This window comes from Leptodactylus fuscus, chromosome 5 (genome assembly GCF_031893055.1).
Source record: "Leptodactylus fuscus isolate aLepFus1 chromosome 5, aLepFus1.hap2, whole genome shotgun sequence".
Taxonomy (NCBI): domain Eukaryota; kingdom Metazoa; phylum Chordata; class Amphibia; order Anura; family Leptodactylidae; genus Leptodactylus; species Leptodactylus fuscus.
In genome coordinates, this window is record NC_134269.1 from 213,703,502 (window position 1) to 213,763,257 (window position 59,756).

Genomic DNA, 59,756 nt, shown 5'->3' on the forward strand with positions numbered 1-59,756 from the left:
GCAGCTCGCCCAGTCTATGTTTGACCACATTCCCGTCGGAGTGGGATCCAAGGGGGTGATCCCCATGAGCGCCAAGTATGTTGGGGAGACTTAAAGGGGTTATCCGAGAGCAGGGGGTGAGCTCTACTTCCTCTTCTCAGGCCAGTGACATTATATGCATTGGTCGCATGCAGCAGCTCAGTCCCATTCCAATGAATGGGGCTGAGCTGCAATACCAAGTACAGCCACTATACAGTGATGGCGCTGTGCTCGGTAATAAGCGAAGAGCCATGTGACCAGTGAAGATGATGTCATCAGTCTGTGGCCCCCTTAAGCATTCAAAGTGTTGCACCCCATCTGATGTCACTAGGGGGCGCTCATCTGTCCGTCCTTTTCCTCTAGGGACCTAGAAGAAGCCTTGGAGATGGGAGTGGACTGGTCCCTCAGGGAAGGGTACGCGTGGGCCGAGGACAAAGAACACTGCGAGGAGTATGGCAGGATGCTGCAAGCCGACCCCAGCAAGGTCTCCTCCAAGGCCAAAAAGCGGGGCCTGCCCCAGGTACACGGATGGTCCACCTATGTTACTACAGGGGTGGCCAGAGCTTGGACTGTACCACTTTTTATATGAAAGAACAGGGCACCTTCATTTAAGGTTGGAGGTTTCTGTTGGTGTCTTCTCCATTCACATCCAGAGCTGCACCAGCGATTTAGTCGTTCTCCTCCAGATTGGCGATAAAGCTCAGATACATTGTATATAGAAAGCAGCATGATTGTGGTTGCAGCTCTGGATGTGACTGGAGTAGCTCATGATGGCGCTACTTTTTTGCTTGCAGCTTGGCACCCTGGGGGCCGGTAACCACTACGCCGAGATCCAGGTGGTGGACGAAATCTATGACGAATACGCCGCCAAAAAAATGGGCATTGACCACAAGGGGCAGGTGTGCGTGATGATTCACAGCGGCAGCCGCGGGCTCGGCCACCAGGTGGCGACAGGTACGTGGTGGGGACAGATGTCTGTCTATTGTTCTCTGTTATCAGCCACTTACCCCCGTTCTTCCTCGTAGACGCGCTGGTCGCGATGGAGAAAGCCATGAAACGGGATAAAATCATTGTGAACGATCGGCAGCTGGCGTGCGCCAGGATCTCCTCTCAGGAGGGGCAGGACTATCTGAAGGGCATGGCCGCCGCCGGGAACTACGCCTGGGTGAACCGCTCCTCCATGACGTTCCTCACAAGACAGGTAGGTTCTCTACAGCACGGGGTTGAGGGGGTTAATCCTGGGCTCGGAGTGGGCGCTCAGTCAGTTCTGTCTTGATCTCAGGCGTTTGCCAAAGTCTTCAACACGACCCCCGACGACCTGGACATGCACGTGATCTACGACGTGTCGCACAACATTGCCAAGGTGGAGCAGCACGTGGTGGACGGGAAGGAGAAGACTCTGCTCGTTCACAGGAAGGGATCCACACGGGCGTTCCCACCGCATCACCCGCTGATCGCTGTGGATTACCAGGTGAGACCCCCACAGCACCACCAGCTCAGGGAGAACTGAGAGTTAGAGAGTTATGGAGCAGATTCTCCTCTACGGCCTGTGTGCAGTGAATGGGAGACGTCATAACAAACTGAGAATAACAGGGTAATAGAGCAGATTCTCCTCTACCGCTTCTGTACACTGTATATCAGCTTGTCTCCACCCACCAACTCTGGAAGAACTGAGAATTAGAGAGTTATGGAGCAGATTCTCCTCTATGGCCTGTGTGCAGTGAATGGGAGACGTCATAATAGCTAGTCTGTGCTTACCAGCTTAGGGAAAACTGAGAATAACAGGGTAATAAAGCAGATTCTCCTCTACCGCTTGTGTATACTGTATGCGAGACACCAGCTTGTCTCCACCCACCAGCTCCGGAAGAACTGAGAATTAGAGAGTTATGGAGCAGATTCTCCTTTACGACCTGTGTGCAGTGAATGGGAGACGTCATATCAAACTGAGAATAACAGGGTAATAGAGCAGATTCTCCTCTACCGCTTGTGTACACTGTATATCAGCTTGTCTCCACCCACCAACTCAGGAAGAACTGAGAATTAGAGAGTTATGGAGCAGATTCTCATCTATGGCCTGTGTACAGTGTTTGGGGACGTCATAACAGCTAGTCTGTACTTACCAGATCAGGGAAAACTGAAAATAGAGAGTAATTGAGCAGATTCTCCTCTACGGCCTGTGTGCAGCTTATGACAGACCTCATGACATTAAGTCTGTCCTTACCAGGTTTGGGAAAACTAAGAATTGGAGAGCTTTGTAGCTGATTCTCCTCTACTGCCTGTGTGTAGTGTAGGAGAGACATTATAGCAGCTTGTATCCAGCCCACAGCTCAGGGAAAACCAAGAATTAGAGAGTTATGGAGCAGATTCTCCTCTACTGCCTGTGTGTAGTGTATGGGAGACATTATAGCAGCTTGTTTCCACCCACCAGCTGAGGGAGAACTGAGAATTAGAGCATTATGGAGCAGATTCTCCTCTACTGCCTGTGTGCAGTGTATAGGAGATGACATAGCAGCTTGTCTACACCCAGCAGCTCAGGGAGAACTGCTAAAATGTGGATCGTCAGGTGTGCATTAAACATAAGTCAGGTGTCATCTTGTAGCTCCAGCTGTAAAATCCGGTTGACCTAATATAATCCTTGCTCTCCTCCCTGCAGTTGACTGGTCAGCCAGTGCTGATCGGCGGCACTATGGGAACCTGTAGCTATGTTTTGACCGGCACTGAGCAAGGCATGTCAGAGACATTCGGTACCACCTGCCACGGAGCCGTGAGTAGCGTCTTCTTCCTGTTCACATTATGTTGGGATGGCGAAGCCGGACATCACTGAAATCTTCGTTCTCTCCTTCAGGGCCGGGCACTGTCCAGAGCAAAATCTAGGCGCAACCTGGATTTCCAAGATGTGCTGGACAAGCTGGCTGACTTGGGCATCGCCATCCGGGTGGCCTCCCCGAAATTGGTCATGGAAGAGGTGAGTGGTCACTTCATCAAGATTATCAGAACTACCCAGATGATTAAGGACCTATGGTTACATCATCAGAGGTCCTTAAGCAATCACATTGACACATACACAGCTCTTGACTGCTACACTTAGGGTAGGATCCAGTAGGTGGCGCTGTCTCCTGTGACTGTTCCTATGAGGCACACCAGTCGGCTTAGGGTTGCATATAGGGTACGTAGAGTTGGCATCTACATCATCAATGCATCACCTAGACATGCCGAAGCTCCGGGTGTGTGCTATAATGGGCTGGTGGGCGGAGCCACAGCTAACATTCCCGAGACAGCGCCACCTACTGGATCCACAACACAACTAATTTAAATTACTCCATTCCAGACTCCACCCTGTATCCCTGCTGTTGCCTAAGGACCTGTAATGTCGTCATCAAAGGTCCTTAAGCAACTAACTATGAAAAAAACGGATAAAATGTCCAAAAAAAAATCTTAAAATTCATTTGCATTCATGAAAAATATTAAAGGTAACACATTAAAAGAATGATCCAGGATTATAAAAGCATTGCTTGACAAACAGCGCCACACCTGTCCACAGTTTATAAGTGGTACTGCAGCTCAGCCTCATTCACTGCAGTGGAGCTCATCTGTAATACTTGACACAACCTGTGGACAGAAGTGGCGCTGTGTATGAAAGAAAGCAGACAGGATTTTCTAATCTTGGACTGCGCCTTGAAGATCTTAAAAATCGTGGGGAAAAGTCATTATAATCCCTCTGCTGCTGCAGAACATCTTTGAGAATTCTACGTGTCAGTCAGTGGCTGTGGCAGATTAGTTCTGCAGGAAGAGATAAGGGGCAACTTAGTGGCACCGCTTATCTCCACGTGACTGTCACGTTCTGCTGGATGACTCCCATGTCTTGTTAACCCCTCAGGCTCCGGAGTCTTACAAGAACGTCACGGACGTGGTGAACACCTGCCACGATGCCGGAATCAGCAAGAAAGCCATCAAGCTGCGCCCCATCGCCGTCATCAAGGGCTGAGAAGAGCGGCCGCGACAACATAGACTGTAAGGAGCTGACACCCAAGCTCAGAGGGTCTCCCCTCCCCCCCCAGCAGGACGGGACCCCGGCTCATCAGCCCGATTTAAGGATTGCAAGTTGTTGTTTTTTTTCTTTCCCCTTTACTTTAACCCTTTGGTGCCAGCTCCATGTATGGGCATCGTCCTGAGCCTTGTTTTCAATGAAATGAATCCATAGGGAGCCTTGGCTCTCCCCATCCCCCATTGTCCACGACTAGATATTGATGACGGATCCGATCTCTGACGTCCCCACTGATCATCTGCGACCTGCACGGTGTATGGAGCCATAAGCAGACAGCGCCATACACTGTGTAGTGGCCAGATTGTGCTATTGCAGCTCATCTGTTGTACAGTCTTTGCCTGCATAGTTAGTCCCGCCACCTGCTGGTCAAGGTAGTGCATTACATTTACGGGTGAGGTCTTACTACAGTCCAGACATTGTATTAATACCCCACTATCATACGTCAGATATTACAATGCGCGCACTTACAATATGGCGGCTGTTTACAGACAAACCAATCACGTCCTGATTGTCTAAAAGTGACTCCCCTCTGCTCAGGAGCGCCCTCCATCCCCTCCCGTCTCATGACCGTTCCGATCTCGCCCGCTCCCCTCATGTTTGTTCCGCTACAATGATACCCGGCGCAGGCGCAGTCCGGCTGAATCTGAGACCCCAGAACCAGAGCTGTTCTGCGCATGCGCCATATGTCATTGCGACAGGGCCGTGCGAAATCTGAGCAAAGCTCGCTGCCTGGGTCAGAGACAGGAGGGGCGAAGGATATTCCTGAGCCACGGAGACGCCCATTAAAGATGTCAAATTGAGAGGGGCCCCGGCGCTTCATGGTACGCCCCTCTGTTATGTGTCCCCAAGTTCTGACTACATGGACACTTGGGGCGGGTTTACTAATAGACCATACAGAGATGCCACGCCCCTTCTGGACAAGCCACACCCCCTTTCCTAAAAAAAAAAAAAAAAAAAAGTCCTTTAGTTAAGCTCGTAGTAAATGTCATTCTATCTGTCCCATTGGTTTGATCCGCTGAGGAGCTGCAAACACAAAACGGCCGGAGGTTTTCTTTACACTATTGCTTTATTTTAATGTAACAAACCATCGCAAACATGTTTTGGCTTTTTATTTTTTTTAGATTTTTTTTGTTTTTATTTGTCCTTCTTTCCTCTGTTGCCTGTGCCCATTTTAAAAAAAGATAAAAGCGGCGCAGGTGCCAGGACTCTGTGTGTGAACAGGGACTAACATAGGACTCGGCATTTGGTTTCTCCTGCTAATCCTTGGCGTAATTCTGAGAAGGATCGGGTTTTTTCAGCAGTGTCTTATCCCGTTTACTTTATTCGCCGCTGTCCGCAGCGACCTGATTTGGTGAGCAAATGAAATTTCTGGTTAAAGGGATGTGTGCTGTGCCATTAAAGATGCACTACAAGAAAAAACTTGTGATTTTTTTTTTTATTGCTGAAACTTGCAAAAATAAACTTCTAAATATGAAAAAAAAAATGCCTGCAGCCATCACTAGGGGGAGCTCACTACATACAGATTATACAGCCACCACTAGAGGGAGCTCACTGCATACAGATTATACAGCCACCACTAGAGGGAGCTCACTACATACAGATTATACAGCCACCACTAGAGGGAGCTCACTACATACAGATTATACAGCCACCACTAGAGGGAGCTCACTGCATACAGATTATACAGCCACCACTAGAGGGAGCTCACTATATACAGATTATACAGTCACCACTAGAGAGCGCTCACTACATACAGACTATACAGTCACCACTAGAGGGAGCTCATTATATACAGATTATACAGCCACCACTAGAGGGAGCTCACTGCATACAAATTATACAGCCACCCCTAGAGGGAGCTCCTTATATACAGATTATACAGTCACCACTAGAGGGAGCTCACTGCATACAGACTATACAATCACCACTAGAGGGAGCTCACTGCATACAGACTATACAATCACCACTAGAGGGAGCTCACTGCATACAGGTTATACAGCCACCACTAGAGGGAGCTCACTGAATACAGATTATACAGCCACCACTAGAGGGAGCTCACTGCATACAGATTATACAGCCACCACTAGAGGGAGCTCACTGTATAGAGATTATTCAGCCACCACTAGAGGGAGCTCACTGTATACAGATTATACAGCCACCACTAGAGGGAGCTCACTGTATAGAGATTATTCAGCCACCACTAGAGGGAGCTCACTGTATACAGATTATACAGCCACCACTAGAGGGAGCTCACTGCATACAGATTGTATAGAAACCACTAGAGGGAGCTCACTATATACAGATTATACAGTCACCACTAGAGAGAGCTCACTGTATACAGATTATACAGCCACCACTAGAGGGAGCTCACTGTATAGAGATTATTCAGCCACCACTAGAGGGAGCTCACTGTATACAGATTATACAGCCACCACTAGAGGGAGCTCACTGCATACAGATTGTATAGAAACCACTAGAGGGAGCTCACTATATACAGATTATACAGTCACCACTAGAGAGAGCTCACTGTATACAGATTATTCAGCCACCACTAGAGGGAGCTCACTGTATACAGATTATACAGCCACCACTAGAGGGAGCTCACTGTATAGAGATTATTCAGCCACCACTAGAGGGAGCTCACTACATACAGATTATACAGCCACCACTAGAGGGAGCTCACTGCATACAGATTATACAGCCACCACTAGAGGGAGCTCACTATATACAGATTATACAGTCACCACTAGAGAGAGCTCACTACATACAGACTATACAGTCACCACTAGAGGGAGCTCATTATATACAGATTATATAGTCACCACTAGAGGGAGCTCACTACATACAGACTATACAGTCACCACTAGAGGGAGCTCATTATATACAGATTATACAGCCACCACTAGAGGGAGCTCACTGCATACAAATTATACAGCCACCCCTAGAGGGAGCTCCTTATATACAGATGATACAGTCACCACTAGAGGGAGCTCACTGCATACAGACTATACAATCACCACTAGAGGGAGCTCACTGCATACAGGTTATACAGCCACCACTAGAGGGAGCTCACTGAATACAGATTATACAGCCACCACTAGAGGGAGCTCACTGCATACAGATTATACAGCCACCACTAGAGGGAGCTCACTGTATAGAGATTATTCAGCCACCACTAGAGGGAGCTCACTGTATACAGATTATACAGCCACCACTAGAGGGAGCTCACTGTATAGAGATTATTCAGCCACCACTAGAGGGAGCTCACTGTATACAGATTATACAGCCACCACTAGAGGGAGCTCACTGCATACAGATTGTATAGAAACCACTAGAGGGAGCTCACTACATACAGATTATACAGCCACCACTAGAGGGAGCTCACTGCATACAGATTATACAGCCACCACTAGAGGGAGCTCACTGCATACAGATTATACAGCCACCACTAGAGGGAGCTCACTACATACAGATTATATAGAAACCACTAGAGGGAAATCACTACATATAGATTATACAGCCACCATACCCTAAGGGTTGACCATCAATATTGAAATCTCTGCAAAATCCCTTTAAGCCCTGCCCCTTAGCTAAGCCACACCCTTCAGTTGTTCCCTAACCAAAATTGGAACAAATTTGTAAGTTTTTAGGGTGTCTGAGTTAGGCGTTCACTACTTAAAGTCTGCCCAGGGCTGTTACAATGGGATGTACCATGAGATATATTGTCCACGTACGGCCCATTATCCTCCATTGGAGGACTCAGAGTCTCCAGGTCCAGTAACCCTTGGAGACGTTTGATGTATATTATAGCTGCTCGTAGGGTCTCCACTTTGCTCAGCCGTTTCTCCACCAAGTCCTGAGGAAGATGCTGCCTGAGACGCGTGTAGCCCTCATTGACACATCGCACGCGTTGCCTCTCCCTTTCGTTCCTCTTTCGGATGAAGGCCGGCTCCATGGAATAGTCACAAAATCCCAGGTGACTTTGGAAAGGTAAGTAGGAAAAATGGGCCGAGTACCTGCTGTCCCAGTAATGGGCAGTGTCAAAGTGGAAGGAGACCCCATAGGTATCCCTCAGTGATGGCTCGTGGTGGTCTACATGGATACCCCATGGAATGGTCATTGAATGGAACGAGGTCCTATTGAGGATGATGTCCTGCTTGTTGCTGTTCATGCTGTCAGTGATCAACAAGAAGTCTAGAACTGGTCAACCTTACCGAGTAGTCTTTCCTTTGAGGGTCTTGACCAACTTCACCTTTTGATGTAGGTCCTTCCTTGGCCAACAAAGTCGAGAACCTTTATATTAGCCCACTACATGGGCACCTTCATACTACCTTCACGGTGGGCCCCATCCTGGTCAACCTAGTTTACAACATCTATCTTGGTCCCTTTCTTGTCTTGCCCAACAAAGATAGTTGTTCCCCAGTCTCGCCTATCCCGTTGCTCTTGTTCTTCACAATGGTCCTAACTTATCTAACTAAGCTTCCAACCTAACTTTCCCAACGTGATTTTGGCCAACTAAGTTTATAACCTCTAAAATCCTTTCTTTGTAGTGGGGAACCAAATGGACAAGTTCTAGGTCTTGCTCCTCACAATCCAACTAAGGTTGCATCCTCAACTGTCCCTTTGGTCAAGTTTATAATCTCTATGGGTCTTCCTTTGATGTAGGTGTTGTGGGAAACTTTTCTTTATGGTGGGGCCTGTCTTGGTCAACTTCAATTAAAGCATCTATCTCCCTTCACTATCATATCAGGTATGGGTACTGTCTTGGCCAACCAAGTGGACAACTTCTACAACCCCTTCTTCCTGATGGGTTCTCTCTAATACAATTAAGATTCCAACCAACTAGTCCTTTGTTTACTTTGGGTTCTGTCTCGGCCAACTTGGTGGACAACTTCTGTACACCTTTATTAAATGCTAAACTGACAATAGCTACGTCTCTTCTGTCACGGTGGATCCTGTCTTGGGCAACTAAGTTCAGAACCTCAATGTGTCTTCCTTAACTATGCCTCCTGGCCCAACTAAGTTTACAACCCATAAAGCCCGTCTTTCAAAATCTTGTCTCAGCCGATGAAGTGAAGAACCCCTAATGTTCTTCTTTCATGGTAGGTCCTGGCAATGAGATGGAAAATCTCTATGACCCTTCCTTTATGATTCGTCCTTAGCCAACTAAGGTTACAACCCCGATGTCCCTTCCGTCACAATGGATCCCCCGACCAACTAACTACTTGTATAAGGCTTCTTCCACGATGGGTCCTGCCTTGACCAAAAGAACAAAGAAATTTTATAGTCCTCCTTTGACGGTGGCCTTGTCTTGGTTAGTTTTGGACAACCTCTCCCCTTTCTTCACGGTAGGTTTTGTCTTGGAGAGTTTTGGCCTCTGCCCTTTCTTCACAGTAGGTTCTGTCTTGGCCAATCTCTCTTTCTTCACGGTAGGTTTTGTCTTGGACAGTTTTGGACAACCTCTCCCCTTTCTTCACGGTAGGTTCTGTCTAGGCCAGTTTTGACCAATCTCTCTTTCTTCACAGTAGGTTCTGTCTTGGACAGTTTTGGACAACCTCTCCCCTTTTTTCACAGTAGGTTCTGTCTTGGACAGTTTTGGCTCTCCCCTTTCTTCACGGTAGGTTCTGTCTTGGCCAATCTCTCTCCCTTCACGGTAGGTTCTATCTTGGACAGTTTTGGCCTCTGCCCTTTCTTCACAATAGGTTTTGTCTTGGCCAGTTTTGGCCAATCTCTCTTTCTTCACGGTAGGTTCTGTCTTGACCACCTGCCGACGATCTTTCGAATTTCTGGTTGGTTTCACCACCAACCTCTTGTTGGTGCTCATCAGACGCCACACAACAGGAAAACCCGAGCCTTCTTCCTCATCCAACAGCTACTTAGAAGCCAAGTTTAATCCACCCTTAAGAGTCTTCTTTGTGCTCTTCATACGAGGGATAGTGAGGAGATGGTGGAGGAGGTTTCCTTGGATCCTAGAGAAAAAAAACATAAACAAGATGAGGATTCCTTGTAATCTGCAGCTGCGTTTGATGTTGGTTCCTCTGAAAGATCTGCAGTTTACATATTTCCAGAACTGAATCGAGAGGAGGAGAACCGAGAGCCTTCAAAGACATCTTGTTCTCTGTCCTGTAACCGTGTGGGGAATGGACGTATCTACAGGAGTCTTATGGCCCTGGGGCAAACTCCCACCTGGTGCCCTCATCCATTGCTCTCATGATGATTTTTCTGTCATCGGTGGGTGGTGTCATCTCCTTGAAAGCCGCTAGTCATGTACAAGGATGTCTCTTGATGGTCTCACCACTGGGGCTATGTGACATAACGTAGTGGTTATGGGGGTTTGGTAAGGTTGCTGTATCTAGGACTAGAAGAACATGGCTGTTCTTTTTCAGAAAGAGCACCACCCTCGTCTTCAGGCTGTATGTGGTATTGCAGCTGTGTTCAATGAAGCTAAAGAAATGGCGCTGTTTCTGTGAGAGTCGGCCATCTTTATCTAGTCCCACTAAACCCCTGATGATTTACGGACCGGTGTGACCTCATTTGTTCTCGCCCTAATTTGTGGATGGATTTAGGCCCTGATAAAACGATAGGTGTGAACGGCCGGGGTTGTGTTTACGTCTGTGACAAGGTATTCATTAATGTGGATCAGGGGCTCGGCGGGCCCGAGCTGGCGCCTCTTTTATCCTGGCAGAGGTTTTATTTGTGGTTATCATGGTTGAAAGGAACGATGGCGGCGCCCCCTTTCATTTCAGGTAAGGTGTAAACATGGGAGGGTAGAGATGATAGCTGCACTATAGACACTGTATACAAGGGTGTAGAGACCACAGAGGTGGGGGCGCAGCTTCTAAGGGGTCCCTGGGGGGGAGGGGGTTAGGGTTACGGTAGGTAACGTGTCTCTGTGGGTGACGACAACCCATATCATAGAGATCTGAGGCATCGCGAGGGTTGTCAGGCTACAAGTCTCTACAAGGTACAGAACCCTCTGGGCCAGAATGAAGGTCACATGATGGTCACATATAAAGGGGCATCGGACAGTTTTGGATATAAGTTCTATTGACTCCATATATATATATACACTCACACACATATATAGAGGGACGAGGTGCCGAGCTATAGGTAGTATACAGGGAGGGGGAGGGGCGCCCATATTTATGGACCCTCAGAGATACTGACAGCAGGTAAATACCCGCGAGACCGATGACAGAAGGGAATTTACATGACATGAGGCAGCACAAGACACGTGAGTATCTAAGCCCATCGTGTGTGGTGCCGTCTACACAGCCAGAGTATCTAAGGCTACTATGTGCGATACCGGCCGATGAGTTGGTGTATCTAAGTCTGACATGTGTGATATAGTTTACAGAACTCTGGTATATAAGAATGTGTGACACAGTATACAGAGTCGTGTATCTAATCTTATCATGTGAATCTGTCTGCTAGGGTGTATCTAATCCTATTGTATAATGATGTATCTAAGCCTCTCATATGTGATACTGTCTACAGAGCCATGTATCAATGCATCTCGTGTGTGATACTGTAGGGTATCTAAGCTTCAGGAGTGATACGGTAGGGTATCTAAGCTACATGTGTGATGCTGTAGGGTATCTAAGCTTAATGTGTGATACTGTAGGGTATCTAAGCTTCAGGAGTGATACGGTAGGGTATCTAAGCTACATGTGTGATACTGTAGGGTATCTAAGCTTAATGTGTGATACTGTAGGGTATCTAAGCTTCATGTATGATACTGTAGGGTATCTAAGCTTCAGGAGTGAAACTCTAGGTTATCTAAGCTTCATGTGTGATACTGTAGGGTATCTAAGCTTCATGTGTGATACTGTAGGGTATCTAAGCTTCAGGAGTGATACTGTAGGTTATCTAAGCTACATGTGTGATACTGTAGGGTATCTAAGCTTCATGTGTGATACTGTAGGGTATCTAAGCTTCAGGAGTGATACTGTAGGGTATCTAAGCTACATGTGTGATACTGTAGGGTATCTAAGCTTCATGTGTGATACTGTAGGGTATCTAAGCTACATGTGTGATACTGTAGGGTATCTAAGCTTCAGGAGTGAAACTGGGGTATCTAAGCTTCATGTGTGATATTGTAGGGTATCTAAACTTCATGTGTGATACTGTAGGGTATCTAAACTTCATGTATGATACTGTAGGGTATCTAAGCTACATGTGTGATACTGTAGGGTATCTAAGCTTCAGGAGTGAAACTGGGGTATCTAAGCTACATGTGTGATACTGTAGGGTATCTAAACTTCGTGTGTGATACTGTAGGGTATCTAAACTTCATGTATGATACTGTAGGGTATCTAAGCTTCAGGAGTGATACTGTAGGGTATCTAAGCTTCATGTGTGATACTGTAGGGTATCTAAGCTACATGTGTGATACTGTGGGGTATCTAAGCTACATGTGTGATACTGTAGGGTATCTAAGCTACATGTGTGATACTGTAGGGTATCTAAGCTTCATGTGTGATACTGTAGGGTATCTAAGCTTCATGTGTGATACTGTAGGGTATCTAAGCTTCATGTGTGATACTGTAGGGTATCTAAGCTACATGTGTGATACTGTAGGGTATCTAAGCTTCATGTGTGATACTGTAGGGTATCTAAGCTTCAGGAGTGATACTGTAGGGTATCTAAGCTTCATGTGTGATACTGTAGGGTATCTAAGCTTCATGTATGATACTGTAGGGTATCTAAGCTTCAGGAGTGAAACTCTAGGTTATCTAAGCTTCATGTGTGATACTGTAGGGTATCTAAGCTTCATGTGTGATACTGTAGGGTATCTAAGCTTCAGGAGTGAAACGGGTATCTAAGCTTCATGTGTGATACTGTAGGGTATCTAAGCTTCAGGAGTGAAACGGGTATCTAAGCTACATGTGTGATACTGTAGGGTATCTAAGCTACATGTGTGATACTGTAGGGTATCTAAGCTTCATGTGTGATACTGTAGGGTATCTAAGCTTCATGTGTGATACTGTAGGGTAGCTAAGCTTCATGTGTGATACTGTAGGGTATCTAAGCTTCATGTGTGATACTGTAGGGTATCTAAGCTTCATGTGTGATACTGTAGGGTATCTAAGCTTCATGTGTGATACTGTAGGGTATCTAAGCTTCATGTATGATACTGTAGGGTATCTAAGCTTCAGGAGTGAAACTCTAGGTTATCTAAGCTTCATGTGTGATACTGTAGGGTATCTAAGCTTCATGTGTGATACTGTAGGGTATCTAAGCTTCAGGAGTGAAACGGGTATCTAAGCTTCATGTGTGATACTGTAGGGTATCTAAGCTTCAGGAGTGAAACGGGTATCTAAGCTACATGTGTGATACTGTAGGGTATCTAAGCTTCATGTGTGATACTGTAGGGTATCTAAGCTTCATGTATGATACTGTAGGGTATCTAAGCTTCATGTGTGATACTGTAGGGTATCTAAGCTTCAGGAGTGAAACGGGTATCTAAGCTACATGTGTGATACTGTAGGTTATCTAAGCTTCATGTGTGATACTGTAGGGTATCTAAGCTTCAGGAGTGATACTGTAGGGTATCTAAGCTTCATGTGTGATACTGTAGGGTATCTAAGCTTCATGTGTGATACTGTAGGGTATCTAAGCTTCATGTGTGATACTGTAGGGTATCTAAGCTTCAGGAGTGATACTGTAGGGTATCTAAGCTTCATGTGTGATACTGTAGGGTATCTAAGCTTCATGTGTGATACTGTAGGGTATCTAAGCTTCATGTGTGATACTGTAGGGTATCTAAGCTTCATGTGTGATACTGTAGGGTATCTAAGCTACATGTGTGATACTGTAGGGTAGCTAAGCTTCATGTGTGATACTGTAGGGTATCTAAGCTACATGTGTGATACTGTAGGGTATCTAAGCTTCATGTGTGATACTGTAGGGTATCTAAGCTTCAGGAGTGATAATGTAGGGTATCTAAGCTACATGTGTGATACTGTAGGGTATCTAAGCTACATGTGTGATACTGTAGGGTATCTAAGCTTCATGTGTGATACTGTAGGGTGTCTAAGATTCATGTGTGATACTGTTGGGTATCTAAGCTTCATGTGTGATACTGTAGGGTATCTAAGCTACATGTGTGATACTGTAGGGTATCTAAGCTACATGTGTGATACTGTGGGGTATCTAAGCTACATGTGTGATACGGTAGGGTATCTAAGCTACATGTATGATACGGTAGGGTATCTAAGCTACATGTGTGATACTGTAGGGTATCTAAGCTACATGTGTGATACTATGGGGTATCTAAGCTACATGTATGATACGGTAGGGTATCTAAGCTACATGTATGATACGGTAGGGTATCTAAGCTACATGTGTGATACTGTAGGGTATCTAAGCTACATGTGTGATACTATGGGGTATCTAAGCTACATGTATGATACGGTAGGGTATCTAAGCTACATGTGTGATACTGTGGGGTATCTAAGCTACATGTATGATACGGTAGGGTATCTAAGCTACATGTATGATACGGTAGGGTATCTAAGCTTCATGTGTGATACAGGGTCAGGGAACCACACAGCATTTCTTTCTCAACAAACCCATTTCCTAAGCCGTATCTAAGCCTGTGATATCAGATATCTGCTAAACCATCCATCTCAGCTTATCATGCGTAAAGATGTCTGCTGTCCAGCTGTATCTAAGTCTATCACATGCGCTACTGTCTGCTGCGCTGCGTATCTAGTCTCACCATATGTGATACCTGATGTATCTAAATCTTCCATCCGGTTTATAGAATATCTGCTCCTATCCGGTGTGATCCTCTCTGCCGGCCGTGTATCTAAGCACTGTGTGATACATCACTGGATTCCCCGATACATCACATTCTAGGATACAATGTCGGAATATTTCCAGGGCTGATGATGTCACCCAGCTTTCCACGGACCCTGAAAGTCTTTGGCCAGTGAAGTCATTCTGCATACAGGGCGGAGCTATTGGCCGTGCAGGGTGTGTGGAGAGCTGGGTGACCGCCCCAGTGTGCCCAGTAATGAGGTCGTCTGACTCCAGGTACTCACCTCAGCAGTGCGGTTTCCTTCCAGCGTCCATGTCCTCCCCTTGCGCTGCCTCCTATGGGGAATGAGAGGGAGTCGCTGGTTATATCTGATGGGTGTCCTCCCCGCCCCGCAGACAGAGCCCCCTGGTGGGCGGGGCCATATCACGTTACACAGGGTGTCTGCGGGGATTGTGGCCGCATTATGGGCTTAGAGGCATCCGCTGTATGTGTGTACGGCCCTGAGATCACAGGGGAATCCTCACCTCACCTGCCGTAAGACGTAAAGGGGCACTCCAGGGGGCGCACTGGATCCTATGCACCGAGATCAGACTTAAAGGGAATGTGTCAACACAAAATAACGTTTTTATATTGAAATTTTTTTCTTTTTTTGCAGTTTTTTTTATATATAAATTTTCACTCTGGCCACTAAGCCTAATAATAGACTGACACTTGCCAATTTTGTAGCGGTTAGTAATCACCTCATTGACATCATAGACAGGATTACAATGGAGCCATCATTACATCACTACTAACAGATGACGTCACACTTTAGCTCCTCCCCCTTCTACAATCAAGGAATAGAAACAGATTAGAAAAACATTTAATAAATTGTCGATACATTTTGATTCTTATATTATGATGTCATACAGAATACTGTATTATATTATGATGTCATATCGTGATAAGAGAAGGTGACGCCCCCTCACTATATCGCGATAGACATGGGGACCACCGGCGCAGCCGCAGCCTCCCGTTTCCATGGCAACACCAGGGATGCCAGAGTATTCAGCGCCGCCACAGCCCCGCCCCTTCATGTGTGGCGTGACCTCCCTGCGGGCGGTGATTGGTCCGCGCGGCGTGCGTGACGTCACTTCCGCATGCGCCATCTTGGGAGTGGATACGGACACAGAGTTGTGAGGAGAGAAGGAAGAATGGCCGAGCGCGGCGCTAGGAGGGCCAGGTGTGAGTAGCGGCGGCCGGTGACGTGTCCCGGGTGTTTATATGGGGCGCTGATTATAAGGAGGCCCGGGGAAGGGGTTACACTGTGCCTGAGCTGCGGTGTAGGACTACAACTCCCAGCATGCCCCGCCAGCCATAGACTGCTTCCCTTTGTCATCTGTCAGTGTTATGTGTCCTCACGTGTGGATGGAGACGCCTCAGTAATGACAAAGCGACTGCACTAATTCCTCACATCGCTGTCTGCCATAGAATTACAGATATTGGGGGGTCTGGGGGTCCTGATATGTGGAAAAGGGGGCGCAGACATAATGACCGCTATAGCTCCTCCCACACCGCCCCAAAAACATCGTCATCTGCTTTATTATGTGATTACGTGTGACGGTGTGAGATTTACCTCAGTATCCGAAATATCACTGAGTGCGACCATTATTACACTCCAGAGCTGCGCTCACTATTCTGCTGGTGCAGTCACTGTGTACATACATTACATTACTTATCCTGTATTATACTCCAGAGCTGCGCTCACTATTCTGCTGGTACAGTCACTGTGTACATACATTACATTACTTATCCTGTATTATACTCCAGAGCTGCGCTCACTATTCTGCTGGTACAGTCACTGTGTACATACATTACATTACTTATCCTGTATTATACTCCAGAGCTGCGCTCACTATTCTGCTGGTACAGTCACTGTGTACATACATTACATTACTTATCCTGTATTATACTCCAGAGCTGCGCTCACTATTCTGCTGGTGCAGTCACTGTGTACATACATTACATTACTTATCCTGTATTATACTCCAGAGCTGCGCTCACTATTCTGCTGGTGCAGTCACTGTGTACATACATTACATTACTTATCCTGTATTATACTCCAGAGCTGCGCTCACTATTCTGCTGGTGCAGTCACTGTGTACATACATTACATTACTTATCCTGTATTATACTCCAGAGCTGCGCTCACTATTCTGCTGGTACAGTCACTGTGTACATACATTACATGACTTATCCTGTATTATACTCCAGAGCTGCGCTCACTATTCTGCTGGTACAGTCACTGTGTACATACATTACATTACTTATCCTGTATTATACTCCAGAGCTGCGCTCACTATTCTGCTGGTGCAGTCACTGTGTACATACATTACATTACTTATCCTGTATTATACTCCAGAGCTACGCTCACTATTCTGCTGGTACAGTCACTGTGTGCATACATTACATTACTTATCCTGTATTATACTCCAGAGCTGCGCTCACTATTCTGCTGGTGCAGTCACTGTGTACATACATTACATTACTTATCCTGTATTATACTCCAGAGCTGCGCTCACTATTCTGCTGGTGCAGTCACTGTGTACATACATTACATTACTTATCCTGTATTATACTCCAGAGCTGCGCTCACTATTCTGCTGGTACAGTCACTGTGTACATACATTACATTACTTATCCTGTATTATACTCCAGAGCTGCGCTCACTATTCTGCTGGTACAGTCACTGTGTACATACATTACATTACTTATCCTGTATTATACTCCAGAGCTGCGCTCACTATTCTGCTGGTACAGTCACTGTGTACATACATTACATGACTTATCCTGTATTATACTCCAGAGCTGCGCTCACTATTCTGCTGGTACAGTCACTGTGTGCATACATTACATTACTTATCCTGTATTATACTCCAGAGCTGCGCTCACTATTCTGCTGGTACAGTCACTGTGTACATACATTACATTACTTATCCTGTATTATACTCCAGAGCTGCACTCACTATTCTGCTGGTGCAGTCACTGTGTACATACATTACATTACTTATCCTGTATTATACTCCAGAGCTACGCTCACTATTCTGCTGGTACAGTCACTGTGTGCATACATTACATTACTTATCCTGTATTATACTCCAGAGCTGCGCTCACTATTCTGCTGGTGCAGTCACTGTGTACATACATTACATTACTTATCCTGTATTATACTCCAGAGCTGCACTCACTATTCTGCTGGTGCAGTCACTGTGTACATACATTACATTACTTATCCTGTATTATACTCCAGAGCTGCGCTCACTATTCTGCTGGTACAGTCACTGTGTACATACATTACATTACTTATCCTGTATTATACTCCAGAGCTGCGCTCACTATTCTGCTGGTACAGTCACTGTGTACATACATTACATTACTTATCCTGTATTATACTCCAGAGCTGCGCTCACTATTCTGCTGGTACAGTCACTGTGTACATACATTACATTACTTATCCTGTATTATACCCCAGAGCTGCGCTCACTATTCTGCTGGTGCAGTCACTGTGTACATACATTACATTACTTATGCTGTATTATACTCCAGAGCTGCGCTCACTATTCTGCTGGTACAGTCACTGTGTACATACATTACATTACTTATCCTGTATTATACTCCAGAGCTGCGCTCACTATTCTGCTGGTACAGTCACTGTGTACATACATTACATTACTTATCCTGTATTATACTCCAGAGCTGCGCTCACTATTCTGCTGGTGCAGTCACTGTGTACATACATTACATTACTTATCCTGTATTATACTCCAGAGTTGCGCTCACTATTCTGCTGGTGCAGTCACTGTGTACATACATTACATTACTTATCCTGTATTATACTCCAGAGCTGCGCTCACTATTCTGCTGGTGCAGTCACTGTGTACATACATTACATTACTTATCCTGTATTATACTCCAGAGCTGCGCTCACTATTCTGCTGGTGCAGTCACTGTGTACATACATTACATTACTTATCCTGTATTATACCCCAGAGCTGCACTCACTATTCTGCTGGTGCAGTCACTGTGTACATACATTACATTACTTATCCTGTATTATACTCCAGAGCTGCGCTCACTATTCTGCTGGTGCAGTCACTGTGTACATACATTACTTATCCTGTATTATACTCCAGAGCTGCGCTCACTATTCTGCTGGTGCAGTCACTGTGTACATACATTACATTACTTATCCTGTATTATACTCCAGAGCTGCGCTCACTATTCTGCTGGTACAGTCACTGTGTACATACATTACATTACTTATCCTGTATTATACTCCAGAGCTGCGCTCACTATTCTGCTGGTACAGTCATTGTGTACATACATTACATTACTTATCCTGTATTATACTCCAGAGCTGCGCTCACTATTCTGCTGGTGCAGTCACTGTGTACATACATTACATTACTTATCCTGTATTATACTCCAGAGCTGCGCTCACTATTCTGCTGGTGCAGTCACTGTGTACATACAGTACATTTGGATATTGATGACAATAGTGATATCTGAGTAACGGGCGGCCGCGAGTCACAAGAGGAAACCACTGCTGGCCTAGGGTGATCGGCTGGTTCGGGGCTTTATTAGGGGTTCTCCCAGTATATAGGACGCCTCTCTCCCTGTATTTACTTGTTTTGTGACTTTGTATGTTGCAGCAGCCCAGCCATGACCACACTTCACAGGCCAGTTACCATGGAGCCTCCTCATTGTCTACGGTGTCCACCTTTGTGTCTCGGGTGAAGATTCTTCTGAGAATGACAATAAGATCTGCCCCAGGTACAGATGTGTAATGTAAAATCTGTCAGCGGTAATACAGTAGAGTCAGGGAGGAGGGGGATGGAGCTGCAGTTATCTGTGTCTGAGACTGCATGCTGTGAGAGGGGAAGAGGTGCAGCTCTGGATGACATTGATGATGTTGGGTCCTGTATGCAGAGCTGTAAGGTAGCTGGTGCATTGACTGCCTGCCTGGGTGTATCTAAGGTTCTTAACCTTTGAGTGGCTGAGATACAGGATGTGTCACCCTTGTCTCTCCCCAGAATGAATGATCTGAACTTGAGCGTGGTGGGCATGGACCAGCTGAGCTCCTCCTCAGTTGCCAACACTCTGCCAGTCTCCGGAAGTCACCTTGGACTGACAGCTTCACCGCCACACAACACTCTTACCACGCCCGGTAGGTGAACCCTTGGGTCTGGAGTCCTGTAAGGGACCCACATATCTTAGTTCTGGGTCTTCTACTCCAGTCACATCCAGATCTGCATTACAAGATCCGTGTGCTGCCCCCTGTTGGGCGGTATTTTCTTACATCTTCATAATTGTCTCCCTTTAGGTTTACCCGTGGCGATTCCCAACCTTGGCCCGTCTCTAAGCTCGCTCCCCTCCACTCTGTCCGTTATGCTTCCAATGGGAATCAGCGAACGGGGCGTCATGTGTGGTCTACCAGAACGGAATTACACCCTACCCCCTCCACCGTACCCCCATCTGGAGAGCAGCTACTTCCGGCACATACTCCCAGGTATGTCTTCTGCAGCAATAACTCTCATTCTGTCTTTTTGACTCTAGCGCCTCATTTCACCAGGTCTGTCAAGTGATCCTGTAACCGCGGCCTGGCACTGATGCTGAGAAGTGTTTGGTTCCCCCCTCCCCTGAACAGTCGGCCAGTTTCCTCCCAGAGTTGCTGACCTCACTAACTCACATGCGCAGCATCATTCCTGGACTATTGTCTCCTTTTACAGCACGTAACTCTTCTCCTTGCGCTGACAGACAACGATGCTGAGTGGTGTAAGATCTGAACGTTCTGCCGTATGTGCTTTCTACTCAGTCATACATGCTGGGTGTGAGCTCTGTGTGTCCAGGATGCTGCCTTTACTTAGCTGTCATGTGTCATTCCCGGACTGACTTCTCCTTCTACAGCCAATGAGGAATCTCCTCTCCTGTGCTGACAGACACTGATGCTGAGGAGTGTTTGGTTTCCCTCTCCCTCCTCCTGCAGAGTCTGCCACGCGTTCTCTGCTTTACCTTTACACTCATACACAGGCTGTGTTATGTTTCACCTCCCCCCCTTGTTTAGTATCTTCCTTACCTACAGACTGTGTGACTTGCCCTATACCTGATAACTTGGATCCTTTCCTCTTCTCTCCACTCTCTCTAATTTGCTATGTCCCACCTCTTGCCCCCTTTTTGCTTTTATCTATAACCCTGATAAAATAGAAGGAAGGAGCTACATCCCGGAGCTGTGCGCCCTGGATTTCTCTCAGAAGCAGCAGGACAGTCCGCTAGGTGAAGCAGTTGCACAGACTCTACACCAAAATACAGCCAAATAATAGGAAATTTTTATTAAAGACTGTTTAGAAAGTTGCTTGATTCCTCTCCAGATGAGGTAAACGTCTTCCTTTTTCTTCTCAGGAATCTTGTCGTACCTGGCAGACCGGCCCCCTCCTCAGTACATCCACCCCAGTACGTTGAACGTTGACTCTAATGGCGGCCTTGCCGTATCCACCAATAATCCCTCTCTGGACCCGTACCAGTCTGGGGGCTCTGTAGGACTGGAGGCAGGAATAGTATCCCTGGACTCGCGCTCAGTGGGTGGACATGCCGGACAGAGCTTACATCCCAGCGATGGCCATGAGGTGGCGCTAGATGCTGGGATCAGCATGGACAACGTCTCCCGGGTGAACAGCCCTATCACCACCGACCACATCACAGAGGAACTGACCATAGAGGGGGTGACGGGGGAGCACGGACAGATCACCAGCGTGTCACGTTCCCACGAACCTCTGACTGTGGATGCCAACCTACCTCCCGATGCCGTGGGCCACGCTGGAGTCCTGCCATTGCACAGCGGGTCACTGGAGCTTCCTGTCGTTATGGAGTCGGAGCATCACATGGGCGCCAGGTCCAGCATGTCAGAAAATTCTCTTACTGACGCCATCCACACCGTGGCCTTGAGCAGTAACCCCGTCAGCGTGGCGCTGTCTACCTCACACCAGCTCTCCTCCCTGACCTCAGTGTCTTTACACGGGAGCGGCATCACCCTGGAGCCCGTCACTGTGGCCTCCATCACATCAGACGTCTCCCTGCCCGGCGGACACGTGGACACGGGGAACCTGACGTTCGTGCCGGCGTCGCTACAGATAGACTCCAACTCTAACAAGGAAAACATGGCCACCCTGTTCACAATTTGTAAGTAGGTTCCTGATCAGAGTCACAAACTTGGTTTAACCCCTGACGTAATAGTATTTCAATGGCTTTGACCCTGATATACTGTTACGCCTAGGTGATCCTGTGGGCACTGCCACCATACCCATACGGCCCAGAGTGTATAATTTTGTGTCTTTCCCCTTTACAGGGTGTACTCTATGTAACCGGGCGTATCCCTCTGACTGCCCTGAGCACGGCCCGGTCACCTTCATACCAGACAGCCCCATCGAGAGTCGGGCGCGCCTGTCACTTCCCAAGCAGATGGTGCTGAGACAGTCGGTGACAGGAGCTGACGTGGGTAAGAAATGAGCCAAAGCCGTAATTTATGTAAAACAGAATCTGACACAGAGATCCAGATCTCCAGCAAATTAAATGCTAAAATTCTGTCTGCCTGCAGCCACCACTAGAGAGAGCTCACTGCATATAGATTATACAGCCACCACTAGAGGGAGCTCACTACATACAGATTATATAGTCACCACTAGAGGGAGCTCACTGCATATATATTATACAGTCACCACTAGAGGGAGCTCACTACATATAGATTATACAGTCACCACTAGAGGGAGCTCACTACATATAGATTATATAGTCACTACTAGAGGGAGCTCACTACATATAGATTATACAGTCACCACTAGAGGGAGCTCGCTACATATAGATTATATAGTCACTACTAGAGGGAGCTCACTACATACAGATTATACAGTCACCACTAGGGGAGCTCACTACATATAGATTATATAGTCACCACTAGAGGGAGCTCACTGCATATATATTATACAGCCACCACTAGAGGAAGCTCGCTACATATAGATTATATAGTCACCACTAGAGGGAGCTCACTGCATATAGATTATACAGCCACCACTAGAGGGAGCTCACTACATACAGATTATATAGTCACCACTAGAGGGAGCTCACTGCATATATATTATACAGTCACCACTAGAGGGAGCTCACTACATATAGATTATACAGTCACCACTAGAGGGAGCTCACTACATACAGATTATATAGTCACCACTAGAGGGAGCTCACTGCATATATATTATACAGTCACCACTAGAGGGAGCTCACTACATATAGATTATATAGTCACCACTAGAGGGAGCTCACTACATGTAGATTATACAGTCACCACTAGAGGGAGCTCGCTACATACAGATTATACAGTCACCACTAGGGGAGCTCACTACATACAGAATATAGTCACCACTAGAGGGAGCTCACTACATATAGATTATATAGTCACCACTAGGGGGAGCTCACTACATACAGAATATAGTCACCACTAGAGGGAGCTCACTACATATAGATTATATAGTCACCACTAGGAGGAGCTCACTACATACAGATTATACAGTCACCACTAGGGGGAGCTCACTACATACAGAATATAGTCACCACTAGAGGGAGCTCACTGCATATAGATTATATAGTCACCACTAGAGGGAGCTCACTGCATATAGATTATACTGTCACCACTAGGGCGAGCTCACTACATATAGATTATACAGTCACCACTAGAGGGAGCTCACTGCATACAGATTATACAGCCACCACTAGAGAGAGCTCACTACATACAGAATATAGTCACCACTAGAGGGAGCTCACTACATATAGATTATATAGTCACCACTAGAGGGAGCTCACTGCATATAGATTATACTGTCACCACTAGGGCGAGCTCACTACATATAGATTATACAGTCACCACTAGAGGGAGCTCACTACATATAGATTATATAGTCACCACTAGAGGGAGCTCACTACATATAGATTATACTGTCACCACTAGGGCGAGCTCACTACATATAGATTATATAGTCACCACTAGAGGGAGCTCACTGCATATAGATTATACTGTCACCACTAGGGCGAGCTCACTACATATAGATTATACAGTCACCACTAGAGGGAGCTCACTGCATACAGATTATACAGCCACCACTAGAGAGAGCTCACTACATACAGAATATAGTCACCACTAGAGGGAGCTCACTACATATAGATTATATAGTCACCACTAGAGGGAGCTCACTACATATAGATTATATAGTCACCACTAGAGGGAGCTCACTGCATATAGATTATACTGTCACCACTAGGGCGAGCTCACTACATATAGATTATACAGTCACCACTAGAGGGAGCTCACTACCTATAGATTATATAGTCACCACTAAGGGAGCTCACTACATACAGATTATACAGTCACCACTATGGGGAGCTCACTGCATACAGATTGTACAATCACGACTAGAGGGAGCTCACTACATACAGATTATACAGTCACCACTAGGGGCCACTTGCTACATACAGAATATATAGTCACCACTAGAGGGAGCTCACTACATACAGATTATACAGTCACCACTAGAGGGAGTTCACTGCATATAGATTATACAGTCACCACTAGGAGGAGTTCACTACATATAGATTATACAGTCACCACTAGAGGGAGCTCACTACATACAGATTATACAGTCACCACTAGGGGCCACTTGCTACATACAGAATATATAGTCACCACTAGAGGGAGCTCACTACATACAGATTATACAGTCACCACTAGAGGGAGCTCACTACATACAGATTATACAATCACCACTAGAGGGAGCTCACTACATACAGATTATACAGTCACCACTAGAGGGAGCTCACTACATACAGATTATATAGTCACCACTAGAGGGAGCTCACTACATACAGATTATACAATCACCACTAGGGGCCACTTGCTACATACAGAATATACAGTCGCCACTAGAGGGAGCTCACTACATACAGATTATACAGTCACCACTAGAGGGAGCTCACTACATACAGATTATACAGTCACCACTAGAGGGAGCTCACTACATACAGATTATACACTCACCACTAGAGGGAGCTCACTACATACAGATTATACACTCACCACTAGAGGGAGCTCACTGCATATAGATTATACAGTTACCACTAGGAGGCGCTCACTACATACAGATTATACAGTCACCACTAGGGGGAGCTCAGAATATACAGTCACCACTAGAGGGAGCTCACTAAATACAGATTATATGCAGACACCACTAGAGGGAGCTCACTACATACAGAATATAGTCACCACTAGAGGGAGCTCACTACATATAGATTATACAGCCACCACTAGAGGGAGCTCACTGCATACAGATTATACATTGATCTCTATAATAACACAGTGTACAGTGAACTCCCACTAGTGGTGGCTGCAGGATTTGCAGCTCTTCTGATAGCTCCTCCTCCTCTTCTTCTTCTTTTAGGAGTGTGGACACAGGAGAGTATTTCGGTCCGGACCTGCTTTGGACCTTTAATAGGACAAGAGAGTCAATCTCTAGAAGTTGCCGGCTGGACTGATAAATCTGCCAACCACATCTGGAAGGTAAGACCTATCAGCACCATAACTCCATGCCTGTCCTTGTAGTATAGAGCCCAAGAACTATGGTCATTCTAATCTGGAATAGAATTCCAGAGTGTCAGTGATCAGTGACACTGTGATTTTTTTTTGATTATCGTAGATTTACAGCAACAACGTGATGGAGTTCTGCATCATAACCACAGACGAGAATGAATGTAACTGGATGATGTTTGTCCGGAAGGCGAGGTATGCCGGCGATCGCCCCTCGCTTATATTCCGCCGGATTCTTCTCTGCCACTGTTATGACCTTTGTCCTTGTTTTAAGGAACCTGGATGAACAGAATCTTGTGGCTTATCCCCATGATGGGAAGATTTACTTCTACACCACCCGGGACATCCCAGCACAGGAGGAGCTGCTGTTCTACTACAGTCGGGACTACGCCCAGCAGATGGGTAATACTCTCATCAGATTAGGATGGGGGTGCGGGTACAGGGCCCTCACTGACTTCAGTGGACAGCTGTGTAATATGTGGCCCCACCACTATATATTGGGTGCAGGAAGGGGATAGAGAGGACTCTGCAGCCGCACAGTTCTCTTTAGGATCAGACAGACGGCTTCATCAGCGCTCTGCCTGATCGATCCCCTGAGCTGGGGCTATTTGTGATCTACTTAGAGGGGACGGTGGTCATCTTGTGGCGATCATGTGATCATTCTGCGGTTTTCCCCTGACCCTTGTGATTTACCCCAGGTCTCCCGGAGCAGCCAGAGATGCTGCTGTGTCACTGTGGGAAGGAATGCTCGTCCTACGCCGAGTTCAAGTCTCACCTCAGCAGCCATATTAATAGTCACCTCCCCAGCGAACCCCTGAGCAGCGAGGACACTGGCCAAGCAGTGACCCCCAGCAAAGAGCGCAAGTGGAAGTGCACGGTGTGCCCCCGATCCTTCTCCTCCTCCTCCAAGCTCAATGTGCACTACATGGGCCACATGGGCATGAAGCCCCACAAGTGCGAGTTCTGCAGCAAAGCGTTCAGCGACCCCAGCAACCTGCGCACCCACCTGTGGATCCACACAGGTAAGCCCCGCCCACTGCCCTAGGAGGGCACATGGGTCTATGCAGGTCCCATTCATTGGCAGGCGCTACAGATTTTGGTTTTGTTTTCCTTTCCTCCTCAGGCCAGAAGAATCACCGCTGCGTGCTCTGCGGCAAGTCCTTCACCCAGAAAGCCCACCTGGCCTCACACATGGTGACCCACACGGGCGAGAAGAACCTAAAATGTGACTTCTGCGAGAAGATGTTCATGAGGAGGCAGGACCTGAAGCAGCACATCCTCACGCACACTCGGTGAGTCGCCACTAGGTGGCAGCCTGCTCCATCGAATAGAAACAGTCACAGTGTATGTAACGTAATGGGTTAATTTAAAGCGGTACTGACCTAGACTGTCACAGATTCTGGGATTTTTTTTAACCCCTGATCAGCCACCACTGCCAGTCAGATATCAAAGAGCAGCCTCTTCCCTGAACCAATGACATCACGTTCATTGGTCGCATGGTAGAGCTGAGCTGTACTACCGAGCACAACCACTCGTCAATGGGCGGCGCTGTGCTTGGTATTCAGTGACGCAAAGCCTCGTCATACAGCAGATGTTGGACCCTGACCTATCCTAAGCACACGTATGTTACATGCAGGACCATGCACCTTACATCAGGGCAGGAGTAGAGCTGACGTGGTTTGCAGTGGAACTAGTACATGTAAAGGGCATGCCCATTTGGACCATCCCTTTAAGATTGCATACGACTGGGCTAGCATTAAAGGGATTGTTGGGAAATGTGATACTGATTGCTGCGGCCTCTTCACGACTTACCAGGGACAGCGCCATACATTGTATAGTGGCTGTGCTCGGTATTACAACTTATTTGGGTTGCAGCATGGTCATGTGACCAGCGGATGTAAGAGGAAGTGGAGTTCAATATAACACAGGCAACCCCTTTAAGAGGTGGGGAGGGGAATCCCAGCAGCGCAGAGTATTTCAGGTTCAGGACACTACATTGAGACCGCAAAAAGTGCGTTTTCTTATCACCCCGTTATTTACCATCCCCCCCCCCAACAGAGAACGACAAATCAAGTGTCCGAAATGCGACAAACACTTCTCCCGAACGAACCATCTCAAGAAACATCTGAACTCGCACCTAGGGAAGAGAGACTACGTGTGCGAGAAATGCTCCAAGGCCTTCCTCACCAAATACCACCTCACCCGACACCTGAAGATCTGCAAAGGTCCCAGCGCCGCCCCCCTCACCGACCAAGACGAGGAAGAGGAGGACTCCGAGGAGGAGGAGGAGTTACTCAGCTCGGACTGCACCGTGTTCACCACGGACGCACAACTATCCTCGCACACGTGACACAAGCTCTATTTATTTTATTTATTGTGTGCGCGCCGGGACCCATACAAGCTCTTTTCGTGGCCGTGTCCCCCCAGCGAGGGGCCGCGTGTATATACTGAGGCGTCTGTGTGTAATTAAACAACATGTAAAGTCTTGGAAAATATTGGTGAGGAGCAAGAGGCGTTCTTATTCCTACACACGTGTGTCTCCATGGTAACAGACTACAAATGTAATGTATGTACACAGTGACTGCACCAGCAGAATAGTGAGCGCAGCTCTGGGGTATAATACAGGATAAGTAATGTAATGTATGTACACAGTGACTGCACCAGCAGAATAGTGAGCGCAGCTCTGGAGTATAATACAGGATAAGTAATGTAATGTATGTACACAGTGACTGCACCAGCAGAATAGTGACCGCAGCTCTGGAGTATAATACAGGATAAGTAATGTAATGTATGTACACAGTGACTGTACCAGCAGAATAGTGAGCGCAGCTCTGGGGTATAATACAGGATAAGTAATGTAATGTATGTACACAGTGACTGCACCAGCAGAATAGTGAGTGCAGCTCTGGAGTATAATACAGGATAAGTAATGTAATGTATGTACACAGTGACTGCACCAGCAGAATAGTGAGCGCAGCTCTGGAGTATAATACAGGATAAGTAATGTAATGTAATGTATGTACACAGTGACTGCACCAGCAGAATAGTGAGCGCAGCTCTGGAGTATAATACAGGATAAGTAATGTAATGTATGTACACAGTGACTGCACCAGCAGAATAGTGAGCGCAGCTCTGGAGTATAATACAGGATAAGTAATGTATGTACACAGTGACTGCACCAGCAGAATAGTGAGTGCAGCTCTGGAGTATAATACAGGATAAGTAATGTAATGTATGTACACAGTGACTGCACCAGCAGAATAGTGAGCGCAGCTCTGGAGTATAATACAGGATAAGTAATGTAATGTATGTACACAGTGACTGCACCAGCAGAATAGTGAGCGCAGCTCTGGAGTATAATACAGGATAAGTAATGTAATGTATGTACACAGTGACTGCACCAGCAGAATAGTGAGCGCAGCTCTGGAGTATAATACAGGATAAGTAATGTAATGTAATGTATGTACACAGTGACTGCACCAGCAGAATAGTGAGCGCAGCTCTGGAGTATAATACAGGATAAGTAATGTAATGTATGTACACAGTGACTGCACCAGCAGAATAGTGAGCGCAGCTCTGGAGTATAATACAGGATAAGTAATGTATGTACACAGTGACTGCACCAGCAGAATAGTGAGCGCAGCTCTGGAGTATAATACAGGATAAGTAATGTAATGTATGTACACAGTGACTGCACCAGCAGAATAGTGAGCGCAGCTCTGGAGTATAATACAGGATAAGTAATGTAATGTATGTACACAGTGACTGCACCAGCAGAATAGTGAGCGCAGCTCTGGGGTATAATACAGGATAAGTAATGCAATGTATGTACACAGTGACTGTACCAGCAGAATAGTGAGCGCAGCTCTGGAGTATAATACAGGATAAGTAATGTATGTACACAGTGACTGTACCAGCAGAATAGTGAGCGCAGCTCTGGAGTATAATACAGGATCAGTAATGTAATGTATGTACACAGTGACTGCACCAGCAGAATAGTGAGCGCAGCTCTGGAGTATAATACAGGATAAGTAATGTAATGTATGTACACAGTGACTGCACCAGCAGAATAGTGAGCGCAGCTCTGGAGTATAATAATGTATAATCTAGGAGTACCTTATGTAATACTGTCATATCATATTCACATCCTCCATCATCGCTGACCAGTTATGAAACACCCGACCCATTGAGAACACTGGTTTATTACATATATATACTACAGTACAAAGAAGCTGGACTGCTGTTCCGGTTAATGGAGTGTGAAATTTCCAATGCCCGAGGATAGTAATAGCTATGAAAACAACAATACAACCTAATGGAACTAGAAAAGGCAAAAATAACTGAACACAATGGCAGGTTTAATACTGGTGAAATGTCGCCTCAAAACTCAGCATTGAATGGATAATCCTGGTGCTTCTTGGCTCTGAAACAAAAGAAAAAAAAAAAAGTCTCATTTCAACTCAGATACAACATCGCCTGCAGAGTGGAATGAATAATGTAATGTTATGTTATCCCTTTAAGACAGGAGTGTGCCATGTGTACTATGCTCAAGTTCCCTTTGTTTCACTATAGACTGCTCAGTGCAAATCCTGCTCATGGAGAAGATCTCATCATCCTCCACCTCAGGAAGGGGGTGTAAGTAACATCCAGATAGTAGGGACAGGGCGGTTTCTAAGTATCCAATCTGCTTTAGCAGACAGTTTTACTTACGAGGATAAAGCACAAACTCTCCAACCCCGCTCAAAGCTGAAAATATCCTTCATCTCATCTGGGGTCAGCTCAAAGTCAAACACCTGGAGAACAAAGAGACAAAACTCATTAAGAAGAGAACGAACTGCAAATCCTGTGTTATACTCCAGAGCTGCGCTCACTATTCTGCTGGTACAGTCACTGTGTACATACATTACATTACTTATCCTGTATTATACTCCAGAGCTGCGCTCACTATTCTGCTGGTACAGTCACTGTGTACATACATTACATTACTTATCCTGTATTATACTCCAGAGCTGCGCTCACTATTCTGCTGGTGCAGTCACTGTGTACATACATTACATTACTTATCCTGTATTATACTCCAGAGCTGCGCTCACTATTCTGCTGGTGCAGTCACTGTGTACATACATTACATTATCCTGTATTATACTCCAGAGCTGCGCTCACTATTCTGCTGGTACAGTCACTGTGTATATACATTACTTATCCTGTATTATACTCCAGAGCTGCGCTCACTATTCTGCTGGTGCAGTCACTGTGTATATACATTACTTATCCTGTATTATACCCCAGAGCTGCGCTCACTATTCTGCTGGTACAGTCACTGTGTACATACATTACATTACTTATCCTGTATTATACTCCAGAGCTGCGCTCACTATTCTGCTGGTACAGTCACTGTGTATATACATTACTTATCCTGTATTATACTCCAGAGCTGCGCTCACTATTCTGCTGGTGCAGTCACTGTGTATATACATTACTTATCCTGTATTATACTCCAGAGCTGCGCTCACTATTCTGCTGGTACAGTCACTGTGTATATACATTACTTATCCTGTATTATACTCCAGAGCTGCGCTCACTATTCTGCTGGTGCAGTCACTGTGTACATACATTACATTACTTATCCTGTATTATACTCCAGAGCTGTGCTCACTATTCTGCTGGTGCAGTCACTGTGTACATACATTACATTACTTATCCTGTATTATACTCCAGAGCTGCGCTCACTATTCTGCTGGTGCAGTCACTGTGTATATACATTACTTATCCTGTATTATACCCCAGAGCTGCGCTCACTATTCTGCTGGTACAGTCACTGTGTACATACATTACATTACTTATCCTGTATTATACTCCAGAGCTGCGCTCACTATTCTGCTGGTACAGTCACTGTGTATATACATTACTTATCCTGTATTATACTCCAGAGCTGCGCTCACTATTCTGCTGGTACAGTCACCGTGTACATACATTACTTATCCTGTATTATACTCCAGAGCTGCGCTCACTATTCTGCTGGTGCAGTCACTGTGTACATACATTACATTACTTATCCTGTATTATACTCCAGAGCTGCGCTCACTATTCTGCTGGTGCAGTCACTGTGTATATACATTACTTATCCTGTATTATACCCCAGAGCTGCGCTCACTATTCTGCTGGTACAGTCACTGTGTACATACATTACATTACTTATCCTGTATTATACTCCAGAGCTGCGCTCACTATTCTGCTGGTACAGTCACCGTGTACATACATTACTTATCCTGTATTATACTCCAGAGCTGCGCTCACTATTCTGCTGGTGCAGTCACTGTGTACATACATTACATTACTTATCCTGTATTATACTCCAGAGCTGCGCTCACTATTCTGCTGGTACAGTCACTGTGTACATACATTACATTTCTTATCCTGTATTATACTCCAGAGCTGCGCTCACTATTCTGCTGGTACAGTCACTGTGTACATACATTACATTACTTATCCTGTATTATACTCCAGAGCTGCGCTCACTATTCTGCTGGTGCAGTCACTGTGTACATACATTACATTACTTATCCTGTATTATACTCCAGAGCTGCGCTCACTATTCTGCTGGTACAGTCACTGTGTACATACATTACATTACTTATCCTGTATTATACTCCAGAGCTGCGCTCACTATTCTGCTGGTACAGTCACTGTGTACATACATTACTTATCCTGTATTATACTCCAGAGCTGCGCTCACTATTCTGCTGGTACAGTCACTGTGTACATACATTACTTATCCTGTATTATACTCCAGAGCTGCGCTCACTATTCTGCTGGTGCAGTCACTGTGTACATACATTACTTATCCTGTATTATACTCCAGAGCTGCGCTCACTATTCTGCTGGTACAGTCACTGTGTACATACATTACCTTACTTATCCTGTATTATACTCCAGAGCTGCGCTCACTATTTTGCTGGTGCAGTCACTGTGTACATACATTACATCTATATACTGTTCTTTGTATGTAGCCTATAGATTGGTTACCTGGAAGTTCTCTTCTATACGTGCAGCGGTTACAGATTTGGGGATGACGACCACGTTCCTCTGGATATGGAAGCGGATCAGGACCTATTGGAATCCATTAGTGTGTTGTGTCAGTATCATACAGGACGTAGCAGTATCTGTGACCTCCCCCCCCCCACCAGTACGGTGTCACTTACCTGGGCAGCCGTCTTCTTATGTTTGGCAGCGATGTCTTTGATCTTGGGTTCTTCTAGGAGTGAGGGGTCCTCTGGTTTGGCCCTTTAAAAAAAAAAAAAAGTCTATAGAACTGTCAGTGATACAATCATCCATATTCCAGGGTGGCAGGTGACCCCAATTGTATGCAGTGAGCTCCACCTAGTGGTCACTGTATATACTGTACATTAGAAACACATAACCCTGAAGTTTTTGGAATGAAGTCATGGAGAGGCTTCTGCTGTTCCGGACCCCGACCTCCCGAGTCAGAGACTGATCCCTATCTCACTAACCATGGTCGGTCTGGTGACCCCAGCGGGCTGTACGCGGTCACAGCGATGCCTTTGGATTGACAATACTCAATGAGCTTATTCTGAGTCAGGTACGGATGACATTCAATCTGCAACACAAGCCATGAGAAAACAGTCAGAGAGCACCAGAGGGGGCGCCACTCAGGCCATACAACCCCAATGTCAACGATCCCCAACATCCAGCCCCAAATAAAAGCCGTAAGTGATGTCTTAGGGTTTCTACAAGCCTTGTATTTCTAAGTGTCCTGTGACTTGTAGCGCCCCCACGCCCTACCTGGTTGACGGCTGGTTTGTACTTCAGGCCCGGCTTGTTCAGCAGCTGCTCTACTTGGCAGTGGTTGAAGTTGGAGATTCCTATGGCCTTCACCAGCCCGGCGTCCACCAGCTCCTCCATACCCTGATGGCGGCAAAAACACGGAAAAGTCATTATAAAGGGGGAGACGCAGCGCTCTGCACACAGCTCAGTCTGCAACAACTAGCCAGACAATGAGGAGCTGATCTGAGGCCCGCAATACCACACCCCATAGTGGCCACCTCGCAATACCAAGCCACACCCCATAGTGGCCACCTCGCAATACCAAACCACACCCCATAGTGGCCACCTCGCAATACCAAACCACACCCCATAGTGGCCACTCCACAATACCAAGCCGTACCCAATAGTGGCCACCCCGCAATACCAAACCACACCCCATAGTGGCCACCCCACAATACCAAACCACACCCCATAGTGGCCACCTCGCAATACCAAACCACACCCCATAGTGGCCACCTCGCAATACCAAACCACACCCCATAGTGGCCACCCCGCAATACCAAGCCGTACCCCCATAGTGGCCACCCCGCAATACCAAGCCGTACCCCCATAGTGGCCACCCCGCAATACCAAGCCATACCCCATAGTGGCCACCCCACAATACCAAGCCGTACCCCCATAGTGGCCACCCCGCAATACCAAACCACACCCCATAGTGGCCACCCCGCAATACCAAGCCGTACCCCCATAGTGGCCACTCCGCAATACCAAGCCGTACCCAATAGTGGCCACCCCGCAATACCAAGCCGTACCCAATAGTGGCCACCCCGCAATACCAAGCCGTACCCAATAGTGGCCACCCCGCAATACCAAGCCGTACCCAATAGTGGCCACCCCGCAATACCAAGCCGTACCCAATAGTGGCCACCCCGCAATACCAAGCCATAGCCCATAGTGGCCACCCCGCAATACCAAGCCGTACCCCATAGTGGCCACCCAGCAATACCAAGCCGTACCCAATAGTGGCCACCCCGCAATACCAAGCCGTACCCCCATAGTGGCCACCCCACAATACCAAGCCGTACCCCATAGTGGCCACCCAGCAATACCAAACCACACCCCATAGTGGCCACTCCACAATACCAAGCCGTACCCAATAGTGGCCACCCCACAATACCAAACCACACCCCATAGTGGCCACTCCACAATACCAAGCCGCACCCCATTGTGTCCACCCCGCAGTAACAAACCATCCCCGTAGTGACTGCAGACTTCTATGAAAAGACGCTCTAGAATCCTGACAAGGGAGAAGACTTGGTAACAGCTCAGCACTTCCGGGTACTACCTACCTCCCAGGTATTTAAGAAGTGGGTGTCACTGGGTATCACCAGCCCCTGCTCATCAGTGGGGAATAACGCGTCTCCGGCCTGCCAAGGAAATACATGCAGATCAGTGAACAATACAGACACTGCCACTAGGGGGAGCTTACTGTATGCGGAGCAATGTAAATTCATCAGGTACAGTATGCAGAGCTCCTCCTTGTGGTGGCCAAAAGCAAACAAAATGTTATAATTTAAGTTTTCTATGATGCACAGTCCTTAAAAGATACCGAGTACGGTCCACTCCATGTCCTTTGCAGTGTATACTCCACAATCCCAATGTTGTGGCCACTGCCGCGGTCCTGCAGAGGTGGCTACACTTGTGCAGATCCTATTCTATGCAAGGACACTTTTGGACTCTTAGTCCGGGGAATCGAAACCCCGACCATCAGATACTTTGGATACAGGATATGGCTCTATAGTGAGAAAACCGCTTTAATTCAAGGGGATGCATAGTTCCCCTCCAACTATATACTTCTATTCAATAAGAGGGCGGTCACCCCATGGTCTTACCTTGAATCCCGTTGGCCAGTGGATCAGGTAGAGGTCCAAGTAATCGAGCTTCAGGGCAGCCAGGGTTTTTTCGCAGGCTCCCCTGACCATAGATTTGTCATGGTAAGTTGACCACAGCTAAAAAATTATCAGGGAAAAAAAAAAAATGACAAAGCTTCAATCAGCGGCCATTTTTCTTTTAAAGGGATCCTATCAGTCACACACTATTTTTTCTAGGTACCATGTTGGAATAGCCTTTAGAAAGGCTATTCTTCTCCTACCTTTCCTTTTCTTCTCCGCACCCCGTTTACCTACAATCCCGTTTTTTCTCGGTATGTAAATGAGCTCTCTCGCAGCACTGGGGGCGGGCCCCAGCGCTCAAACAGCACTGCTGCAAGAGAGCTCTAGCGCCGCATCCATCTTCATCAGCAATGAGGTGTTCACTGCGTCTTCTTCCGGAAGTCTTCTTACTTCTAGGCCTAAGGGCAAGCCGATTGCACAAGCACAATACTGTGGAAGCGGCCATTTTTCTTGTGGCCAGCAGGCATGTGCAGTCGGCTTACCCTAGGATTAAGAAGACACGGTGAAGACCTCATTGCAGATGAAGATGGAGGTGGCGCTGGAGAGCTCTCTGGCAGCATTGGGGACGCCCCCAGTGCTTTTTGAGTGATGGGGCCCGCCCCCAGTGCTGCGAGAGAGCTCATTTACATATCGAGTAAATAGAGATTGTAGGCGAACGGCGGCGCGGAGAAGAAAAGGAAAGGTAGGAGACGAATAGCCTCCTATCTAAAAAAAGCTCAGCTTCATCTACTTGCAATACCAGTCTCTGCCACATGGACAGCAGTGGTGGCATTTTTTGAAGATGGGCCACGGGGGGGGGGGGGGGGGGGGGGGTGTCTATTAACCCTTTACCTTGCTAGTGACAAACAGCTCCTCCCTCTTCAGGACGCCTTCCTTGAACTTCTGCTGAATGCCTTCCCCGACTTCGTTCTCGTTCTGGTAGACAAAGGCGCAGTCGAGGTGTCTGTAGCCGACTTCTAAGGCCTTCGTCACCGCGGCGGTCACTTTCCCAGGCTCGGACTATGGGAGACAGTAATAAGGAGAGGACTGGTTACCCACATTTTAGTAAGGGCCATACAGGGATGGGCTATACCTATAGGTGTAAAGTACAAAAATGTTGAGGTTTTATGGCTTTATTGGGCAGTAAATCCTATTAATAGGGCCCGTATGGTCCATAGGTAACCCAAAGAGGTAATAAACAGGTTAGAAAGCTGCTGGCGATTCACTATGAGGGGGTCACGCCCGAGGAATCCTTTCACCCCATGCTATACTGTAATGTCTTGATAGCTTGGGGCCCAAAAACTCATCCAGGACCCGTGGGCTCGGGGAGGGGCCGAGCCCATATCTGCCTCCATACAGCGGCCCGACATGGTCTATTCTGGGGAATATCAAGTATTCGACTTCAAACGAGGCGACGACAAAGACCTCAGTGTCTCCTCACCACAAACGGGTGGCAAATCTGTATTTATCGGATCTCTCCACCATGGCGAAAAAACGCGTGACCCAGACGAGGCAGAAGGGACGCACGGGTTCGGCTGCAAACTAAAAAAAAAAAAAAGCCCTGTGTCTGCTCGGTTTACATAACCGATACGAAAAGCGAAGTAAATGATCAAAAAAAGTGTAAAAAGTCTCATAAAATTATCATCAAGCGAATGAGTTATTTTAATTCGTTCCGTAATAAATTTATCAGTCGCTCCGGAGATTTCACGCTCCTGCGCTGACATTGCTGCGGTGTCTGCTGGGATCAGAGGGCCTGACTATCCCGCTGGCTGAACGCTATATGGCGGGACGCTGAGAATCTAGTTGATCTCAGAGGAGACTCGACCCACCGCGAACACCTCTACCTAGACGAGGCGATCCGTTCCGGTTCACGTTTCCCTTCTATGCACCTCACAACCATTACTTGTCTCCAAAACCACGCCGTTGAGCTACAACCAATTCACAAGTGTGGTCTTAGTCGTCTAGCAGATGCCCTTTAGTCACGGAACACGTAAAGCGGGCCTTAAAGGGGTTTTTAGGACCATGAAACCGATGGCCTGTCCTTAGGATCAGCTCGAAGAGTTCGTAGCCTTCAGGTGATCTCCCAGACCTGCGACATCACATGGTCAAGCTGCAATACCAAACACAGCCACTAAACGATATGTGGCGCCATTCATGGAACGACCGACGGACGGATAGAGGTGTCAGTTGTCTGACCCCCCCCCCCCCCCCCCACCTATCCAAAGGGCAATGCAGTACGCTCATAGAAACTTCTTTGACCACATCCTCAAGACAACAGGAACCGAGACCGATAAGGAGAAGGAAGTGGTCACTTCCAATCATCCCGATTATTTCCCGACAACTTAGTTCCTCCTACTCCATGTCAGGGCTAGGGGTCACTTCACACAATAACAAAATGCAGCACCCCCTCCCCTCGATCAGCAAAAAAGCTGCCACGGCTTACGAGATACCCATGGGCAGGTCACATGCACTCCTGGGTACAACCAAGTGTGCAGGTAGGGGGGGGAGCCGTGGTCAGACACCTCTTTAGTTACCGCTCATCTCCCCAAGAACAGAAAGATTGTACATGTTGAAATCCAACGGCCTGATCCTTATCTTCCCCCCTGACATCTACCATCTCGGAGGTCAACTCAACTTTGTGGGTCACAAAATGATCAAAACAAAATCCAAATCTCCACGTCGGCGGCGTCTGAGGTCTTCACTAAGGAGACGTCGCGGCACAGTCAGGACGAGGGACAAGGGTTTAGGACCCACGCATTTTTCCATTGGATCAAACCATAGGAAGGAGAAGGGGGGGGCAACGCTTTATACCAGTGGTGTGTACGAGGTCACAACCCCTTATAGGGGACTTTTGGGCAAATGGTTGCCCCCGCCGGTCACATCTAGTGACCACACGTCCTCCGCTGCCCTCACATTGGTCCTTACAAGTGGTCCCAGTCCAGCAGTTCAGTCCTCCATCCAAACTTAAAGGGGGTCTTCAGGACTAAAAACATTGCATCACATAAAGATCCATGGGGGTCCGCCACACAGGACCCCCACAGAGCAGCTCTTTACAGCGGCATGGGATGATACGTTCATTGGTCAAGTCCCATTCAAATAAAACGGCCGAGCTGCAATACCAAGCACAACCACTATACAATGCGTGGCGCTGTGCCCGAACAGGCTGCAGCCCCTACACCAATAATTTACCCAGGAAACCATGTTAAAGGGGTATTCCAGTCACAGCAGGTTACCTGTTTACAAGTAAAGGGGGTCTGACCACCAGAACCCCCACTGAGCACAAGAACGGGGGTGTATTTTTGTGATCAGTAGGGGTCTCAAAGGTCGGATCGCAACAATCAGCAGAACAGGGGGTGACATGGTGAGACTGGAATACCCCGGATAGTCTCATGGACACGGCCAAGTGTGGCCGAGGGAAGGGGGAAAGCCGAATAGAGATCCTGGGTCGTGTGTACGAGGCCTTATGTGTGCTGCAGTAGCGCCACCGTGTGTCCCCGCATAGCCTTCGCCTTCCTAGTCCTGAGGCCAGGGCACGGCCGATATTAATAGCCCCACAGCTGCGGGTCACGTATAATCCCTCCGCACTATTAATAGTTGCCATAACCGTGGCCACCAGACCCGCCATTGTCCTGGCAAACCCCCCCATTATACAGATTGCCCCAATGGGACATCGGATTGTCCGATCCGGGAGGCGGAGACTGAATCCTACATATGGGCGACCCCTCAGTGTCCAAATTTGGGACAACCCCTTACCTGAATGAGGCTAAGACGCAGTACCACATACAGCCTATCGACAAGGGTGGCGCCACACCACCAGTCACATGACCCGATCACCTCATCCAATGAGTGTCGCTAGATGTACACAGTCATATAACGGTCACGTGACCTGACTACGGACGTCACATGACCCGAACACTTTATAGAGAAGGGCAAAAAAATTTTTTAAAAAAACTAAAATAATTCCAAATTTTGCCCAGAAAACGGGTGACTGGGCGACTACGGGAGACCCTCAGACCCCGGACTGCCCCCTAATGGGTTGGATGTGCAGCTGCGCTCGGGCCCCATCACCGGAGGGGCCCCTGGCACCACAATTATGGCTGACAGGGCACTTTTTTGGTGTTGCCATGCAAACCTGGACTGTCACGACTTCTAGGAGTTCACAGATACGGTCAGATGGAAAAAAAAATAAAAATAACGCATGCTATTGAACCAGTCAGGCGGTAACTTAGTAGAAAAGCCGCACCGTGTGACCGGAGTTGTATTAGACGCTGGGTTCAGCCTATAGGAGCGGGAGTGACAGCAAAGGGTTAACACTTAAAGCGGCAGCAGAGTGACGGCGCCCTACCTTCCACGTCCCCAGGCCCACGATGGGCATCTTGGCCCCGGTACTGAGCAGCACAAACTCGGGTCCCTTCATGTCTGCGGCCGCTCTGACTGACTGACTGACTGACGGCCGGAGCGCTGCACCACAAGCAGAAGCCACAAGAGAAGGCGCCCGCCGATTGGCTGCACGATGGGTGTGAGGAGGAGCTGATTGGTGGAAGAGAGGAGTGGGCGGGGACTCAGCTCGCACGGGCGGGAGGTGACAATGAACTTGAATTAACCCTTCAGGGGCGAGATTGGTCTGTGCCCACGTGGTGCAGGTGCCGGTATGTGATAGATATAGGGGAATGTTATCGTGACACAATATAGACCATGGACAGGGGTACAGGAGGTCATATAGGGGTACACTAGGCTATATATAGGGGTACAGGAGGTCATATAGGGGTACACTAGGCTATATATAGGGGTACAGGAGGTCATATAGGGGTATATTAGGCTTTATATAGCCGGGGTACAGTCAGTATGGGGTACGCTAGGCTGTATATAGGGGTGCAGGAGGTAATATAGGGGTATATTAGGCTTTATATAGGGGTACAGGAGATAATATAGGGGTATATTAGGCTTTATATAGGGGTACAGGAGATAATATAGAGGTATATTAGGCTAGATATAGGGGTACAGGAGGTAATATAGGGGTATATTAGGCTTTATATAGGGGTACAGGAGATAATATAGGGGTATATTAGGCTTTATATAGGGGTACAGGAGATAATATAGAGGTATATTAGGCTAGATATAGGGGTACAGGAGGTAATATAGGGGTATATTAGGCTATACATAGCCGGGGTACAGTCAGTATGGGGTACGCTAGGCTGTATATGGGGATCCAGGAGCTGGAGGTAATATAGGGGTACACTAACTATATATAGGGGTACAGTGACTAATATAGGGGTACACTAGCTATATATAGGGGTACAGTGACTAATATAGGGGTACACTAACTATATATAGGGGTACAGTGACTAATATAGGGGTACACTAACTATATATAGGGGTACAGTGACTAATATAGGGGTACACTAACTATATATAGGGATACAGTGAGTAATATGGGTGTACACTAGACTATATATAGGGGTACAGGAGGTAATATAGGGGTACACTAGGGTATATATAGGATATATGAGGTAATATAGGCGTAAACTAGACTATATATGGGGGTATCAGAGGTAAGATAGGGGTACATTAGGTCATATATAGTGGTACAGGGGGTAATATAGGGGTAAACTAGACTATATATAGCGGTACAGTCAGTAATATAGGAGTACACTAAACTATATATAGGGGTACAGTAAGTAATATAGGTGTACAGTAGGCTATAGATAGGTGTACAGGAGGTAATATAGGAATACACTAGGCCATATCTAGTGGTACAGGGGTAATATAGAAGTACAATCAGTAATATAGGTCTACGCTAGACTATATATAGGGGTACAGGAGGTAATATGAGTACACTAAGCTATAGATAGGGGTAGAGTAAGTAATATTGGGTACACAAGGCTGTATATAGTAATATAGCTGGCATACTATACGGTGTCAGATCCTACACACATTTCTGTCTATGATCACGTTTTATACATATTTTGGGCCGTCCCATTACTTTATATAACTAGTTCTGTAAATCACATTGTGCAAATACTTACAGGAGTATAAAAGTAAGTAGTGACGTCCTTGCTCGTCTGACCCAGCAATGGGGGGCATAAAATGCTGTAAATACAATACAAAGGGGAGAAATCGGGTTCACTCGTTTCTCATGCACTATAATACCCCCATGTCCGGTACTATATGGGGTACAGCAGATGTATAGGAGACAATCTCTCTCTAAAATAGTCTATCTATTCCCTTCTTCCATGCTTTACACTGCAGCTCTCCTTGTCCACCTTTGCCCCTGGGTTGTACCTTCATGTAATGATAATAGTCCAGGATTTACCCATACCCCATGTCTTACATTACCCATCCGCACGTCCATCACCCGCAGGCGCTGGGAACCGATCCATGGTACGTGCTTAAAAATAAAATCTGTGAATATCTCATCATTTTATGATTTTCTGCTTTAGACCTAATGACAAAAAAAGAGGATTTATCTAAAACTCCGAAAATAAAGCCCCGTCTGTGGAGGGAGAGAAATCCTAATGTGATAGCGTGAGATCACAGCAGCCACAAATACAGTGAGGGTATATATAATTGGTCTAGGGTATATATAATTGAGCTACTGTACTTGATGTTGGCCTCCGTGGGGATACGTGCGAAGGAACGGGCCGCGGTATGATTCAGTGTTGTCCCCCTTTGACCCCTGGGGTGTAAGGGGGATAAGAGCACGCAGGACTAAGTGTTTTTAGGTACATATGACCGCCCACGGCCCAGGGTGGTGGTTCAACGTGCAAAGCAAAATTTTGCCGAATCTATGGGCATCCCTCTTTACCAATAAGTTGCTGTAAGTAGGGTCCATCCTCATGTCCAATTCCCAATTTCTTCCCACAAATACTGCCCTATTGTAGCAAAATAATACGGCCATATAAAGCATAACCCATATAATACCACCAGGTAGTGTTAGAGAATGTTCCCACCTATTGTACTCGAATGTCGTATCCAAGTAATACTTCTATTAAGACCCCGCACAGCACTGCCAAACATGACACCTCCATATAGTGCTGCCACATACATACCTCCATATACAGCCCACATAATACCATCATATAGTGTTCAAATAATGGGCTGTATACAAGTAATATGCAATCACAGAACCCACATAATACTACCATATACAGCTCCCATAGTTCCACTATAGAATGCTCAAATAATTGGCTGTATACAAATAATACTCCTATACGGAACCACAGTACTACCATATACTACCCACGTAGTACAACCATATAGCGTTTAATTATATGGAGGTATAATATTCCCATATATAAGGTCGCCATATAGTGCTGAAATAAGATGCAATAAACAAATAGTAGCTTTTATAAAGAGCTGACCTTATGCCGCCATATACAGCCCATCTATATGGCTTAATATTATGCAGTATTCAAATATTATGTCCATATAATACTGCCATGTGGTTCCCATGTAATCTCACAGTTCAATTCCCTAATAATACCACCAAATACAGTGCGGAATAACACTGGGTGCTTTCATTTGCTCCTCGGTAAAGGGGTCCTGCCCAGTTTCTGCCTCTAGAGGTATCTGTAACGTGCGCCATGATCTAAGTTATACAACACGGCCCCCCGCCCCTGCCCGGGGCACAGTATAAAGTTCGGGGTGTGGTGTCAGGTCTGGTGTTAACGGCAGAATATTTTGTAACTTTCTGGAAAGCTCTTAAACCTGCAAGTCGAGAGGGGCTACAAACGAATGGGGGGCTCTGCCGCTACTATGTGGGCATCGGGGCTATCGCTACGAAGATTCTGGGACCCCGGCCATATGGAAACGGGCTACGGCCACTTCAATGGGCTCAGTGCGCTTCAATGTGGCAACATGGGTCCCTAAATTAATTAAAACGTGCTATTCCGACCCCCATCATGATTGTGCCAACATGTGCAACTACACAGCTTTCTCAGATTCCTGAATGACTGCTCTGGCCAGTACTTATAAATCCCTTTATATGGGCATAACTAGACTGGTTTGCCTTTCAGGAGTCTAGAAAAGCTGGGTAGCCTAGTACAGTCCATATCACCCAGCTTTCTCCTGCAATCTTTGCATGACTGTGACCCCCGGATCTATGCAGAGCGCCTTCATGTTACCTAAGGACGGATATCCTTCCTGCGTTATATTAACCCCTTCCAGCACAATGAAGATTTTGCAGCGTCATCTGGATTTTCTGTTTAGCAGGATATTTTCAGTTCAGATGTCACAATTAAAGGGTATGTTTAAAGGGATAGTCCATCTTACATAACTAAAGCTCAGTCGTTATATAAGTAAAAGTTCTGCAGTGAGTACAAGAGTGAAAATCCATCCTGTCTTAATACTTCTCGCAGCGGAGGGTTTGCTACAATTGCATCGCACCTATAACAACTCCCTGTCGTGTATATAGGATGGACTTCAGGCCGACGCTGCGTCTCCTGGAACCCAGTTTGTAAAGAATGACGCAACTCAGACTATGGGGCCTATTTTTGAAGACTGGCGTATTCAGCTCCAGTCTTCATAGCGCCCGCCGGATTTATTAGGAGGTGTGCGCCTCTTCATTACTGCGAGGACTCTTCCACCGGCCTGTGCACCTGCGCTGGAGTGGCTGCGCCATTTTATATCATTTGTGCCAATAAACAATAATTGTCGTGGCTGTCCATTGTTCTGATCTGTCAGAGGATCTAACAGTTATATACGGACTCTGATGGATCCCATTGACTGTAATGGGCTCTGTTGGGTGTCCATTGTTTGTGTAACAAACCCTCAGCGGAGAGAACTATCAGCCTTAGGCCTCATACACACAACCTTGTATACAGTTGGCACATAGACCCATTCATTTCTATGGTCCCATATACCCGTCCGTGATTTTCACGTATCCTTAACACTTCTATTCCTGTCCGTTTTGTGGTCTGGACTTCATTTAAGATAAGATAAGATAATCCTTTAATAGTCCCACATTGGGGAAATTTCAGCGTGTTACAGCAGCATAGTAATACAGATACAGGATAATACACAGTCGTAGACACACATATGCTGAGAAGAGAAGATATACTAGGAGTCCATAGCAGCTAAGGAAAAACAGAAGAGAAAGAGGAAGACCTCATGGTCATCGTCATAATCATTAGTTCTCTGTGCGGAGTCTTCGCTTGGTCTGATGTAGATTATACAGCCTGGTCGCGGTTGGAAGGAAGGACCTGCGATAGCTCCTTCTCACACTTGGGGTGAAGCAGACGGTCACTTACAGTGCTGCCAAGTCCCATCAGGGTCCCATACATGGGGTGGGATTTGTTCTCCCGCATGGAGGTCACCACACACAGTATCCTTCTGTCACCCACCACCTGTACTGGGTCCAAGGGGCTCCCCAGGACAGAGCCGGCCCTCCTGATCAGCCTGTCAAGTCTATTTCTGTCCCTGGTTGATATACTGCTTCCCCAGCAGGCCACACCGAAAAAGATGGCTGAGACAACCACAGAGTTGAAGAAGGCCCTAAGAAGTGTCCCCCGGACTCCGAAGGCCCTCAGCCTCCTGAGCAGGTAGAGTCTGCTGTGGCCCTTTCTGTGCAGCGCCTCCAGGTGATCAGCCCAGTCTAGTTTATTATTGAGGAGCACACCCAGGTACTTATAGGTCCTGACTATCTCAATACATGTTCCTTGGATCTCCACCGGGGTCGGAGCACCTCTCCGTTTACTAAAGTCCACCACCATCTCCTTGGTCTTCCCAGCATTAATCCTGAGCTGGTTCTGCTGGCACCATAAGTGTATATGTCCATGGAAAACACAAATGGCATCCGTGTGGCATCCATGTTGTTTTTTCACAGGCCCTTATACGTGGCAGCGGCCATATTAATGTAGCCTTAGGGTGTCACCAAGAAGGTTCCCATTCACTGACGGGCAAAGGTCTGGAAACTGGGTCCGTGGTAGATTTAGGAATCTGTTGCCCATAGCCCATGGGCAACAAGATCAGGATTACATGGCCGTAGTACATCCGTATTAAGTGGAAGGAAATCCTATCCAGATAGTTTGGGTCATAGCTGAGGCCCGGACGGGATTTGCACCTTTAATACGGTCCAAATCGTGGCCTTGGATTCCTAAATCTGCCCCATAGTCTATGGACTCTGACTGGGGCGAAGGTGCGACCCTCCCATTGTTGGAAAAGAGAACATAGGGCACATTGGTCACATGATCGGCGGCGGCCCAGCGATCTTCGGATAACCCCTTTAATCTTAATTCATTAATCCGATACATCCCTTTTATGCCCCGTGTTACCACAGGCGGTGTAATGGCACCCGGCCAGCACTTGCTGGTGGCGGTTACAGACGTGACTTTGAGGTAATTGTTCGGTCTGGAGGTTTCACAATCTGCACAACCGCAGGGAGATAACATGTCGGCCATTATCAGCTTAACCTTTATGTAAGAGGAAGAGAAACGGTAAAGCGAGTGGCGGTGTATTTAACAAAGGCGGGACGCCTCCATCGAAGAACAGGAGGGCATGGCCTATACTTGTCCCCTCGTCTTTAGTACTGACCCGAGGATTGGACTATATATACTATAGTCCAATGAGGAGCCCCTTCACAGCCGGATTGTGATGGCGGCGACTAGGCCAGAGTATCTCCATAACTTGTAGGGTGTTCCTGGCATGTTGGGTTCTAAGGGCAATAGGGCCAAGAGGTTGCCCAAGCTTCATTGATGGCAGAGAACTAGTCCGTAGGGTCCGATCCCACAGAGGAGCGCCCTGTAAATTGCTAAAAAAAAAAGTTCCTGCTGACTAAGATAGAAAGGTGTCAGTACAGCCATCGCAGCCATGACTGATAAGAGCGCCCATGTTGACCCATGAAAGTGCCCATAATGGGACATAAGCATCTGAACTGGACCATGGAGCAATGGAAGAAGGCAGCCATGTTCATGTTCAGGGGCGTAACTATATGGGGTACACAGGTAGCAGTCACTACCAGGCCCTGGACCCTGCGGTGGACCCATGCCGTATAAAATAAGCCATTATTCTAAATGCCACAAGGTAAACAGGGGCCCCATTGCAGACTTTGCAGCAGGGCCCAGGAGCTTCAAGTTGCGCCTCCGCGTGTCTGCGTTTTAAGATCATTTACGCCAACGTACTGGTACTAATAATCACTGAAATTGACACCATCTAAGCAGGTTAGTACTATCCCTTTAAAAGCAGATTAGAAGCATCTGCCGCTGCAATGTAATGTAATGTAATGTAATGGGCGCTTCCTCCGCTTGCACAGACTTGCACGACTTTCTGCTATTACTTAAGGTCTCTGTAGGAAAACAATGAAGGTGAAGGTGAAGCGAAGGGTTAAATAAGCAAAATCTGCTGAGTAACCATGAGTGGCGAGTGTCAATGGCTACGCCACATTCATCGTCCTTCATGTCTGTAGAACAAGAAAAGGCCAGAAAGCAATTTCTACCACTTTTTTTTGTTTTTTTTGTTTTTGCATTCTCATTATAACTTCCAACCCTCTGCTGAAATACTCTGCGCCGCTGGGGGACTCTAGTCCTTTCATATTCAACTCCGTTACGTTCAACCCTGTTCACATATCTTTATTCTATAATCATATCTTTCTCTCCTGAAATACTCTGCGCTGCAGCAGAACCCTTCCCCTTATATCTAGGCTGACCTGTACGTGTTTTCTGTGCATGAAATCGTTATGTTGGTGAATTAAAATGCCGTCCTTCGAGGAATTCATCCGGCCATGAAATCAAAAATGGTGACAGGATATTGTGTTATATAACAGTCCGGAGGGTCGGAGTCGGAAATGTTTGAGATCAGTCACACGTATGGATATAAGAGAGTATAGCAGCACAAGCACAGGATGGTCCCTCATTGGAATCATTGGTGGGGGGTTACGGTGTAGCGGTGTTATTCAGTCACTATATAGAGGTGTTATCCAGTCATGATATGGCTGGTCATCTAGTCACAATATAGAGGTCCAGTTATGGTATGGATGGTCATCTAGTCACAGTATAGAGGTATTAATCAGTCACGGTATAGCAGTGTTATCCATTCATAGTATGGTGGTGTTATCCAGTCATAGTATAGAAGTATTACTCTGTCATTGTATGGCGGTGTTATCCATTCATTATAGGAGTGTTATCCATTCACGGTATCGCGGTGTTATCCACTCACGGTATAGCAGTGTTATCCATTCATTATAGGAGTGTTATCCATTCACGGTATCGCGGTGTTATCCATTCACGGTATGGCAGTGTTATCTATTCATTGTAGGAGTGTTATCCATTCACTATATCGCGGTGTTATCCATTCACAGTATGGCAGTGTTATCCATTCATTATAGGAATGTTATCCACGGTATCGCGGTGTTATCCATTTACGGTATGGCAGTGTTATCCATTCATTATAGGAATGTTATCCACGGTATCGCGGTGTTATCCATTCACGGTATGACAGTGTTATCCATTCATTATAGGAGTCAGTGGCGTAACTAGGAATGGTGGGGCCCCTTGGCGAAATTTTGACCCCAGAGTATAATAATCGGAGTGTAAGACACAAAGCAAAATCGGAACACAAAATAAACGTAAATATATCAGTTCCATTATGTATTCTACGCCCTATAAACACATGTCCTTACCACAAAAAAGGGTAAGTATGACATAATAAACACACTAATAATAAAAATCTCAAAAAATCTTTATTATAATAATTTAACACATACACAAAATAGGACGATGCAAAGAAAGCAAATGTACACATACACAAATGGGTATAATGGATGCCACAACAAATAGTGGTCCCTGTGAATACTGCTAGTTTCCCTCATGAGCCATAATAAAGTACAAAATACACACTCTCGTATTATGTATTGAAATTCACATAGGTGAGTGTTACCATCATAAACAACTATATAGGACACAAATATAAATTCTGACTCCCAGTATTTTTATGTTCACCCCTAAGGATGAACAATAGATACTATAATATCAATGACTACAGGTCCTATTAAGATTTATCTTACTTCCTGTATACAAAGAGCGGCGTATACATTGCCCTCAGAGGTCTAGTAACCACCATATGTTAGAAGAAAGACATGTTGCAAGTACAAGAAGATTTGTATAGACACTCACCCATGGGGAAGGTAATCAGCAGATCACCAGGGACGGGCACCCACTACCCAAACTCCGACGCGCGTTTCGGCGCAGAGAGCCTTCGTCAGGAGGCATACAAAACACTGTTACTTACCTCTCCCTGGCTCCGCTGCACTCTCCACCGCTGTCGGCCATCTTCAATGACGTCCGGATATCATGTGACTGGGAGCCCTGCATCTCGACGCATATGGACGCAGGCCCCGATCATGTGACATCAGGGACGTCACACAGGTAGGCCCGAAGCCTGCCCGCAGAGGTAAGTAACACTGTTTTTTTTATGTTCCCTTACATCTCCTGGGACTCTTATCATTATACTCGGGGGTCTGAAAAGACCCCCAAGTATAATAGTGCTTGTGGGCCATCACTTACCGATCCCGACCCCATGCCAGGATTGATCAGTAAGTAAGTAGAGCTTCGATAGCGGCTGTCGCTGGGCCCCCTAATGTCCCAGGCCCTGTGGCAGCCGCTAGAGTATGGTTGTGTTATCAAGTCATGTTACAGTGGTGTTATCTAGTCACAATTTCATTTTCTTCTTGGGTAATACCGTTTATGACCAACAGTTGGCGATACTGATTGTGAACAACATTATTACTGCCATAGTAAACTTTCTTCAATGTGACGTTCACCTGTATGGGGGCGCTAGTGGGGTATCCACAAGGGCTTACTTATATTTAAAGGGGAATCACTCATTAAGCGGAGGCAGGTTGTGAAAACGTAATATTCTTTTTGTACACCTGAGTCAGAGACGCCGCGGAGTCTGCGTCATCGATAATAGATTTTGTGTCTGAAATTTCAATTATACATGAAGCATACACTACAGCCGGAGCATAAATCCTCCAGTTATCCCATGTAATCCTGTATTATTGTATAAGGATCACATCTGCGTCATCGACTAGTCCATATCCTATGACTGCGTATGATATAACCGACCCTGTGCCCTATAGTACATAGGATCACTCACTCATATAAAAGGTAAGAAGTCAGGTCAGGGTAGATTTCTATTATTCGGGGGTCTGTAGATCCGAATAATCCAGGTTATTAATACGACCAGACAGAGAAATAGGAGTAAAACCTGAGAGCAGGACCAGACTACAGGGTTTGTTTGTAGTCTATTAGCATGGAGACACATTGATCTGCATAGAAGTAGAAGTGGGTGTTCCAGGTACAAGTTGCATGGAGGCGCGGAGTGAAGCTACTCTACAAACATGGATGGAAGTCTCTTCACTCCCTCTTAGTCCGTGGCCAATATGGCGGTGCCCGCTAGCATAGGGCAGCCTGCCTGGGCCGAATTACCACTAACTAGGGGGCTGGAGTTGACGCCTGTCTGTACTACCGCAGCGAACTACACAAGGGCCTAGTGTAAGGGTTAGTTCGGCTGCCGCGACGGGATGCCGGTTAAGTGCAATGGCATCCCGTTGCGGCTTTCCGCTCCGGATGAGGCCCAAATGAATGGGCCTAGTCCAGAGGGTGGTGTCGCGAGGCGGACGCCGTGGAATCCGCCTGAAGAAATGGCAGCTCACTTCTTTTTTCCGTGAGTGGGAACATACCGCTCACGGAAAAAGGAAATGACCGGCTCCCATTGATTTCAATGGGAGGCGGCAGGATTTTGACGCGAAGTCTGCATCAAAATCTGGACCATTTTGCCCCGATCTAGCCCTGAGGCCTAAACTGGCTAAGATGGTTGGGTTGTCAGGCTATGGCGAACTCTCACACCTTCTAGAGACCCAGGGACAAATGCCAGCTCCGTTCGCACAGCAGCAGAGGAACAGCTGATTAACTCTTCACAAGCCAGCATAAAGCCGGCTGGGTGGCAGCTCTCCATAACCTTCAAAATGGCTGACCGTGTTTTTCCCATTCCTTCCATTCAGTTTCAATAGGAAGAGCAGCTCCGGAGCACAAACTGCTGCTGTTAAATGGGAAATCCTGAGCAGCGTAAAGGTCGGCTGTACCAAACAACCACATTACTGGTGCCGCCCCCTGAGTGGCTGGCTGCCTGATACAGAGCTCCAAGCTGGGAGCAACCTTTATCTTTCCTTTTTTACTCTTTTTCTCTGTATCTTCAAGAATCCTGTAACCAAGCAAACTAGCACTATGAATTAGCAACTATAAATCGAATGGAAGATCCTGTGGAGTATTTTGTTCCTTTTGTTTCTATTGTTAAGCATGGACAATGACTCAAGACCTGGACATGTGCACATGTGCCTGTTACCATCCCCCCCAGGAGCTAAGGACAGCATGTCTTACAGTGTCTTACAGTGACATGTATATGAGAGGGAAGGAGTCGGAAGGAATAGTCGTCAGCCAGCGGAGGAGAAGATCCCCCCAGGCCTTGTACAGAGTGTCATGATAACTCCACTCCTGCTAACAGATCGTTCCAGTCTATCTGTTGACATTAGAATTGTACTGTGGCCAAATATCCTGAGGCTCCTCTTCCTGTGCATGGGGAGGTGGGAGTGGAAACAAAGGGATCTGCTTATTTTCCTGAGCAAACAGCACAGCTGGGACTATCTGTAGGCTATAGGTTAAACTCCAGAGTTTACAGAAGCTGCACATTCTTCTCGTAAACCTCACCATGGCCGTGGAGCCCTACGTTCTTCTCAACGATGGTCACAGAATCCCCGTAGTTGGATTTGGGACGTTTGCCCCGGACAAGGTTAGTGGGGGTATCATCTTATCCACTAAACTAGTACCTATTATACACCAACAAGGAGTGGATCCTTGATGGTCCAGTTCTTGTAACATCGGGTCTTCCAAAAGTCTAAGTCTTGGCTAACAGTGGTGGATCCTGAGTAGTAGACCTCTATGCCCTAGGTGATGGGGCACTGTATGGGTTTTCTCCACCCACATGCTACTACAAAAGTCTCAAAATAGAGAAGGGCCTCCACAAATCTTCAATCCTCAGAACTAGAAGACCTCAAGGATTAGGTAGATCCAGTCTTGTTCTTGGCTTCCACCCAAGATGCCACCCTAGTATCCACCAGAAGCCATCTGGGTATGTGTTTTTGTTACCCATGTGCTACTATAAAAGGATTAGGGTCTCCAAAAGGAGTAGGGTCTTCATAAATCTTCTCCAATACTCAGATCTAGAAGGCCTTGAAGCTTAGGTAGATCCTCTTGCTTTTGGCTTCCACCCAAGATGCCACCCTAGTATCCACCAGAAGCCATCTGGGCATGTGTTTTTTTTACCGATGTGCTACTATAAAAGGAGTAGGGTCTTCATAAATCTTCTCCAAAACTCATATCTAGAAGGCCTTGAAGCTTAGGTAGATCCTCTTGCTTTTGGCTTCCACCCAGGATGCCACCGTAGTATCCACAGAGCTGAAGTACATGTGCACTGGGATCTTCTTGGGTACGTGTTTTCACAGTCCATGAGTTACTAAAAAATTATAGCGTGCCACACAAAATAGTCCACAGTCTCCAAAAGGAGAAGAGTCTTCAGATATCCTCTCCAATCCTCAGAGATCGAAGGCCTTGAAGCTTAAGTAGATCCTATCTTGCTCTTGGCCTCCACCCAGTATGCCACCCCAGTGTCCACCAGAAGCCAAAGTCAAGGTTTGGCTCCTCCAGAAGATAGGGTTTCGATGAGGAACTTGAGATGTGATCTAGATGATGAGGTTTTATCCTCATTCAGGACCTTCAGAGCTTCTCACCTGGCGATAAAGTAATTCTGGCCATAAACATTAGATATCAATACTAATCCTTAATGTGTTCAGTTTTCTAAAAGCATGGCAGAAGAGGCAACAAAGGTGGCCATTGATGTGGGGTACCGCCACATTGACTCCGCCTACCTGTACGGCAATGAGGTAGAAGTTGGCCGAGCCATTAAAGAGAAGATATCGGATGGGACCATAAGAAGAGAAGACTTGTTCTATACTGGAAAGGTAAGACGTTCAATTCTAGAATTCTGACTGTCCTCTAGGGGGCGCTCACTGCACACAAATTCATATAGTCCCCATGATAATTCTGGATATTTGGTGTCTTCCAGCTCTGGAGCACCTTCCACTCCCCGGATCTGGTGTGTCTGGCTCTGGAGAAATCCCTGAAGGATCTGCAGATGGATTACCTGGATCTTTTCCTCATTCACATGCCTATAGATTTTAAGGTGAGACATTCTGGGGCTTTTTGGTTGAATTCGTGGACAATCCCTGTAAGAAAAAAGAAAGAAATGAAATCCACTGGGAAAGCTGGGTGACAAACAATATGGCCACCACGAATGGTAACCTAATCGGTTATTTAATAAAAAGGATAGAGATTTGAGTGGATACTCCCACTGTTTATGGGGGGCACTCTGCGGACATTGTTTGTAGGGGGCACCCTGCTGGTACTGTGTATAGGGGGAACTCCACCGACACTGTTTATAGGAGCCACCATTTTTTTTTTTTTTTTTTTTTTTAAATGTAGATTGTGAGCCCCACATGGAGCTCACAATGTACATTTTTCCCTATCAGTATGTCTTTTTTTGGAGTATGGGATGGAAATCCATGCAAACACGGGGAGAACATACAAGCTCCTTGCAGATGGTTTTTTGCCCTTGGCGGGATTTGAACACCGGGACTCCAGCGCTGCAAGGCTGCAGTGCTAAGCACTGACCCACCGTGTGGCCCCAGGAGCCACCATTTTTGCACTGTTTATAGGGGTCACTCTGCTGAAATTGTAGGGGGAATGCTGCTGGCACTGTTTATAGGGGCACCCTTCTGGCACTATGTATAGAGGGAACTCCACCGACACTGTTTATAGGAGCCACCATTTTTGTACTGTTTATAGGGGGCACCCTGCTGGCACTATTAATAGGGGCACCCTTCTGGCACTGTTTATAGGGGCACCCTGCTGGCACTGTTTATAGGGGCACCCTGCTGACACTGTTTATAGGGGCACCCTGCTGACACTGTTTATAGGGGCACCCTGCTGACACTGTTTATAGGGGCACCCTGCTGACACTGTTTATAGGGGGCACCCTGCTGGCACTGTTTATAGGGGGCACCCTGCTGGAACTGTTTATAGGGGGCACCCTGTTGGCACTGTTTATAGGGGCACCCTGCTGACACTGTTTATAGGGGGCACCCTGCTGGAACTGTTTATAGGGGGCACCCTGTTGGCACTGTTTATAGGGGCACCCTGCTGACACTGTTTATAGGGGCACCCTGCTGACACTGTTTATAGGGGCACCCTGCTGACACTGTTTATAGGGGGCACCCTGCTGGCACTGTTTATAGGGGGCACTCTATTGTCACTGTATATAGAGGCACCCTGTTGTCACTGTTTATAGGGGGCACCCTGCTAACACTGTTTATAGGGGGCATCCCGCTATCACTATTTATAGGGGGCACCATTCTGGCACTGTTTATAGGGGCACCCCGCTGGCACTATTTATGACCCTAACCTTTATCTTTCTAAGCCTTCAGAGGATCTGATACCTGTGGATGAGAATGGGAAATATCTGTATGGCAACACAGACCTGCGAGATACCTGGGAGGTGACTATGTCATATTCTATCACAGTATATCATAGTATTACAGTATAGTCATCTGTATTATGTTACAGTATATCACACGACATATTATAGTCTATTATATAATATTACAGTATATTATGTTACATTACAATATATCACATGACATCATATTACAGTATAGTCTATCATGTTATATTACAGTATATTATATTACATCATATAGTATAGTCCATTATATTACATTACAGTATATGAAATGACATCATATTACAATGTAATAAATTATATTATATCACACATACCGTATGTTGGTGTCAGTAATTACTGTATTTCTATTCTCTCTGGCGTGCAGGCCATGGAGCGGTGCAAGGAGGCCGGACTGGTGAAATCCATAGGGGTCTCCAACTTTAACCGCAGACAACTAGAGCTCATCCTAAATAAACCAGGCCTGAGACACAAACCCGTCTGTAATCAGGTGATGTCACGTCCCGGTGTAACGTTCAGTGACGATAAACGCCATCTTTGCTTCATGATGTAATAGTTCCCATGACAGTGGTCCTGAATATTATACGATACGGCTTTAATACATAGCTTGATAGATTTACTGCATGTGTCAGTCTTCACTGCAGTCCTGGCATTGTATTCATGAATCAGATCGCTCAGGCTGACTAGTGCTTATGTAATGACATCTATCCTGTGTAGGTGGAATGTCACCTGTACCTGAACCAAAGCAAACTGCTGCAGTTCTGCAAGTCACATGACATCGTGCTGGTGGCGTATAGCTCCCTGGGGTCCAGTCGGGACGAGTCCTGGGGGTAAGTATCATTACAGTGACCCTGGTGGAATTGTTTGCTGTAGAAATCCTTTAATCTGTGGCTCTGTCTGCAGGATAGGCAAGGACTGCCCTGTACTCCTTGAGGATCCAGTTCTGAAGGCAATAGCGGATAAGTTGGGTCGAACCCCCGCCCAGGTGGCGATGCGGTACCTGCTGCAGACGGGCATTGTCGTACTGGCAAAGAGCTTCACCCCAGCCAGGATCAAACAGAACTTACAGGTGAGACCCTAACCCACAAATCATAACATGTGCACAATAGGAGTCATCATGTGTATGAAATGGCATTATCCAGCAGGGGGCGGCAGTGAGTAGAGGGTAACGCTTGTACCTGTAGTGCCCGCGGCTACTCATTACTCTGCTCTTCTGATCTCATCTCAGGTTCTAGATTTCCAGCTCTCAGAAGACGACATGTCCTCACTAGACGGGCGGAATAGAAATCTCCGTTATGATGCCATGCTTATGTGAGTATGATATACGGTATAGAGTATGTGGGGCCACTGCTGCATTCACACCATGGGGGCCGGGGCTGCCCTAAATGTGAGAGAAGTGTCCAAACCAGAGGCGGGCATCCCTATAGGTTGTATCAGGGGTGGGAAAAGAATAATGCCAAAATAATACCGCCATATAGTGCTGTAAAAAATCTGCAATAACAATATCAGCATATAATACTGCCCTAATAATATGGTCATATAGTGCCCTCATAATGTCAGGGTATAGAATTCCCCAATAATATTGCCTTATACTGCCCTAATAATATGGTCATATAGTGTTCTCATAATACCACCATATAGAACCCTGATAATTTCATTATATAGAACCTAATAATAACCCCATATAGTGTTCCAATAATACCGCCATATAGTGCCCTAATAATATCATGTTATAGAAGCATATTAATATGATGGTATACTGCACTAATAATACCGTCATATAGAGCCCTAATGATGTATTTCTACCTAGTGCCCTAATAATATCACCATATAATTTCCCAAAAATACCACCATATAGTGCCCTAATGCTATCATGTTATAGAAGCATATTAATATGATGGTATACTGCACTAATAATACCGCCATATAGAGCCCTAATGATGTATTTCTACCTAGTGCCCTAATAATATCACCATATAATTCCCCAATAATATCGCCCTATAGTGCCCTAATAATATGGCCATATGGTGCTCTAATTATATAATCATATAGAGTCATGTGCCTCTTCTGCCCTAGCATGTACCTCTCCTGGCCTAGTCTTGTGCCCCTACTGCCCTTCCTATAACCCACCGCCTATAAATCGGGCCAAACATGGCTCTAAAAGGGAAGGCTACAGATATTCCTACAGTGACACCTACAGGACACCTGTGTAATAACACCCTGGCAGCTCCGGCCTGCACTGACTGTAATACAATCTGCTCATGTTCTGTTGTTTGAATTATAGATAAATAAAGTTTTTATTCTTTGTAGGTTTAAGGACCATCCAAAATACCCCTTCAATGATGAATACTAATACTGACACCCCTGATAATAAAATCTGTTCATGTCCTCGTCCTGAGCTGTGTGTCTGGTTATTCTCCATCACCGTCTCCATGATGAGGTCGCTGGAGTTAATGCGTAAACCAGGTCAATGGTCATATACAGTAGTAAGTGCTGAATAACCATGAGTGCTCATTTCTTTACTGATAAATGTGCGCCCCCTAGTGGCCAACATGAGGTCCGCGTAAATAATGAAAAGAACAGACTGCGTGTATTCACATTTATACACAATTGTACGGATTACATAAAGAATTCATGTACAAGAACTGGGTGTGTCACATTATATCATATATACAACTGTGCAATCCCTGAAAAACTGACAGACAAGGCAGAATAGTGAGCGCAGCTCTGGGGTATAATACAGGATAAGTAATGTAATGTATGTACACAGTGACTGTACCAGCAGAATAGTGAGCGCAGCTCTGGGGTATAATACAGGATAAGTAATGTAATGTATGTACACAGTGACTGCACCAGCAGTATAGTGAGCGCAGCTCTGGAGTATAATACAGGATAAGTAATGTAATGTAATGTATGTACACAGTGACTGTACCAGCAGAATAGTGAGCGTAGCTCTGGAGTATAATACAGGATAAGTAATGTAATGTATGTACACAGTGACTGTACCAGCAGAATAGTGAGCGTAGCTCTGGAGTATAATACAGGATAAGTAATGTAATGTATGTACACAGTGACTGCACCAGCAGTATAGTGAGCGCAGCTCTGGAGTATAATACAGGATAAGTAATGTAATGTAATGTATGTACACAGTGACTGTACCAGCAGAATAGTGAGCGCAGCTCTGGAGTATAATACAGGATAAGTAATGTAATGTATGTACACAGTGACTGCACCAGCAGAATAGTGAGTGCAGCTCTGGAGTATAATACAGGATAAGTAATGTAATGTATGTACACAGTGACTGCACCAGCAGAATAGTGAGCGCAGCTCTGGAGTATAATACAGGATCAGTAATGTAATGTATGTACACAGTGACTGCACCAGCAGAATAGTGAGCGCAGCTCTGGAGTATAATACAGGATAAGTAATGTATGTACACAGTGACTGCACCAGCAGAATAGTGAGTGCAGCTCTGGAGTATAATACAGGATAAGTAATGTAATGTATGTACACAGTGACTGTACCAGCAGAATAGTGAGCGCAGCTCTGGAGTATAATACAGGATAAGTAATGTAATGTATGTACACAGTGACTGTACCAGCAGAATAGTGAGCGCAGCTCTGGAGTATAATACAGGATAAGTAATGTAATGTATGTACACAGTGACTGCACCAGCAGAATAGTGAGTGCAGCTCTGGAGTATAATACAGGATAAGTAATGTAATGTATGTACACAGTGACTGTACCAGCAGAATAGTGAGCGCAGCTCTGGAGTATAATACAGGATAAGTAATGTAATGTATGTACACAGTGACTGCACCAGCAGAATAGTGAGCACAGCTCTGGAGTATAATACAGGATAAGTAATGTAATGTATGTACATAGTGACTGCACCAGCAGAATAGTGAGCGCAGCTCTAGGGTATAATACAGGATAAGTAATGTAATGTATGTACACAGTGACTGTACCAGCAGAATAGTGAGCGCAGCTCTGGAGTATAATACAGGATAAGTAATGTAATGTATGTACTCAGTGACTGTACCAGCAGAATAGTGAGTGCAGCTCTGGAGTATAATATAGGATAAGTAATGTAATGTATGTACACAGTGATTGTACCAGCAGAATAGTGAGCGCAGCTCTGGAGTATAATACAGGATAAGTAATGTAATGTATGTACACAGTGACTGTACCAGCAGAATAGTGAGCGCAGCTCTGGAGTATAATACAGGATAAGTAATGTAATGTATGTACACAGTGACTGCACCAGCAGAATAGTGAGCGCAGCTCTGGAGTATAATACAGGTAAAATTTCTTTACAACCTCTTACCAGTACCCACTGACAACCAAGTGAAGCAACCACTGAATTAGAAAAGGGAATGTTCTGCAATAATATCTGTCGTGGGTCTGTATTAGTTTATGGGTCTGGTCTTATCCTGACTATTTTAGTGATCACCCAGCTTTCCCAGGAACAGGTATAACTGATACATGACTTAAGTGATTTTACACCAACATGACAGGAGAGAACTTTGAGTTTTATCCCCTTTATGTTGATTCATTATCCGCTTTCAGCTCTGTCAGTCTGTATGTACATAGGAGAGAGCACATAACTTTATAACCAGAAGCCTCCAGTCTCATATTATAAAAATTTCAAATCCTGTTGAGTAAATCTGTGCAATTTTCCATTGATTCTTGACTTTTAGGATTGTTGCAGAGCCGCTCTGTATACTTTCCAAGTACAATGATGCTGCAGAATCACTGCCCGCCAGTCAGGCCCCACTCCCTTATCTATGAGCTATTAGGGAGGAAGGGTTAAACAAGTTCACAAACTGTGTATAGTAGTTGTGTAATACCGTAAACTGAGACACACTGAACTATGGTGCTGAACTCCTATGTTGTATCAGTTTAGGGGTCTGGGGTCTGTATTAGTTTAGGGGTCTGGTTTGGGGTCTGTATTAGTTTAGGGGTCTGGTCTGGGCTCTGTATTAGTTTAGGGGTCTGGTCTGGGGTCTGGTCTGGGGTCTGTATTAGATTATTGGTCTGGTCTGGGGTCTGTATTAGTTTAGAGGTCTGGTCTGGGGTGTGTATTAGTTTAGGGGTCCCGTCTGGGGTCTGTATTAGTTTAGGGATCTGGTCTGGGGTCTGTATTAGTTTAGGGATCTGGTCTGGGGTCTGTATTAGTTTAGGGGTCCGGTCTGGGGTCTGTATTAGTTTAGGGGTCTGGTCTGGGGTCTGTATTAGTTTAGGGGTCTGGTCTGGGGTCTGTATTAGTTTAGGGGTCTGGTCTGGGGTCTGTATTAGTTTAGGGATCTGGTCTGGGGTCTATATTAGTTTAGGGGTCCGGTCTGGGGTCTGTATTAGTTTAGGGGTCTGGTCTGGGGTCTGTATTAGTTTAGGGGTCCGGTCTGGGGTCTGTATTAGTTTAGGGGTCTGGTCTGGGGTCTGTATTAGTTTAGGGGTCTGGTCTGGGGTCTGTATTAGTTTAAGGGTCTGGTCTGGGGTCTGTATTAGTTTAGGGGTCTGGTCTGGGGTCTGTATTAGTTTAGGGGTCTGGTCTGGGGTCTGTATTAGTTTAGGGGTCTGGTCTGGGGTCTGTATTAGTTTAGGGGTCTGGTCTGGGGTCTGTATTAGTTTAGAGGTCTGGTCTGGGGTCTGTATTAGTTTAGGGGTCTGGTCTGGGGTCTGTATTAGTTTAGGGCTCTGGTCTGGGGTCTGTATTAGTTTAGGGGTCTGGTCTGGGGTCTGTATTAGTTTAGGGGTCTGGTCTGGGGTCTGTATTAGTTTAGGGCTCTGGTCTGGGGTCTGTATTAGTTTAGGGGTCTGGTCTGGGGTCTGTATTAGTTTAGGGGTCTGGTCTGGGGTCTGTATTAGTTTAGGGGTCTGGTCTGGGGTCTGTATTAGTTTAGGGGTCTGGTCTAGGGTCTGTATTAGTTTAGGGGTCTGGTCTAGGGTCTGTATTAGTTTAGGGGTCTGGTCTGGGGTCTGTAT

At 46.3% G+C, this 59,756-nt stretch overlaps 4 protein-coding genes across 4 annotated transcripts in view; 3 read left to right on the top strand and 1 right to left on the bottom strand.

Moving 5' to 3' along the window:
* Nucleotides 1-5,476, top strand: part of RTCB (RNA 2',3'-cyclic phosphate and 5'-OH ligase) — a 7,891-nt gene extending 2,415 nt beyond the window's left edge. The window contains exons 5-12 of the mRNA XM_075275259.1: nt 1-75; nt 382-538; nt 813-972; nt 1,044-1,219; nt 1,301-1,489; nt 2,672-2,782; nt 2,864-2,983; nt 3,896-5,476. The exon at nt 1-75 is cut by the window's left edge and continues 82 nt beyond it. Coding sequence (XP_075131360.1) covers nt 1-75; nt 382-538; nt 813-972; nt 1,044-1,219; nt 1,301-1,489; nt 2,672-2,782; nt 2,864-2,983; nt 3,896-4,003 — 1,096 coding nt within the window. The 3' untranslated portion in view covers nt 4,004-5,476. The remainder of the gene's footprint in view (nt 76-381; nt 539-812; nt 973-1,043; nt 1,220-1,300; nt 1,490-2,671; nt 2,783-2,863; nt 2,984-3,895) is intronic.
* A 10,495-nt stretch (nt 5,477-15,971) lies between these two features.
* On the top strand, nt 15,972-27,970 carry PRDM4 (PR/SET domain 4). The gene is made up of 12 exons (XM_075275260.1): nt 15,972-16,052; nt 19,520-19,640; nt 19,901-20,034; nt 20,191-20,376; nt 21,267-22,043; nt 22,210-22,359; nt 25,346-25,464; nt 25,601-25,686; nt 25,766-25,893; nt 26,190-26,513; nt 26,615-26,783; nt 27,550-27,970. The coding sequence occupies exons 3-12, from the start codon at nt 19,902-19,904 to the stop codon at nt 27,839-27,841; spliced, it is 2,364 nt and encodes a 787-aa protein (XP_075131361.1). The 5' UTR covers nt 15,972-16,052; nt 19,520-19,640; nt 19,901; the 3' UTR covers nt 27,842-27,970.
* A 1,707-nt stretch (nt 27,971-29,677) lies between these two features.
* LOC142204057 (aldo-keto reductase family 1 member B1-like) lies at nt 29,678-39,677 on the bottom strand. The gene is made up of 10 exons (XM_075275261.1): nt 39,553-39,677; nt 36,060-36,227; nt 35,169-35,285; nt 34,626-34,703; nt 33,295-33,417; nt 33,003-33,109; nt 32,694-32,775; nt 32,518-32,601; nt 30,202-30,284; nt 29,678-29,914 (listed from the first exon to the last, which is right to left on the bottom strand). The coding sequence occupies exons 1-10, from the start codon at nt 39,622-39,624 to the stop codon at nt 29,872-29,874; spliced, it is 957 nt and encodes a 318-aa protein (XP_075131362.1). The 5' UTR covers nt 39,625-39,677; the 3' UTR covers nt 29,678-29,871.
* Nucleotides 39,678-50,866: 11,189 nt separating this feature from the next.
* LOC142204125 (estradiol 17 beta-dehydrogenase 5-like) lies at nt 50,867-56,232 on the top strand. Its single transcript, XM_075275388.1, has 9 exons — nt 50,867-50,987; nt 52,048-52,215; nt 52,320-52,436; nt 53,730-53,807; nt 54,139-54,261; nt 54,489-54,601; nt 54,675-54,840; nt 55,000-55,082; nt 56,082-56,232. The coding sequence occupies exons 1-9, from the start codon at nt 50,907-50,909 to the stop codon at nt 56,122-56,124; spliced, it is 972 nt and encodes a 323-aa protein (XP_075131489.1). The 5' UTR covers nt 50,867-50,906; the 3' UTR covers nt 56,125-56,232.
* The last annotated feature ends 3,524 nt before the right edge of the window (nt 56,233-59,756 follow it).

Coding starts and splice junctions, on each gene's coding strand:
- PRDM4 (XM_075275260.1), top strand. CDS start 19,902: ATGAATGATCTGAACTTGAGCGTGGTGGGCATGGACCAGCTGAGCTCC. Junction 25,894..26,189: donor GGACTACGCCCAGCAGATGG/GTAATACTCTCA, acceptor GATTTACCCCAG/GTCTCCCGGAGCAGCCAGAG. Junction 26,784..27,549: donor CACATCCTCACGCACACTCG/GTGAGTCGCCAC, acceptor CCCCCCCAACAG/AGAACGACAAATCAAGTGTC.
- LOC142204057 (XM_075275261.1), bottom strand. CDS start 39,624: ATGAAGGGACCCGAGTTTGTGCTGCTCAGTACCGGGGCCAAGATGCCC. Junction 33,110..33,294: donor ACAAACCAGCCGTCAACCAG/GTAGGGCGTGGG, acceptor CTTGTGTTGCAG/ATTGAATGTCATCCGTACCT. Junction 29,915..30,201: donor AGAGTTTGTGCTTTATCCTC/GTAAGTAAAACT, acceptor CTTTTGTTTCAG/AGCCAAGAAGCACCAGGATT.
- LOC142204125 (XM_075275388.1), top strand. CDS start 50,907: ATGGCCGTGGAGCCCTACGTTCTTCTCAACGATGGTCACAGAATCCCC. Junction 52,216..52,319: donor ACTTGTTCTATACTGGAAAG/GTAAGACGTTCA, acceptor GGTGTCTTCCAG/CTCTGGAGCACCTTCCACTC. Junction 53,808..54,138: donor ACCTGCGAGATACCTGGGAG/GTGACTATGTCA, acceptor TCTGGCGTGCAG/GCCATGGAGCGGTGCAAGGA.